The 65,538-nt window shown below is 41.3% G+C and overlaps 4 protein-coding genes across 5 annotated transcripts; 3 read left to right on the top strand and 1 right to left on the bottom strand.

The window, feature by feature from the left end:
- LOC8079746 lies at positions 6,281-9,201 on the top strand. Its single transcript, XM_002450393.2, has 5 exons — positions 6,281-6,658; positions 6,753-7,057; positions 7,143-7,398; positions 7,489-8,620; positions 8,757-9,201. The coding sequence occupies exons 1-4, from the start codon at positions 6,281-6,283 to the stop codon at positions 8,608-8,610; spliced, it is 2,061 nt and encodes a 686-aa protein (XP_002450438.2). The 3' UTR covers positions 8,611-8,620; positions 8,757-9,201.
- LOC8079745 (ent-cassadiene C2-hydroxylase) lies at positions 15,047-16,898 on the top strand. Of its 2 annotated transcripts, none has more exons than XM_021461173.1 (2): positions 15,047-16,094; positions 16,175-16,898. In XM_021461173.1, exons 1-2 carry the CDS (start codon positions 15,141-15,143, stop codon positions 16,862-16,864), a joined length of 1,644 nt encoding a protein of 547 aa, XP_021316848.1. In that variant the 5' UTR covers positions 15,047-15,140; the 3' UTR covers positions 16,865-16,898. The 2 variants fall into 2 exon arrangements, with proteins under 2 accessions (XP_021316848.1, XP_002450437.1); XM_002450392.2 differs by having other exon boundaries at positions 15,050-16,094; positions 16,193-16,898.
- On the bottom strand, positions 27,728-32,306 carry LOC8079744 (aldehyde dehydrogenase family 3 member H1). The gene is made up of 10 exons (XM_002449079.2): positions 31,758-32,306; positions 30,795-30,863; positions 30,581-30,677; positions 29,815-30,021; positions 29,443-29,558; positions 29,253-29,357; positions 28,978-29,150; positions 28,796-28,886; positions 28,350-28,499; positions 27,728-28,240 (listed from the first exon to the last, which is right to left on the bottom strand). The coding sequence occupies exons 1-10, from the start codon at positions 31,938-31,940 to the stop codon at positions 27,995-27,997; spliced, it is 1,437 nt and encodes a 478-aa protein (XP_002449124.2). The 5' UTR covers positions 31,941-32,306; the 3' UTR covers positions 27,728-27,994.
- On the top strand, positions 54,740-58,078 carry LOC8079743. Its single transcript, XM_002450390.2, has 7 exons — positions 54,740-55,022; positions 55,243-55,524; positions 56,562-56,718; positions 56,825-57,044; positions 57,365-57,522; positions 57,615-57,653; positions 57,752-58,078. Exons 1-7 carry the CDS (start codon positions 54,958-54,960, stop codon positions 57,827-57,829), a joined length of 999 nt encoding a protein of 332 aa, XP_002450435.1. The 5' UTR covers positions 54,740-54,957; the 3' UTR covers positions 57,830-58,078.

Here is a 65,538-nt window from a genome sequence, read left to right as displayed (position 1 = left end):
TTTACGAAAGTTCGTTTTTCCTCCTTCAACTCCAGAACCGTATAAACCACCTCCGTCAACTTTTTAAACCGTCTATTTTACCTCCCTGGAGCGGTTTCAAATGCGGTTTTGATACAGTAAATAGTGGTTTTGCTAGTTTTGTCTTTTCCTTTTTTATTTATTTCGGTTGAATGTTTGAAAAAATCACAGTAAATCACAGAAAAATCATAAAATGGAAAATCTAATTTTTTTGGACACCACATAAGTAGATCTATATAATAAACATATAATATAGTATGCTTAGTACAAAGTTTTTGCTATAAATATTTTGTCATTTTCTTTTTTTATTTATTTGGCTGAATCTTTAAAAAATCATAGAAAATCAGAGAAAAATTATAAAATAAAAAATCTAAGTTTCTTAGACTCCACATGAGTATATATACGCAATGAACATATAATATATGTATGCTTTAGTTCAGCAAAATAACTATAGAAGTTGTAGCTATGACTTATTTCAATTAATTATAGAAAAGCATAAATCTAAAGCTGCAACAAAAAATATACTAAAGCATACCATATTTTATATTTACTGTGTATATATGCTCATATGGAGTCTAAGAAAATTATACTTTATATTTTATGATTTTTCTTGTAAGTTACTACGATTTTTCAAATGTTTAGCGAAAATAAATAAAAAAGACAAAGACAAAGCCTGTATAGCAAAAACTTTTACTAAAATATACCATATTATATGTTCATTGTGTAGATCTACTTATGTGGAGTCCAACAAAATTGGATTTTCCATTTATGATTTTTCTGTGATTTACTATAATTTTCAAATATTCAGTCGAAATAATTAAAAAAAAGAAAAAGACAAAATCACCATCACTGTAGGAAAAAGACAAAACCACCGCCACCGTCACTATATGTTTACTGTAGCAAAACCGCCTTCAAACCCGCTCTAGGGAGGTAAAATGCATGGTTTGAAAAGTTGAGGAAGGTGATTACCCGGTTTTGGAGTTTGAGAGAGGAAAAACGGACTTTCGTGAAAATTGAGGGAGGAAAAGTAGATTTTTTCCAAATCATAATAACCGGCCACTGGCGGCGGCAAGCGCGTAGAGCAATTACCAACATGAATTGATAACGCTGATCCAATCGACGCCACCGGCCAGTGGTTTGAGAATAAGGTTTCCCACTGGGTCGGCTTGGCCCCGTAGGCGCACGACATGTGCGCCTTGCTTTTTAGTTTTTTTTGTTATTATATTTATTATTTAATATTATTATTGTTAGTCACAAAATGAGAGAATATTTTATTATCTTTATATAAGATTATCAAAATATTATAATAATTTTATTCTTCTCTTAATTCAAAAGATTTTTTGTTGTGACACGGCAAGGAGCTAGTAGTGGTGAAGGCTGAGGCGACGGAGGACAGCAGCAGACAACTGACCCCTAATTGGTCAGGCCATTGCCGAACGTACACTGATGACCATACTAGCTCAGTGTGGTCGCCACGGCTGCGGGCGAGAAGTGAACCAGACGCCGCCGTTCCAGCGAGCTTGTGATGCGCCAAGTGCATCCGGCCAGGCGCACGGCCACGACGGCCAACGATGATGCAGGTTCAGCTGCATCTTTGCTTGTCTCTCTCTCTGCTTTATGGCAGGGACGTTGTGGTGGTTTGGGTAATCAGGTTCAGCTGCATCTTTTCCATCTACGCCTCCCACTGCTCCTCCCTGCGCTTGTAGCTGATGTTCCCTCCAATGCCGCACATGATGAAAAAGGAACCTTTTCCTGTGTGTGATTAAGAAAGAGATCGATTCCCATGTACCACTGAAAAGTTGGCACGGATCCCCGAAGGCCCTTCCAAGTAAACGGAGTGAGCGCCCACATGGACAATGCCCAATAGCTGACTGAGGAAATGTCTACAAGGTAAAGTGCTCTTTGAATGGTATAACATAGAAATGTGGCTCTGATTCAAGGGAGCATAGCGCAAGTGATGAAAATAATTACTTCTGAATACAGTGTTTTTTTACTATTGTTCGAGCAAAGAACTGTATTTTAATTTCTATCCGACTATCTTTCCATCGCTATATTCTATACAATTTAATGACTTAAATCATTGGATGCATAATTGCATATAGAGCCAACCATACTTTTCTCTAAAGCTCGTTTTGGTGTAGCAAATTTTATGAGACATATGAGATCATCTATGCTTGGTCATAAATTTAATCCATGAGTAGCAAGATTACTAACCCCAAAACTCGAATTGGGAATTCTTGCTTACTATTTATTTACTCAAAGTTGTGCTTGAAGTGCCAAACCTATGAATTAATCTGATATTACTTGGAAACAATTATTTCTTGCTTACTAAACAATTGAGTGCATGGATACACGTAGTCTACCATATTGTTCTCTGAACCTTATGACCTCCTTATGTGATCTGAATGATTCTGAAACTTATGACCTCCGTTGTGTAAACTGAAGGTAGGCACATGGGACAAAGTGGCAAGCAAGCTCTAGCGATCAATCAAATTGCCTGTGAGTTATACATTTAGCTAGTTATACATTTAGCTAATTGCATTAAGACCTCAATGCTATTACGTACTGTATATATTTTTCCTACTTTTAGGGTGAAATTTATTTACAGTTCCTATCTTGCTGAAAGTTCTTATAATAAAAATTAACATAATGTGCCTTTGCTGAAAGCTTGATATAACTTGTATCCACTTTTAAGTGCTCTATAAAACAAGATACTATAATGATCTACTTTACATATTGATCAACACATGTTTAGCTTCTGAACAATCTGTAAACAAGACCTTTTTTTGTGTACATTTGTGCCAGGATAATTTTCTAGCTCTATGGTACTACTGTACTGTACAAACATAAAATTAAAACGAACATTGTTAACTACATATTATTCCGCTGCCGGGACTAGGAGTAAAATATGTTTAATAGTTCGGATCTTTTTTTTGGCAGATCTTACTAATGTTGATCTATCAGAAATTTTGCGTCATCCATCTTAATTCACATTGTTAGATTATTGTAAATGTAATCAGGAAGTGAGCTCGGCTGCTATGTCTACTATGTGGTCTAAAAAAAACTGGACCTGCAAGGGGCAAACCCCCCCCCCCCCCACCCCACCCAACGTTACCCGTGAGTTTACCTGCCTGGGCCACACACGGTCCTCAGGCTGACCTGGGCCGATCTCATTACCAATGCTTTGGACACGGGGCGCGAGGGGATTTTTTTACCCAAGTTCAAACCTGGGACCTGAGGTGCCACCCCACCGGGGGTTTGAACCTGGGACCTAGGGTCCCGCCGAAACGTGCCTAACCACTGGGCTAGGCACCCTTTGGCTACTATGTGATCTATCTTTACAGGTATCTATACACCGAGGCAGCACCTATTTCAGGTGGCAGCACCCAACACACATGGGCACAAGAAGATGTCTGTTGAGAGGGAAATTGAAAACCACGATTTGTAAACTGGGTCAATGAATTATCAAAATATACTCTTTTTTTAATATTTCGTAGCGATGCATAGCTGTTTGGAATTTAGGTAAAAGTCCCAGTCATGTTCACAAACCGAGAATCATGACACCGATCATCACCATAGACCTACATTGCTAAGGTTAGGGCATATTTGCCTCTAGAATTCTTGATGCTGATAGCTAGCATGCTAAAATTAGCAAACATGGATCCAAACAAGATGTGATAATACACCATCTTTTTACCTTTAAGTTTATTAGCATCTCTTAATAGCTGAAATAATGCTAGTAGCTGCTAATAGTTAGCATATTAAAAATAGGGAAAATAGCAAGATCCAAACAGAAACAGGCTATTAAAACCAACTGATCTAGCACTGGCGCGGCAAAGCCGCGCCTTTTTTTCTAGTTTTTTTTTCTCGAATACGCAGGAGGACTGCGTATCATTGTATTAATAAAAGGAAAAAGTAGCAGTACAAGACTCAACACACAACAAAGAACACACACATAAGCACCCACAAGGGCACCTAGACCGCCTCACACCTCACTTACAAGGTAGCAGAAAAGAGACTCTCAAGACTGATAAACACCCAAAGCCCACTAACCAACGATGCTTCCAGATAGTCCAGGCACCTAATATGACGAGAGAGTTCAGACCTTTTCGCACTTCTCCACTGGCTGTCGAAACCGTCTTTTCCCACCAGGCATCAAAGGAGGAATCAGTAGGCTGCGGGGCAAGAGCAGCCAGCCCAAAGCTATGGAGGATAACAAACCAGAACTGTCTTGCAAACACACAGCCAATTAGCAGATGTTGAATGCTCTCATCCACCTGATCACAGAGCGGACACTATTCGGGATGGGGGAGGCCACGCCGCGCCAATCTATCGGCTGTCCAGCAACGGTTGTGGGCAACCAACCATAGAAAGAAGCGACATTTTGGGGGCGCCCAAGAGTTCCAAATGCGCTCATAAGGGGCAAAACTGATGGCTCCCTCAAAGAGTATATCATAGGCAGATTTGGCTGTATATTCTCCTGAAGCAGAAAACCTCCATATGTGTTTATCAGGAATCCCTTCCTGCAAAACAATTCCTTCTACAGTATCCCATAATGCAAGGTATTCCAATAGAGCCTGTGCAGGGATCTCCCCCTGAATGTCCTCTATCCATTTGTTCTCCCTGAGAGCCTGCAACACAGTGCGCCTGTTTGCTCTTCTTTTAGAAACCAGAGTAAACAGATTGGGTGCCAGGCTCTGGACACTTTTACCAGAGAGCCATCTGTCCTTCCAGAATAAGGTATTAGCTCCATCCCCAATTTCGGTGGTAGTGGCCAGAGAGAGAAGATCATCAACCTCCTTACTAGTATGGAGAGGCAAGGTTGCCCATGGTTTGCTGGGTTCAGCTTTCTTTAGCCATGGCCATCTTACTCGTAAAGCCACTCCAAGAGCTTTCAGATCAGAAATACCAAGACCTCCAAGCTCCCTGGCCCGACAAACTTTAGGCCAAGCAATGAGACAATGACCACCTTTTGCTTCCTCGCGTCCCCTCCAGAGAAAACCCCTTCTGATTTTATCGATGGCCTTGATTGCCCAAGAGGGTAAATCAGTAGCCATTTCTAGTAAGATAAGCGAACGTGCTCGCCCTTATATTATGGATGTCGTGGTGATTGTAAAATAAATTATAGCTTTTAAATTTATAAAAATGGCAAAGAAAATAGATGTATTTTTTATTCAATTTTTTTAATAAAGTTTGGTAACTTTTTTTTTCTTTCCGTAGCAACACACTGGTACTCCTTCCATCCCAAATTGTAAGTCACTCCAAGAATCTTGGAGAGTCAAAATTTTTCACGTTTGACCAAAATTATAGAGATACATATTAAGATTTGTAATATAAAGTGTGTATACTAAGGAAGAATCTAATGATACTTAGTTGGTATCATAATAATTATTATTTTAATATATAAAATTGGTCAAATTTAAAAAAGTTTGACTCTCCAAGATTCTTAGAATGACTTATAATTTGAAATGGAGGGAGTATATTTTAACTTAAACCTAAAATTTCTGCAGCAAAGCAACACACAGGTATTCACTTGACAAATTTAAGCGCCCTCGATTGGTTTCAATTCAAAGGTGGCTTTATGGCTGCCATGCACAATGCCCACTGCCATTGCGAAGTATCATACACACTCATGTGGTGCAGGGCCGAGAAGGCGTTGAAGCGCAGCACAGCAGGGAGAGTCTGGTGAACGACGATCTGCCATCGTCGACGACGTCCAGGTCTGCGCACGACAAGCTGGGGAGACCATGGAGGAGCTAGCGCTCCGACTCCGACCGTCTGCTGCAGGACTCCGAGAGCATACGCGATCGAGTCACCGGGATCGTGGGTCGACGCGGCGATCCTCGTTCCCGGGAACGTCGTCCCAAATCGCGGAACGGGAACGCGCCGGGACGGCTGCTGGAACGCCGGCGGAACTCGACCCCGTCGCCCGCGGGAACTCGACTGCGTCGCCGTGGGAACTCGACCGCGCCGCCGTGGGACCTCGACCGCGCCGCCGTGGGAACTCGACCGCGCCGCTGCGGGAACGGACGGCCAAGCGCCAGAAGTCGCGCGGCAGTCTGCTGCTGTGCTGCATCGGGGCAAGGTGAGGGAGGTGAAGCGCAAGCGGTCAGCACTCAGCAGCCCCCATTAATCAACATCGGCCAAGCGGTCAGTCTGTTGCACTTCTCCATCTTCCTCCTGCCTCGTCCCTCTCTCTTCTCTGCTCCAGTTTGCACTTTCCAGTACCCAGTCCCCCCTACACTTCTCCCTCTCATCTGTAATGGCCTTTGGATCGGGGTCTAGGAAGCGCAGGTGGTCCGAGGATGATGAAGACATACACGCCGAGGCCGATGGTGAAGACATAGACGCCAGTGAGGAAGGGGACATCGAACTCGACGATGAAGAGGAAGAACAAGTTCAAGCAGCTGGTAAGATAAATCCTCTCATCGCTGAAATTACTATGCTTGGAGGAGAAAAAGGAAAGAACGATGGTGGATCAAAGAATTGGAGATGCAACCATTGCAAGAAGGCATTCAAAAGTAGCTTAACCAGGGTTCGTGTTCATCTTCTTGGTGCTCAACCGGGCAAGAAACCACAAATTCAGCGTTGTCCTGTTCTCCTAAATGATGCAGCCAAGACCTGGGAATTACGGGATAAGGTAGATAGTTTTTTCTGTACATAATAGATAGTACTTGTTGTTAGATTCAAAGTTTCAGACTTCAGAGATGTATTTTTTTCGTTGGTGTTACCAGGTTAAAGAAGCTGAAAAATCTTCAAAATCAGTGCAGCAGAAAGGGAGGCTGTTGAACAATTCATTAGCACAAGCCTTTGGTGCAGCAGAAAGGGATGCTGTTGATTTGAAAATAATGCAGTTCATTGCAGCTAACGGCATCTCTTTCAACGTCTTAAGGAGTCCTCATTATTCTGAGATGGTTACAGCTATAAATAATGCTCCAAAGGGATATAAAGGTCCTGGCAGTGAGAAGGCCAGAACCACTCTCTTAGATGCACTCAAGAGGAACGTAGAAAATGATTTATCAACAGTGAGAGATACTTGGTAAGTTTTAAGTTTTCAATTCTTTTACAAGCTACTGATATATTTTCTAACTATCAATCTCTTATTTTTTTTTAATAAAAAATAGGTTAACACAAGGAGTCTCTGTTGTGTCTGATGGATGGACTAATATTAAAGGCCAGCCACTGTTAAATGTGCTTGCCTCAAATAGCGTCGGTTCATGCTTCTTATATGCAGAAGATTTCTCTGGAATTGAAAAAACTGGTGAAGCAATTGCTGAGTTTTTACTGAAAGCCATTGAAGAAATTGGACCCAAAAATGTTGTTCAAGTGGTGACCGACAATGCATCAAACTGTAAAGCCGCAGGCAGGGAAATTCAGAAAGTAAGATCATTTGATTTGTTGTTTGTTTCTTACTTTCCCATATAAGCACATCTTTGTCAGAAAGTAAGAGTTTTGAAACATCTTTTTCAGGTTCATGAGCACATCTTTTGGAGTCCATGTGTAGTGCACACCTTGAATCTCATATTCAAGGATTTTGCGAGCAAATTCCCATGGATGGAAGATACCTACAAGGCGGGTAAAGCTATTGTCAACTTTTTCCGGAGCCATTGTCATTGTCTAGCCATGTTCAGAAATAATTCTCGTTTGGACCTACTGAAGGTGGCAAAAACTCGATTTGCCAGCCATCACATTTTATTGGAAAGGCTCCGTACGGTGAGAGATGGGCTTACCACCACTGTAGTAACCAGACAATGGAAAGATTGGGTGAAAACCTGCAGTAGTGATCAGCAGCAACAAGCAAAGGCCATTGTTGATACAATCAATGATGAAAACTTTTGGAATGAGGTTGACAACATCCTTGCCATCACAAAGCCTATATACTCAGTATTAAGGTTCAGTGATGGAGAAGGTCCAAAAATGGGAGAAATATATGAGAGAATGGACAACATGGTTGGAGAGATCAAAGACATCATGACCCAGGATGACAACCCTCACAAGTTGGACTATCCAGAGGTCGAAGAAATAATTATGGACCGCTGGGAGAAGATGAATATTCCTCTTCACAGTCTGGCAGTTGCCCTCAATCCAAAATATTATGATCAGAGGTATATTGAAAAGCCAGCTCCTGGGGGTTTTGTAAGAAAGGCACCAAACAAAGATCCAGATGTCATGAAAGGAGTGTTAGAAGCTATTAAAAAAATAGGAGATGATGCAAGTGAGCAGAAGATCCTCCGTGAGCAATTCACTCATTTCATTTCCAAGAAGGGAATGTATGCACTGTCCTCTGTGAAACAAGATGCATACAACATGGATGCAATTGATTGGTGGGAAACTTATGGCTCTGAAACTCCAGATCTAGCAGCAATCGCAATAAAGATTTTGTCTCAACCCATCAGTAGCTCATCAGCAGAAAGGATTTGGAGCACTTATGAATATGTCCACAGTGCAAAGAGGAACAAACTGAATGCTAAGAATGCAGATAAGCTTGTCTATATTCACTCCAATTTGCGCCTTCTGTCAAGAGCCACTGAGAGTTACAAAAAAGGGCCACATTCTAAGTGGGACATAGATCCCAGCGATTCAACCATCTAAGAACTGAAAGGTAGAATATAATTCAACTTGTGTGTAGCTGAATGCATATTCACTCTCTTGTCTTTAATTGTATCATTATGTCAGTGAGATTTAAGTTCAGTTGATGAAATGTTAATCATGTGCTTGTGATCTTGTTCTTGTAGCAGGACGTCAGCTGGAATCAGGATTCAGGAAGAGTTCATCAGGAGTTCAAGTCCTAAGGAGTCCATCGGTGATCAGTCTTCAGTCATGGCTCATAGATCATGCTGCTATTTTTTTTCTAGCTTTGTGTATTAGACAATTAAGTCAGTTAATTCCGTATGTTATGTATGAACTAAGAGTATGTCGCTGTGACCTGTCAGCCAAGATATTTGGTTAATTTTCATTTGAAGTATCGTTTCAAACAGTATCGGTCCATACAACATGGGTTCGCGTCCCTCGTTCCTTCTCGTCGTTCCGGGAACGTCGTCTCAAATTAATTTGGATCACGATCCATGTTAATTTGGAACGTGCTGAAGTTGTATACTCGTCGTTCCGAACAGTATTGAAAATTGGCGTACCACGTTTCTCGTCCCCGTTCCTCGACCCGGTCGACCCGGGAACGCGGTGACTAAGCCCAGATCACCGACGCACGGGACATCTCGGAGCAGTCGAGCGAGATCGCGGCCGCGCAGGGCGGAGCTCCAGGCGGGGCTGGCCGCCGCGTGAGGCGGCGCGGCGCGGTAGACGCCGGCATGGCCGGCGCGCGGGTGGAGAGGCGTGTCCTACAGCAGGCAGCCTCGGCGACGGGGATGAACATGGCCACAGGCTCAGGTAAACTGGGTCAGAAGAATTGTTGTTGCCGGCCGAAAAATCCAAGTCTGGCCGGCCCAAATAGCGCGGCGGCAGATTAATCCCTTCGCTAGTTCGTTTGTTTAATTATTAATGCCACATCGTCCGTTAAGTCTATATTAAACGAGCTAATATGCTGCGATTGTGACAGACAAAATACACGTGGCAAGCGTGTAGAGCAATTACCAAACATGAATAGATAATTCCTGTCAAATGCCACCAACCGGACAGTGGTTCCGGTTTGGCACCGTCTTGCTATTTTTATTTTTGCTATTTATATTATTGTTAGTCACAAAATGAAATGAGAGAATAGTTTACTTATATGTAAAATATAAAATGTTATATAATATCTATTGGTCTCAACATATTATGATGTTTTCACTTATATATAAATTATTATGATGTCTTTAATTCATTAATTTTCCACCCGACATAGGTTTTAAGTTGGATACGAGTGGATCTAAACAAATCCTTAATGGTGTTAGTCATTGATTAATAGAAATGGACATCTTAAGTTATCCATCTTTGTTAATAGTATTAGGGGGATTCCTCGCGCGTTGCTGCGGGTATAAAGGAGGAATATAAATATGGCCTCATTGTAGTATATTGAGTTGAGTCATCTATATATATAGTAGTCAGTTTTAGGTTCCTTTGGTTGGGCTTTTGAATCTGCTTTTGCTTTTGTAAAACCTAAAAGCCAACCAAAGGGCCCAAAAGCCACAAGTGCTTTTGCCCAAAAGCAGCTTTTCTCGTAGTACAAATCCAAAAGCACCTCACCCCCTGCTTTCACTAACTTTTGGGATCCGTTCAGTTTTTTTTTCCAAAAGCCACGAGTGACCAACCAAATGACTTTTGGGTTTCTCAAAGCCCACATCCCACAGCAGCTTTTCAAAAGCTCAAAGCTCACAGTAGCTTTTTCAAAAGTCACAGCCCAACCAAACACACCCTTAGAAGAGGAAGAGAGGAGATCACGTGAGAGAATAATTGCTAGCAGTACGCATGCATGGTCATGTGTAGGTAGCTGCATCCACTATTAAAACCATTTGTGAGTGGACACTTAATTGCATGCAGCAACAACAGGAGAAGTGGATGAGATGATGTGGCGCAAGGAGGTGCAAGAAAATTAGTTTAGTGGGGTTTGTCTTTATAGGATATATAGATTCTGAGACGTGGGCACCTCTGTGTTGTACATTAACTTATAATTAGGTATTGGATGTTATTGTTTACATTAACATTTGTAAGTATGTATTGAATATTTGACTTCTAGATGATCTTAAAATGGAAAGTTTCAACTACAAATTTTAGATATTGTCAACCACTACAACTTGGTATAGGAGTTGTCTCTCTCCGAGATTGTTTAAAATTTCAAAATATGACAGCTAAAAACAAATATTGAAGACAGATTCTAAATAAAAAACTTGGCAACTACAAAGTTGTATATCATGTCGATCACCACAAATATGGTACTGACTAAGTCAACATTCAACATCATTTAGACATCTTAAATTTGAATTTCAAAACATAAGAATTTCAGATGTTCCGCTCTCCCACAAAAGGAACGTGGACAAATTATAAGCACTGATTTACTCTGTCTCATCCATCGAGTAGCAGTATTTCTTTGTTTTTTTAAATTACACAAACAATGCAGGCACCTACACCGTGCACACGCACTTACCTCTATGAACACATGTATGCAAACTCTACTTCTATTAATACCTCCGAAGGACTGAGTCGGCAGATCTCGAGATTCACACAGTTCCCATAGGGGTCTCGTTGTCAATGTCGACGTCACTTATCACTGAAAGCATAACGCCGTTAAATTTTAGTATAAATCCAAAAAAAAATACAAACAACTACGTCAAACTTGAACCTGGGTGGGAAAATTACACCATAAGAAACTAACCAACTGATCTACTAGCACTTCTCCTTGCAGTAGGAAAGGAAAATGGCCTTTCAATAAAAAAAGGAAAATAGAATTATTCAAGCCCTTTTCCCTTTCCTTAGGCCATGTAAGCCCAAGTTAGCCTTTCCTATTTCTCTCTCCAGCTTAGTTTCTTCTGAACTTAACCAACCATTGGCCTTCGGTTGAGTTGGACGACAACAGAGTTCTGTTCAGTATCACATTTTTTGAGGAATCTGTATTCAGTACCACATTATCTGTGGAAATCAAAGCGCTGATAAACTATTACCTTCACCCATGTCTCACCGCATCAGCAATACTCGTATGCAAATTAAATTCAGATGATGGTTAACACACTGCATTGTGTGTATAGCTTTTTTTATTTTGCTACCAACGACTGTAAATACATAATATAATAATTATTAATTATTAAATGGGAAGTTCCATAGTTGTGAATGTACATATATTTTTTTATAAATATTTGTGTTACTGGTCTATATGAAATTTTTGGTATTGATAGAAAAGTTCAAAAAGAAATCTGTCCATAAAACCAAACCAGTGGACTTAGGGTCCATTTAGATACTTGTTCGCTTGAACTTATCTGTTAAATATGTCAGTCATTCAATATTGTTTTTCTCTCACAACAAATCAGTGAATAGTACTTTCAGCCACATCTTATCAACTATGCATACAAACAATAGATACATTAAATTTTTAGCTAAACCTTCAACTATTTGTTAGCCAAATAGAACTAGCTAGCCAACTTTAACTAAATTGAGCAAATTTTCAGCCCAACTAGTAATTACTTCTAGCTCACCTACACATACCTTTATATTGATGATGTTGTCTCATGGCAAGAAAAATAATGTTTCAGAATTTTAGAAGCTTAGAGGCAATTTTTGTGGTCTAATAACCCTATCATATAATTACTAGATTTTTTAATAGAAACGAGAGTCCTACGGCATGAGCTACCATCCCCTTGTTCAAGCATGCCCGTCAATTCGCCATAGCAAAATGGTGGGCACATTTTTATGTGCGAGATGAAACGGAGTCTATGAGTGTGTTTGGTTCACTGGTTTAGGGGCTAGCCAGGCTTGCATAATGCAACTTGGGTCTGTTTGGTTGCCTGTATGGTCTCTTAGCCAGTCTTGAACAAGCCAATTTCGTACGGATTACCTGGCTTGCTGGAAACGCCAAGATTGGTCGTTCTAGCGGAGCCAGGCACCGTCTCGCGCTACCCTCTGCTCCCCTCACCTCCCGTGCAGTGCATCTCCTCGTCCCTCGTCTCTGCATCCCCGCCATCCCTGCATCTCCGGCCTTCCTCGCATCTCCCTCGCGGTGGCCTGCTGGCGAGCTGCTGCGGCGGCGGCGGCGGCTCCGTCCACCGGCGAGATGGCTACGCGCACGGCGCACCCCCTTCACCGCCCCTGTCGCCCTTCACTACCCCCGCCGCAGACCGCGCACGGCACACGAAGCACCGGTGTGGGGCCGGGCCGAGGCCGCCGCCGCCGGGAGGGAGAGGCCAAACCTCAGGATGGCGGCCTTGGTGGGCGTGCCCCAGATCTCGCGCTTGCTATCCTGGTTGAGCACGGCGCACCGCCTTCACCGCCCTCGCCGCCCCTTCACTGCCCTCGCCGCGGACCGCGCACGGCGCATGACGCACCGGTGCGGGGCCGGGCCGAGGCCGCCGCCGCCGGGAGGGAGAGGCCGAGCTCCAGGATGGCGGCCTCAGTGGGCATGCCCCGGATCTCGCACTTGCCGACTTGTCGTCCTGGTTGAGCACAACATCGCCGCCGGTGTTGTTGAAGATGGACTGCAGGAGCATCGCCACGACAGACGCCGGTAGGTCGGAGGGCAGCGTCTTGGTCTCCGCGGAGCGTGCCAGTCTTCGGACGGCGAGCGGCAGGCCGAACTCCAAGATGCCGCCCTCGCTGAGCGTGGCCATCAGCTTGCCCCACCGCGCCTCATGCCGACGGTGGTGATGAGCGTCTTGCACCTTGGTCCCCGAAAGCAGGAACGGGTTCTCGGCGCTCACCGCGACGGGCTCGCTCTCGCCGGTGAGGCTGGACTCGTTGATGAGCAATGAGAGAAGATGAAGGTAAGCTCACCATGACAAAGAAGAGGTGACTACACTAGAACTAATCTAGCAACCAAACAAAATCTAGCCAGACCAGGCTTGCTTTAGACACAACAACCAAACAAGTGCTGGTTGCATAACTAATGCTGGCTACAGCTAGCCTGAGCTAGTTTTGCTAGCCAGGCTTGGTGGAAAAATGAACCAAACACACCCTATAAGACCCTGCTGGGGCGCTCAAAATCTGGTCCTGCCCCCAACAGAATACAACGGTAATAAAACAAACACTGCTACCCCACTCTATTGCGATGGAGTTCTAGCAATCGAATGGGAACAGAAAATTTGATCCAATATAACTAAATGTTTGATTGGCACGGCTTCTCACTCAGATTGGAAAGGCATGACAGAAAATACTGTTGGCTGATTTGTTGTGTGAGAAAAACATTGTTTAATGGTTGGTAGATTCGGCTGATAAGCTCTAGCGAACAAGGTGCCCATGTCAGCTCTTAATATACCCTATAATAGTTGCCTAGCTATTTGCACATGTCAGCTCTTAATAAGTACTCCCTCCATCCCAAATTGTAAGTCATTACAAGAATCTTGGAGAGTCAAAGTATTTATACGTTTGACCAAATTTATAAAGAGAAATACTAAGATTTGTAACATAAAGTGAGTATACTATGAAAATATAATTAAGAAAGAATCTAATGATACTTAGTTGATATCATAATAATAATTATTTTATTATATAAATTTGGTCATTGCTATCGCCGCACGCGCGTGCTGATCTGGGCATTGACCTTGGAAATTTACTCTTCTTGCTTTGGGCGTTGACTGCACCAGATAATTGCTATGGAGCTATCCTTTCACATCGTGGCACTGCAGCAGTGAGCCATGTGGCCTCAATGAAAGGGACACTATTACATAACAATGCCACGCCACTGCTCCAGATGTGCACGACATTACCAATGTCAAGCATGTAGAATTAACTGGTGGTACCTCGAGTTCCACACGTACGAGCACACATATAATCTGAGTTGAAGGAGATCGCATGTCATGTCATTATCACTTTAATTATCCAGACATAAACAATAGTATCGATTAAGAAAGTCAGACGCTGGATCACGATAGAATTTGAACCAATTAGCATTGCTTGTACTCAAGCAAAGCCGCTTCTAAATTTATACAATTCCTCTTTGTTTACTTTCCAACGTAACGTTCATCTTGAATTGAAGCGGCAATCTACTTCTCGACTGAGGCTGATTTTTTTCCTTGCTTAATCCATTTGTGATCTTCTTTTCCTGAAATATCCATTTGTGATATGAATAGTACTCCCTCCATTTCAAATTATAAGTCATTCCAGAAATCTTGTAGAGACAAAGTATCTCAAGTTTGACCAAAGTTTTAGAGAGAATTATAAAGAGTTTTTATTACTTTAAAAATATAATTGATGAAGAATCTAATGATACTTAATTAACATCATAAATGTTATTATTCTATCATATAAATTTGGTCAAACTTAAAATGCTTCGACTCTCGAAGATTCTTAGAATAACATATTTTGGGATGGAGGGAGTCTGTAATTAAATACCACATTTCTTTGACATTTCCAGTGACCAGTTCATATTGGTTGCCAAAATCAATCAACATTTCCATTTTGCCCTATATATATGATATGATTCTTAGCCTCAAGAACAAGCACGGTACGCCTTGTAATTCGAAAAAAAAAACACGCCTTGTGAAGTCATGATGGCAGAGACAACACTAGCTGTGTCTGTGTGGTACACCCTTCTGCTCTGCCTCCTCGCCGGCGTCGCAGTGCTCCTCACGCTGAAGACGAAGTCCATCGCCTCCGGCCACGGCGCCGGCGGTGTGAACCTGCCACCTGGCCCACGGCCGCTGCCGGTCATGGGGAACCTGCACAGCCTGCTAGGTGCGCTGCCACACCACGCGATGCGGGCGCTGGCGCGGAGGTACGGCGACGTGGTGCTCCTCCGCCTCGGGCACGTCCCCACGGTGGTGGTGTCCTCCCCGGAGGCGGCGAGGGAGGTGCTGAGGACGCACGACGCCGTCGTCTCCAACCGGCCCCTGTACGTGACCGCCGACATCCTCTCCTACGGCGGCCAGAACATCGCCTTCGCGCCCTCCGGCAGCCCGCACTGGAAGGAGCTCCGCCGGCTCTGCGCCACGGAGCTGCTGAGCCCCAGGCGCGTTCTGTCCTTCCGCCCCATCCGGGAGGAGGAGGCGGCGAGCCTGGTCCGGTCCATCGCGACGGCGGCGGCGTCGTCGTCGTCGCCAGCGGTAGTGAACGTCAGCGAGAGGGTAAAGGTCCTCATGAACGACGTCCTGATGAGGTGCGCCGTCGGCGACAGGTGCCCGATGAGGGACGAGTACATCGCCGCGCTGGACGAGGCGCTCAGGCTCCTCGCCGGGTTCAACCTCGTCGACCTGTTCCCGCGCTCGCGCCTCGCCGGCGCGCTCGGTGCCGGGGCCCTGCGAGCCGCGAGGGAGGTTCACGACAGGGTCCACCGCATCGTGCAAGCCATCATCCATGACCATGCAAGCAAGGCGGCCAACAACGATGGCGAGGGCTCTGGTGACGACGACGACGACGACATCCTCGACGTGCTGCTACGGCTTCAGCGCGATGGTGGGCTGGAGACCGTGCTCACCACAGAAGTTGTCTGCGCGGTGTTGTTCGTGAGTCACGTCACCTCGCCATTGCCATGGCTTCGTCCTTCCGGCCTCTATTGCTCTGGTATACCTGATGAGAAAAAAAGTTTCAATTTTTCCATCAGGATGTCTTCGCCGCCGGCTCAGAGACTACGGCGACGACGACCATATGGGCCATGTCGGAGCTCGCCAAGAACCCGAGCGTGATGCAGCGAGCGCAGTCGGAAGTCCGGCGAGTCCTTCAGGGCAAGACAAGGGTGGCCGAGGCGGACATCCAGGGGCGTCGTCTCCCCTACCTTCAGGCAGTCATCAGGGAGACGCTCAGGCTTCACCCACCATTGCCGCTCATCCTCCCAAGGTCCTGCGCTGAGCCGATCACGATCATGGGGCACGACGTGCCCGCGGGCACCACGGTGTTCGTGAACGCGTGGGCGATCGGGAGAGACGAGAGGTGGTGGCCTGACGCGGGCGAGTTCAAGCCTGAGAGGTTCGACGGCGACGGCGACGGCGAGGGCATGGTGGATTTCAGCGGCGGGGACTTCAGGTTCCTCCCCGGCGGCGGCGGCCGGAGGATGTGCCCGGGCTTGACGTTTGGGATGGCCAACATTGAGATGGCGCTTGTGAGCCTGCTTTATCACTTCGACTGGGAGCTGCCCGGTGGAGCGGATCCCGGCGAGCTAGACATGGATGAAGCTTATGGGATCACGGCACGCCGGAAAACTGATCTCGTGCTGAAAGCTACGCCTTTTGTTTGTCCCCACGAACTAGTGAATTCGTTCCCATGCACATTCAGCTGATTTGGCATTACGTAATCCATACCATGCGTGTTGTGAATATTCCTCTCTGCTGGGCTCTGGCGCTGTCACTTTGTCCTGAAATATGTGAAATTTCAGCTATTCTAAGTCGACCATCCTAAGTTTCGACTAAATTTGTTGAAAAGAAGAAAATACATTAGAGACATTATGAAATGACTTTTCATAATAATTCATCTCTTTGATGTCATAAATATTCTTGTTTGTCTTCCAAAAAAACTTCAAACTTTATGGTTTACTAGGAAATATGTTCGTGCATTGTATCGTTAAAAAAAAAATCTATTAAGAGCGTTTTAAGGATTGCTCCATAAACTCTTCATTTTTTTCTAGAGCAAAGGTACGTGGAGTTAGACCTGTTTGGCTAAAAATCTACGTATTTATTTATTTATTATGTTTATTTTTACAAAATTTTAAAGCTATAATTTATGTGTTCAATTACTATGATACCCATAATTTCAATTAATGTTTGTATTGATATGACAATATCTTATTAAGTCTATATCAAATTAAAACACAGTAGTTGTGATAGATTTTTTTTCTCTCATGTTGTAAAGTACCGTAGTATTTATTTTTGAGAATTACATAGTACAATACAGACGTTAAAATATATATATTTATACTCGCCCCTATAAACACGCGTCGCAGCTCCACTCCGACTTATCGTCCGCGCAACGCACTGGATATATCGGAGAAGTCAGTGACACATCGCAGCCACGCAGGCGGAGCTCCAGGCCGGGCTGGCCGTGTGAGGGGCCACGGTGGACGCTGCCACGCCGGCATGGGCGCATGGCGCGGGTGGAGGTTGTCGTACCGAAGTCGTCGGCGACGGGATATGAACTTTGACAAGGCTCAGGTAAACTGGGCCGGAAGAGTTGTTGCAAGCCCAAAATCCAAGTCTGGCCCAAATAGCGCAGCGGCAGATTGTTTAATTATTAGTGCCACATCTTCTGTCCAGTCCTTATTAAACAGGCTAATAAAATGCGATTGTGACAACCCAAGCACACGTGGCAAGCGTGTAGAGCAATTACCAAATATGAATCAAAAATTCCTGTCAAATGCTACTAGCTTAGCACCAACAGACGTATGACATGTGCGTCTAGCTTTTTATTATTTTTAATATGTACTCAAAATTACATAGATCGCACAATAAGATAACATTACCGTAAAATTTAAGTATCAATATTAAAAAAACATTAATGCAAACCACAAAGTTTATGAAACTAGCATAGTCATGGAGAGCACGACGTCGCAGGCTCACAAACTCTACTTTATTGACCTTTCCGTGATGCGGCTAAGATAGTGTTTAATATCGGCATGAAGAAATCTTCGATATCTATTTATTTCCTTTCGTGTGCCAATAAATCCACAAATAAGTTTCGCCCATATCTCCGTACCATCCTATCATGGCGCTCTCATCCAGGGAGGTGGCGGCGGCCCCGACGGCGATCTCGTCTAGGAAGGTGGCGACGGTCATGACAGTGCTTGTGGCGGCGGTTGCAACGGCATTCGAGAGCTCACGGTCGCGGCTGAGGTCACGTCGCCCGCGCGGACATCCAGGGAGGGAATCGCTGACGTGCAGGGAGGGGACGGGGGCGCGGCTGAGAAAGCGGTTGCTGCGGATCGCGGGAAATCATGGGGCATCAGGGGGCGCCTCCTACAGATCGGAGGGGATCGCGAGGGATCGGGGTGCGACCGAGAATGCGCTTGCTGTGGATCGGAGGGGAACGGGGCACGGTAGTAAAAGAGTAGGAGATCGCAATGGTCGGATGTTTCCTAAAACAGGGACGTAGACGGACGAAGGTAATAGTTGCGCCAAAAGTTATTCACCTTTAGTCTTTTTATAGTTGTAGGGAATTTTTACTATTTATTATTGTTAGTCATAAAATGAGAGAATATTTTATTATCTTATATTGATCACAAATATTATGATATTTTAACCACTGTCGCCTTGGCACCAACAGGAGTACTACATGTGCGTCTAGCTTTTTATTATTTTTTTACTATTTATTATTGTTACGTCACAAAATGAGAGAATATTTTATTATCTTATATGAACATAATATATACTGCAGTGTCTATTGATCTCAAAATATTATGATATTTTTATTCTTCTCTTAGTTCAGAAGATTTTTGCTAAGACACAAACCTACTAGTAAACTGCCGTGGTTGCAACCACTGAATTTACTACCATGAAAAACATTTGTAGATGCAAGTGTTTTTAATTTGCAAAGGCAGGTAAACCGATCACCTCAAGGCTTATTTAGCTGCACTTATATTCACCTTAGTCTACGCGTGTGTTCATGTGAATTAAGGTACGTGGATATGAGTTTATCTAAATAAAGCCTCAATGGTGTTTGTCATTGATTAATAAAAATGTGCATCTTAAGTTGTCCATCTTCGTAGTATTCAGAGACATGGGCACCTCCGTATTGTACACTAAATTATAATTAGGTATAGGACAACGAAACAAGGATCTTGTTTAAAAAAAGAAACAAGGATCTTGAATTTTAGAGGAAACTTGATGTTCCATAATGATTTATTTAAAGGCGTAGCCATTTGATTTACTACTCTTTGTCCATGTGTGCCTTAACTACAGTATTTAATTTTTCTTGTTGTACATTTTTTTTCCAACAACAGACGCTCTGATTAATCTTATGTACCTAAATTTTTTGGCACTACACGTACACGCTAACAATCTTGTGCATTGGTGGAACCTATGCATGCATCTTCAACAACAAGTAGCAAGCGACGTATGACTTGGAAGGTTACACAAGATATAGGTCAGCCCAATCTCAAAGTGCTTGGTGAATCGACTTAGACCCATTCTGGATAGTATCATATCAGTTGAGCAGAGTGCTTTTGTCCCAGGAAGACTTATTACAGATAATGCTTTGATTGCTTTTGAATGTATTCATGCGATTCAAAGAGGCAGTGGCAGGAATTTTTGTGCGTATAAGCTGGATTTGTCGAAGGCGTATGACCGGGTTGACTGGGGATTTTTAAAAAGCTTGTTGGAGAAGCTAGGCTTTCAAAGTCAGTGGGTGCAGTGGATCATGACTTGTGTTTCGACCGTACGCTACTCAGTACGCTTCAATGGAGTGCCGTCACGCTCCTTCTCCCCATCACGTGGTTTACGACAAGGTGATCCTCTCTCACCATATTTATTCTTGTTAGTTGCTGATGGTCTCTCTACTTTGTTAAAGCACAGTGAAGGGCTTGGTGAAATTGATGGCCTCAAAGTTTGTCGGAGGGCACCGAGTGTGTCTCATCTATTGTTTGCAGATGATAGTTTATTGTTTTTCAAGGCGAACATGGAGCAGGCCCAGGCTGTTAAGGCAGTGATTACTACTTTTGAAAAAGACTCTGGACAATTACTAAGTCCAAACAAGTGCTCTTTGCTGGTAAATGAAGATCTGGATGGCGCAGTCTGGGAGCAGGTGCGCTCAGTTTTGGGAGTGGAAAGAGTTGATTTTGAGGCCAAGTACTTGGGACTGCCAACTCCAAATGGACGGGTCCGGAGAGGGCTATTCCAACCCCTCGAGGAGCGCTTCCACAAAAGAATGATCGCTTGGAAGGAAAAATATTTATCTGCAGCAGGGAAGGAGGTGTTGATCAAAACGGTGGCTCAGGCCTTGCCAATTTATATTATGAGTGTTTTTAAACTTCCTCTAACTTTGTGTGATGAACTCATGAAGCAGATTCGTGTTTTTTGGTGGGGTGTTGAGAAGGGTCGAAGGAAGGTGCAATGGATCCCATGGGAAAAATTGGTGCTGCCGAAAGGTTTGGGTGGTATGGGCTTTAAGGATCTTCGCCTGATGAACCAGGCGCTGCTCGCTCGTCAGGCCTGGAGACTTGTGGCTTTTCCTGATAGTCTTTGTGCAAGGGTGTTGAAAGCTAAATACTATCCCAACAGTAAACTTCTAGACCGGGCTCCGGCCGATGATGCGTCACAGACATGGAGAGCTATTGAATATGGTTTGGAGCTGCTAAAACAGGGTGTCATTCACCGGATTGGTAATAGAAGATCGACTCAGATTTGGCGAGATAACTGGCTGCCAAGAGGGTATGGACTGAAACCGATTGGTCCTATGCGCTCTTGTCGGCTTCGATGGGTGCATCACCTCATTGATGACAGTGGTGCTTGGGATGAAACGGTTGTTCGGAGGTATTTTTTTCCTTGTGATGCTGTTGAAATTTTTAAGATCAAGTTGCCTGCTCATGAGACCCCAGATTTTGTGGCCTGGCATTATGAGAAGATGGGTTATTTTTCTGTTCGCAGTGCTTACAGGTTAGCTGTCCGAAATTTCTATGGGGCTGTTAATATTGCAAGTAGTTCTAGTTCTGTTGAAGGTCGGGCTGGATGGAAGAAATTGTGGCGGATTGATGTGCCATCCAAAGTCAATGTTTTTGCTATGAAGGCTGTTAACAATGGTCTGCCTACTCGTGTTAATAAGAAACACCGCCACCTTGAGCAGCAGGATATATGCCAGATATGTGGGCAATATGCTGAAGATGTTTACCATGCCTTGGTGGCTTGTCCACATGCTGTGTCCCTGCGGCTGGCTATGAGAGAGCACTGGGTGTTACCGTCAGAGCAGATGTTTGCTAAAGTTGATCTAGAATGGTTGATGATGCTGATTCACAATAATTCTCCAGAGGTACTGGCAAATGTTTTTATGCTCTTTTGGCACACTTGGAGTATACGAAATAAGGTGATCCATGAAGATATATGTCCTTTTATTGCCAGCTCGGTCACCTTCCTAACCAGGTATATGACATCTCTGAATAATATCCGACATCAGACTGAGCACATGGATGCCAAAGGAAAATATTGTGCAGTGTCTGGGGCTAGTAATGCTCAGAGGCAGATTTCACATCAGAAGAGGAAATGCTGGGTGTCACCACCGCAGGGTTCTTTTAAGATCAATGTTGATGCTGCGTTTGATCAGCTATCTAGTGATGCTGCGATAGGGATTGTGATTCGAGATTGGCATGGCTCCATGAAACTTATCGCCTGGCGCTTTTTATCTCATTGCAGGGACGCTGAGGAGGCCGAGGCGACAGCATGCCTAGAGGGCCTTCACATGGCTTTGAGATGGCCACATGTTCCGATGATCCTGGAATCTGATTGTCAGTCGGTGGTTGCCAAATTTTATGCCAAGGGTTGTGATCGTTCTGCCTTGTGGAATGTCCTTGCGATGATGCACGACGCCGGCGCCAGCTATGCAAATTAGAGGTTGTTAAGATTAGTAGGGATCAGAATAATTTGGCGCATGAGTTGGCGCGTTTTGCTTCTAGGTCTAGGGAGTGTCAGTGTTTTTTTGATCGTTTTCCAGATTGGGTTGTGTCCCTCTCTTGTAAGGATGTTACTTAAATTTTAATAAAGTTTGTTCCATTCGCAAAAAAATAGGGAAGAAGTATATTATTGACCATATTGATGTATTATCGAAGTTTGATATTGGCCATCAACTCAAAAACTAGATATGTTTTGGCTCTATATAATTATCTATCTAGTGATACCAATAACTTATATTATTCCGTTATAGAGACTATCAAACGTGTATACTAGCCGGACACCATTCATCCGCACTAGAACTTCAAAGTCCGCACAAATAAAAAAAAAACTCTTGAGTAATTATCTACATTGTGATACCCAAAATGTATACTATTCGGTCACGAAGACTAATACTATCCGAACACCGTTCATTCACACCAGAAATCCAAAGTTTGCATGCCTCCACGCTGCTTTGAAATCAAAATCGCGGCCTATATGTCTACATAGTCCGTGTCAGAGCCATTATGCAGAGTTTGCGTCGGGGGCGATCGGCAGCCTCGTCGTGATGGTCAGCAGCCTCACAATCTTATCTTATACTCTTATAAAAGTAAACCCCACTAAGGATTTCTCTCAACATGCAAGCTATCCACATCAACAATCCACTAAAACTTGCAATTATAGCCAACTAACATATGTAATTATGATAGTCATATCTTCATCTACTAACATACATTTAGCTGTTCACATTGATGTGTCAAACAATTCAACAAAATTAATCTAAAATAGTTTCATTCATATAACTATAAATAGAAATAGTCTAATTTCTTTATAAATTATCTGAAATTTCTGCAGCAACGCGTGAGGTATTCTCCTAGTATTTATAATTTTAAAGGCATGTATAGACTGGGCTCATCAGTTTAATTAATTAGATGATACCTTGTGCGTTGTTGTGGAAACTTTGTAACTATACACCATCAGAAAAATAGTTATAAGAATTAGAGAAAGTTTTAGACACACCGTGTGCAGGGGCGAAGCTACATCAAAATAAACCCTGGTGCACTGATTGAGTAACTTACACAACTTTATTAAAATATATGGTGAAAATAAGGCCATTCAATAGTAAAAAAAATTACCATGGTGCCTGTGCACCAGGTAACCTCAACGTGGCTTCGCCCCTGACCGTGTGAATCAAGCATAGAGATAGTAGCAGGAACTTACAGTTGCGAAGAAAAAACATTGTAATAAGTAACATTATTATATTTGGTAATCTGTGAACATGTGTTCTTACGATAGGTGGATATGTTTTTCATGATGCATCCATGACGTACGTGAACGATCAATATATAATCATTGTATTACTTTTAGTTTGTCATATGTACTTATGTAAATAGGGATTTGTCTCAGCTGCTAAACACAATCAACTTGCTGTCTTGCTTCCATGCTTGTTTTGAAAGATTTTGGGATCCAGCCTATGGTAGTTGATCAGGATGTATTGACCTTTTTCCTTACACTAATTCGCCTCAGTGCTGTTTTCTTCATCTTTGTGGTGTCGCAAGTGTGCCCTTTGAAACATAAGTTTATGTTGTTTGGTATTTGTGTGTTGTTGGTTGTTGATGCATAGTAGCATTTGTCTGTACTAGGATTTTCGTAAACTAAGCTAGCAAAAATGTATGTGCATTGCTACGGTGACATACAGTTTATAGTCTAGTCACTTGGACGACACGAAGTTCAAAAGATTTGTTCAACAACCGCATCATGCATTCTCATTTATCTTGGAATCAAATTCTCTAACATGTCCAGACACGCTCTACTCGAATTCATATACAAAGATGTTTGAAGTTTTATCTAATAACTAGGTTATGCATTTCAATTTGTCTTGGAATCCCACTCCCCAACGTGTCTTAACACAACACTCTAACTCATAAAAGTATGAGAGATAGAAAATGGTAAAAAAAACTTAATATTTACTCAAATATATCATAACGACATAACCTTAATTTTCATACAATCCTTGTGTTGGTATAGTTAAATATCAAGTTTTGTGACTTACTATGAGAAGCCATAAAAATATGTAATATATCCTAATCTTAGTTTCCATACTATCCATGTGCTAGTATAATTAAATACCATGTTTTGTGACTTCTTTGAGGACCCATAAAAATTTATAATTCATCTCATGAAAATTAATAAGAGTATAGTTACTGACGTGTCAAGGTAGAGGCAGCCTCCAAGCGCACTCCACAGCCACTACTACAGAATGAGGCATTGGTCGATGCCCAAAATGGCTAAAAACCTCGGCCTTTTTGCGGCCCGGGGTTAAAGACCCCTTTAGTACCGGTTTGTAACACGAACCGGTGCTAAAGGGTCCTGCCCAACGGCTACTGACAGATGCTGTCAGGGCAAGAACCCTTTAGCACCGGCCAGCGCGACGGGCCGAGGCAAACCCTTTAGCACCGGTTTGTGTTACAAGAGACGATAGCAGGATTTCTCCGCGACCAAGTGATCAATCCAAACGGCGAGTTTCACTTCAACGGCAACGAAACTCTTATTTCAAACAACGATGATCATTTGTATCGTTTGTAGACATTGGGAGAAAAAACTCTATGTATATATGTGTTACGAATTTTGTACATATAAAACTATATATATATATAAAGCTTTTTACATATCTATTTAATTTTTGATGTGGTCTATTCACTTTATTATAGACAAAGCTTAATTATTAAGCTAAGCCTATAATTTTCATTTATATATGCGTGTAATATAAATATATTATTGTATCAGCAAAAACATGTATTGAAAAACCTATTATTATATATTATATAAAAATAATAAACAGAACCGAAGAAGTGAACAAAAAAAAGAAACCCTTTAACACCGGTTGGCAGGACCCTTTAATATTACCAACCGGTGTTAAAGGGGGGGCTTTAGCCCCGGTTGCAGGAACCGGGACTAAAGGGTGGGCCTTTAGTCCCGGAAGGGCAGCACCGGCTCGGGAACCGGGACAACAGGCCCTTCCCGACCGGTGCTAATGCCCCATCCTGCACCAGTGAGCTAGGCATGTCTCTACCATGCCAATGCCGTCCACTCAGTTGATTTTGATATATATCTTCGTGGGGTGTTCCACCATGACTCCAGGCGAGGTTTGGTGGGGGAGGTGTGTATAAACAGCGCATGCAGCAAATGCATGGTCAAGATGTGTGAATCCATAGTAGGCGAAAGCGCTAGAATTTTCAGCCAGCCATCCATTGAGCCTATTCGTCCACCACATCAACCGACATTCTTGCTGGGGAGAAGGCAATGGCAAGATTGCATGGTTTAGTTCATCTACTTTATCTAGAATTTGTCATTCTTCAATCTTTTTTCTGTTTTTTTAGACATTTGTTGGTAGAGATTTATACAACTGTCATATGTTTCCTTTTATTTGATAAATTTCTTTTTTTTCCTTTTCTTTACTTTTTTTTATGGGTTAGCTTCAGTGAGCTGCAATTGGACTCCATATTGAACAACCTTTGGATGGAAAAAAACAGGATAGAAAAATCAGGTAAAACAAAGAAACTCCTCACGACTTATATGTATGAAAATAGGATTAGAAGGTGACTTTAACTCAAGGCAATCCTCAAGAAAAATAAAATAAAATAAAATAAAATAAAATAAAATAGTATGTGAGCCTGTTTACTAGTCTAAAAAGTCATGGCTGAAAATATTGTTCGTTAATTTATCATAAGAGAAAAACACTGTTGGGTGATAAAAAAAGTACGACAACAGTGGATGGTGATTTATAAGATAAGTGAAGGGACGGATGGATGGTGTAGTCGACAAACACGAGAAAAAAAGGGCGTAGCCAAGCAGGATTTTTCTATTCATATATTTTTTTTATTTCGATTAGGATTCCTATACAGATTACTCAAGGATTGGAGATATCTAACCTGGATTAGGATTCCTATCTATCCAGACTATGGTAAGTAGTCCTGCACGTCCTGTTATATGACTATATGTAGTTTAGATATTCATGAAATTAGTTCAAACAAGAGGGCTAAATAGGTACGTTCATTTTTTTTAAAAAAATCTATATAAACCCCTCAACTATACAGGAAAGACTACTTTACCCTCAAACTATAAAATTGGATTTTTTTTTTTTACTCCTTAAACTTTCTAAAACCAGTCAAACCCTCTCAAGTGGTTTTGGGCGGTGTTTTTGCTACACTAGCAGTGATTTTGTGTTTTTCTTTTTTATTTATTTTTACTAAATTTTTAAAAAATCATAGTAAATCATAAAAAAATTATAAAATAGAAAATCTAATTTTATTGGACTCCACATGAATACCCTCTTTTAGCTGCTAGGTCTATTTCTTAGATCAAGATCCCTCTTACTAACTGGAATAAAAGAATTAGTAGATCTGTTCCGCCCAAAATGGGAATGGGTGCTAGGGTTATGAACTTATAATCATGGAATCGACTCGATCATCAGATTATAAGTTCATTCCACATTCCATACCGGACCAGATCGTGCACATTCTTATTATGAGAAGGGGTCATTCGAGCCTATGGAAATAGGATACTCTGTTTACATAGAAATCCCTCTACACGGTGAACATATAATATGATATGCTTTAGTATAATTTTTTGTTGTAGTTTTAGATCTATGAATTATTCCAATTAATTACAGAAAAGCATAAATCTAAATATACAACAAAACTTTGTATTAATGCATATCATATTATATGTTCATTGTGTAGATCTACTTGTGTGGAGTTTTTTTCATCTTATAATTTTTCCATGATTTATTATGATTTTTAAAAATTCAGCGAAAATATTTTTTTAAAAAAACAAAACCACTGTCGTTGTAGCAAAACCACCATCTAAAACCGCTTGAGGAAGTTATTTGACCGATTTTAAAAATTTCAGATGATAGAAAATTTAATTTTATAGTTCGAGGAGTGAAGTAGTCTACCCTATATAGTTGAGGAGGTTACACAGAATTTATCCTTAATTTTTTAGCTAGACCTTCAACTAGTTGTTACTCAACTAGCTATATCATATACTTCCTCAGCCGGGAATAAACTGAAGGCCAGTGAGGACCTCTGCAACTGTTTAGACGCTGTTCACCGCTGGGTAACTGTTCATCCACTGTTAATTACTACTAATGTTCACCAAGTTTTCCTGCTTTCCTAACATAGCGCACGCGCTTTCTTCTACTGTCCACGCATGCGTGGCAAACTAGTCTTACCTAATTTGAGCTAATTTTCAGCTCAACTAGTAATTAGCAATAGCTCATCTATACAAGCCCAAGGCTGTTGCCTCCTGCCAAGAAAAAAAATAATCTATCAGATATGAACCTACAGCCTAGTCTCTGCTTAATGAAACACGTGCCTTTGCATGTTCTCGAAAAAAAAATGAACCTACAGCCTAGTGAGTTATCTTTACTCTTTCGATCCACCAAGAAGCCTGGCTGACTGCCTGATCACATGTGCCCTTGCATTTGGTTTTGTGCTCCGATCACCACGGCTTCATCGACCAGTTAACAGCAGTACATACACGTATGAGCCATCAGAGGACAGAGATTCAGAGAGAGATACCACAGCCACGCATCCTATCCAATATCCATTCTGCACACTGAATAATTGACAGACACATAACACTTATTTATGCAAACTCCCTTACGTACATGTCAATGTGACAACATATATGCATTATACAACCGTGTAACACAAAGCACACGGCACGCAGTTGTTGCATCTATTTGACAGCATATGATGGTGTATACTGTGCACCTGACGACGAACACGAACAAAATGCTGTACCGGATCCGACAAGAGGACGGATCATAGATCATAGATCTAACGCTTCTCCCTGGGGAAGCCGAGGAGAGCAAGGATGAGGGCGATGAAGCTGCCGTTGATGAGTCCTCTCAGGATCTTCTGCTTCTCCGTCGTGTAGGGCGGGTACCTGGCGTTCGCCTCGCCACCAAAGCCGCGGATCAGCACCGCCTTCTTGTGGCTGAAGCAGTCGAAGCCGAACTTGCCGTGGTAGCACCCCATCCCGCTGTCGCCCACGCCGCCAAAGGGCAAGTATGGGTTGGCGAGCTGGGCACGCCGTATTGCAGGATTAGGATTTAGGACACTATGTATGTTCTACTTTTCCAGTTCATTTAATTTTTCATTTCAGAGAGTTTCCGGGGGAAGCAGAACTTACATGTAGCGCGGTATCGTTCACAAGCATCCCTCCTGCAGGGACGTTGGCTACAAACTCCTCTTGCAGCTTCTTGTTCTTGGTGAAAAGGTAGGCAGCGAGTGGCTTTGGCTTGGCGTTGATCAGGTTGAAGCTTTCCTCAATCTTTTCGACCTGGAAACACAATTCTGAAAGAAATCAGACCCTAATTGTAATGAGTTAGAAATTTATTTGTAGAATGAAGGAGACACTGTTGTACACTTGTACTCCCATAATAGTAAGTGCTTAACTTCAACCACATTCCTATTGTGTTTATGTGTATGTGGTTTTTAGTTATATAAGCCCTTCAGAAGTAGATTTCTGAGTCCTAGTGGTGATAGCAGCATTTTCAGTCAGAGTAACACAGGTGCCCAAGCAGAGAGTACTGCAGAATTACAGTTGTTCCGTGAAGGCAGAGAAATATTACTGACCGTCACAATCGGAAGCAAGGGCCCAAATATTTCCCCTGTCATAATTGCTGAATCTTGGGGAACATCTAACAATACTGTAGGAGCAATTTTTCTGTGATCCAAGAAAAAAATTGTTAACATAAATCAAAGAACTTTCACTACTGTATATCTGTACCTGCAAAAGTGTGAGCAACAATCCTTACAATTGCTCCTCATCAGCCTCGCCGCCGAACACAATCTTGTCAGCAACTCTTTTTTCCTCTATCAAATCTTGCAATCTCTTGAATTGCTTCGAATTCACAATACGAGACAAGTCTGCTGATTGCAGAGGATCCTCCCCATAGAACCTTACCAAGACTCTTTTCAAAGAGGCCACCTGGCAAAGATTTACATTTACTTCATGGATCAGACATTGGGGGTTTAGTTTCAAGCTTGGTGCAAGAGATTCTTTGTCTATAATGCTGAGGGTTATCTATACCAGCTCTGGTGCGAATGATTTCGTCGTTATGATGTAATCTGGAGCAATGCACGCTTGGCCATTGTTGCATCCCCATTTGCCAACAACAATCCTCTTAACGGCAACCTACAAGGAAACTGTCAGTTCTGTAATAACTAAAAAATGGTAATTTTATTTGAGAACATGATATTTCACATAGAGATGCATTTACATGAAGATCAACATTCGAATCCACAACAACAGGGGATTTCCCACCAAGCTCCAAAGCCACCGGGGTTAAATGCTTTGCGGCTGCTGCCATCACTATGCGTGCTACAGTTCCACTACCTGGAAAAGTTCATCAAGTCAGAATCCCAAGAACAACGTACAGTTCAGTATCAAGGACTTTTGGATTATATTAGAAGAATCTCTATTTTCGTAATAACTGTGTGATGGCTAATGCCTGTACTATATATTGTACCAATTAACAGTGCACCTGTCATAGCATTCAGAGCTTGAGATGATCTTTATTCAGTCAATTATCTAAGAAACTAAAAGAATCACTGAGCCATGAAATTCCTAGGTATTGTATTAAGAACTTGACCTGTGTAGAAGATCTTATCCCATCTCTGTTCCAACAGTGCGGTTGTTTCTGGAACGCCTCCCTCCACAACTTTAATGCAGGAGTTATCAACATACTTGGGTAGCAGATTTGCTAACACTGACGAGGTAGCTGGCGCTATTTCTGATGGCTTCAGAACAACGGCATTTCCAGCGGCGATTGCTCCAATGACCGGGTCAATAGAGAGTACTACAATGGACAAGTACAAATAATTAGTACTATTTCTTGTTTTTCCTTGTTTTGAATTATATCAAGGAAAAGGCTATCAGGCCAAAGATATTTTCTTCACAAAATGCATATATGAATTATAAAAGGTCAAAGCATCGGTTCTTCTAGTGGCCTTTGTGTTGAAAAGGAGCTGTGAATGAATGTTCAGATGTTGACTAGAAGCCAATTATGACTAGTGACGTGCCTGAAAGAAACTAGTGCGGTTGCGTACAGCTTTGCTTTGTGGAAACTGAAAGATACGAAAATATCACATAATACAGCACACCCTCAAGCATGGGGCACGCAAGCATAAGAAATTCATGGCAGGCTCTTCTAGGCTCCATCCAACTCCATCACGCAACAACGAACTGTTTAATAACTATCTTAGCACAAAACATTTTGCAAATGTCCTTTTTAACGAACTAGCAGGACAGGACACCCCGTCTATTTCTATTTGAATTAAAAATCAGAGATGACTCAGACGGGCAAATTGTTTAGGGGGGAAAAAAAATCTTTTGCAGCTTAGAATCAATCAACTTACTGAAAGGGTAGTTCCAAGCTGAGATGATGAGCACGACACCGAGGGGCTCCGGCACGATTTGAGCGGAGGACGGGAATGTAGTTATGGACGCAGGTACCTGAGCACGAATGAATTCCAAAAGTTTAGCACCAGACCAGCAGCGAAACAGACAAACAGTGGCAGCAGGAGGATAGTTATATGTCTGGAAGCTGGAGTTGCAGAGGTAAATAAATACCTTTTCGGGCTTCATCCAGTTCTTGAGCCCGTTGATCGCAAACTTGCACGACGACTTTGTCAGTGAGATCTGAGGCACAAACACACAGGTGAAGCAACATGCGGTTCTCAGTTAGTACAGTACGGAGTACTAGGAAAGGATGAAATTAAACTTGATGCGACTACTGAGAAGTAAACAATCTATCAGTTAACTAATTCGGAGACAATTTCAGCGTGAAATCATTGTCAGAAACGACTGTTGACAAGCACGTCTCAGCTCCACCGCTTTTTTTTTTAACTACTAGTAGCAAGCAAGGTATGGTAAATTCTGCGGAGCCGAAAGACCAGGCTGAGAGGCTGAGTGAGACGCGGGAGACGAGACCGTGGAAGCAACGCCAGCAAGAACCAATTTTTACACGCAACGCAAAAGCATTTGCAGAATCCCCACAGCAGTTATCATAAGAAATTGACTGAAAAAAAAAAGCACCCAGCTTTCCCAAAACACGGCGACAAGGAATCCCCAAAAGAAAAATAGAGAGTCGAGATGATGAATTCGCAGTTCACAACACTAGCCCTGCCTCCTGTCAGAAGAAGAAGCAGGGGCACGGCGGGCGCACGTCAGATGGACCGGACGGAGTCCTCCATGTCTATCCGAGAAGAGCTCGGGTTCCCATCCGAATCCATGGCCTCGTCACAGCATCAGCGGTTTGGATTGGATTGGATTACGAATTGGAATGAATGGCCGCGCGAGAGAGAGATAGAGAGAGAGCGCGCGTGCAAGTCCAACACCAACACCAACACCAACAAACATTAAACCCAGAGGAATCGGAAAGCACGAAGCAGAGTATCCCCTAACCCTGTCCCCACGACGAACAAGAAGAATCAATCAGCAGCGCCGCCGCCCGGGGGAACAGGAGGAAGGAATCATGGATTGGGGTTAGCGATGCGATGCGATGCGAGGCAGTAGTATGTGAATAAATTTTACCTCGTGGAGATAGGACTCCATGTGCGGCTTGGCGAGGTCTTCATGGAGCGCGGCGCTGATCTCGGCCTCCTTCTCGTCGATCATCCGGATGAGTCCCCTGAGCTGCTCCGCGCGCCACTCGGGCGACCGCGTCCGCCCCGCCGCGAAGCTCGCGCGCAGCTCCCGCACCGTCTCCTCCGCCATCCTCTCTTTCCTCCCTCCGGGCCTCGGTAACAGCGGAGCAGAGCAACTAGTAGAAGAAGAAGAAGAAGAAGGAGGAGGAGGCAAGCGGATGGGGACAAGGTGGGGGGGGGGGGGGGGGGAGTCCGGCCGGTGGCGGTAGGAGCGACGCCTGCTGCGGGCCTGCGGCGGCGGCCGGCCGGCCGTGTGTATGTATATATACACGCGCGCTCCGCTCACTGGATGGATGGATGGATTGCCCGAGGGATTGGATTGGACTGTTCGTTTGGTTTGAAAACAAAAAAGAAGTTTTTTTTTTCTCTCGCTCGCTTGCGGGGGCGCCAGCAATCCCTTGCCTTGTTGAAGTTGGACTTTGCAGGAGCGGGAGCTGGAGGGGGAGGGAGAAGAGACGAGATGAGAAGAGGAGAGGTTAATAAATTAATTAATTATAATAAAAAAATCTAATCTTTTTTCAGTCTCCTCCACTCGCTGTGGTAGGGAAGGGGGCATGTCGTGATGTGCGGTGGTGGGCGATGGGATCTGTTTGGACTTTGGGAGATTGCGGTTGATATTTTCGTTCTCCATCTCCATCTTCATCAGTGGTGGTCTGCTCTACTCTTATATGAAGTAATTATGTATATATGTATGTATACTATAGTAGTAGTAGTATGTACTTTTTGCATATTTTAAACAAGAGTTAGATCAAATATTGAGAATATAAATTATGAATAACTTGTTCAGTTTAAAAATATAAAAACCATATGAATAGAATTATCTTAAAACATACTTTGTTAATATATATATATATATACTGCTTTTTATAAATATTTTTATAAAAACAAAAAAATAAAGTTAGATTGTAGAGATTATATTACTGTCCTAAATGATTTTTTTATATAGTTATATAGTTATAGAGGGAGTACTTGTAGAGTAGCAGTGAAGGGGACGGACGAATGCCTCTCGTCGCAAGGTAATGGAACGAAGGAGACATGGGGAGGGGATGACGTGGCCATGGGTTTCGTCACCTGTCACCTCTCTCTCTCTCCTTATATCGTTTTCGTTGGCGTTTCAGGTTAGGGCCTATTTAGATTGGAGATAAAAATTTTTTGGGTGTCACATCGAATATGTCGGAAGAATGTTGGGAGAGGTTTTTAGATACTAATAAAAAAACAAATTACATAGCTCGCCAGAAAACTAAAAGACAAATCTATTAAGTATAATTAATCTGTTATTAGCACATGTGGGTTACTGTAGCACCTAAGGCTAATCATAGAGTAACTAGGCTTAAAAGATTCGTCTCGCGATTTTCAACCAAACTGTGTAATTAGTTTATTTTTTTATATACATTTAATGTTCCATGCATGTGTCCAAAGATTCGATGAGATGGATGAAAAAATTTTATGCAGGGAACTAAACAGGGCCTTACTAGTTTACATCTTGTCTGTAATGTAATGCACGATAGTAGACTAGTAGTAGTACTATAATAATAATAATAATAATAATAATAATAATAATAATAATAATAATAATAATAATAATAATAATAATAATAATAATAATAATAATAATAATAATAATAATAATAATAATAATAATAATAATAATAATAATAATAATAATAATAATAATAATAATAATAATAATAATAAGTTAGGCCTTGTTTAGTTCCGAAAAGATTTCGGATTTTGGTACTGTAGCATTTTCGTTTTTATTTGACAAATATTATCCAATCATGGACTAACTAGGATCAAAAGATTCATCTCGTGATTTACAGCTAAACTGTGTAATTAGTCTTTGTTTTGTCTATATTTAATGCTTCATGCATGTGCCACAAGATTCGATGTGACGGAGAATCTTAAAAACTCTTTGGTTTTTGGGTGAACTAAACAAGGCCTTAGTATTACTAATAATGAACAAAATAGGTTTGATGGAGAGGGAGTGTGAGGCCTTGTATAGTTCCTAAAAGTTTTTTAAAAATTTTTAAAATTCCTTATTAAGTCGAATCTTGTGATATATATATATATATGGAACATTAAATATAAGTTAAAAATAATTAATTATATAGTTTATCTATAAATTGTGAGATAATTTTTTTAAATTTAGTTAGTACATAATTAGATAATTATTATTATATACAAATGAATATACTACGTGGCAGGAACATAAATTTTCACCATCGGCCTGAGAGGATGTTGTGGATTAAACAAGTCACAGTTATGGGGCCGGCGTAATCGCGACAGGCTCTCTGTTTCCTGGGGCGGAGGCCCCCATCCAAATCCAATCCAACGGTCCGGCAGCGACAGGACGGGTTTCGTGTGGGTGGACCGCTCATCATCAGCAGCATGTGGTCCCTTCGAAAACACCATGCGCGAGATACGAGTAGTAGTATCTTTTTTTCTAAAAAAACAGAGATACGAGTAGTATCTGATTTTTATATATACTGTACGCTTGCTGGAATTGAACGACAACTGGTACTCTAGCCTCGTTCATTTAGCTATGACAGAAAATATCGTTAATTAATTTATTATAAGAAAAAAAATACTACTAAATAGCTAGTAAATTTGGCTATCAAATGAACGAGGTAAAACCAACCAAATCTTCTCTGCGACCCAACCATCGATCGACCTCTAGGACCAGCGCTGGCTGCCTGTCTATGGACCCGGGCTTCCTATTCACTTCCTTAGGTTAGTCTTAATGCATGTTTCATGAGAGTATCATGCATATTGAATAGGGTGTCATATAAACAAAATTGCTACTTTAGCAGAGTCATTAAATGAAAGAGTTTCATCAAATGAGAGAGGAGTTTAATCATGAAACTCATATGGCTCGGTTACCTAGTTTATAGTCTTGGTAATTATGTCATGAAACTATGTATTGAGACTGTCCTTATAAGGCATGGTTATAAGTTTATTATGAGAGAAAAATACTACTAAAATAGTTGACAGATTCAATAGATAAACTTAAAGTGAATATGATGCCCTTGAGACCGTTGCTGCCAGTAATGGCACGATGCGAGATTACATACGTATCACTGTCTCTATATCAGATTTAGAAGTTGTTTAGGGCAGTAACACGGTCTATAAAACACAACTTTGATTTCTTATTTTTATAAAAAAATATTAAGAAAAAAATGATATAAGTATATTTTTATATAAATATTTTTCAAGACAAATCTATTCATATAATTTTTACATGTATAAATTTAATAATTTAAAAGTTATTGATGATTTATATTTTTAATACTATTTGACCTAAACTTTGTTAAAAACAACTTCTATATCTCATACGGAAGAGTACGTCCATTGGTAAGCTCTAATTGGGGTGGCACTGTCATGCATCCATATGCATTGCATGCCCGTCTGGCTCCGTCGTCAACGATGTGGCGCACGGAGAGCCCCCGTGACGACGTGCCCCAAGGCAAGGCCAGGACGAGACACACACACACACGGGGGGGAGGGGGGGCATGTGTGTAGAGTAATGTGCTGGAATGGCCGTTCTGTCTGGACCGCGGCGGTCGGCAGGCTAAGTCAGGACTTGTTTAGATGCAAATTTTTTAAAAAATTTAATAGTACTTTCGTTGGTATTTGACAAATAATGTTCAATCATAAACTAACTAAGCTTAAAAGATAATCTATATTTAATACTTGTAAAATTCGAAGTGATGGAGAATCTTATAAATTTTTGGAATTTTAGGTGTTGAGTGTCCTTGAAAATGGAACTTGCGGCTTGGGCCATGTTTAGTTGCAATTTTTTTTGTAAAATAGGTAATGTAGTATTTTTGTTGTATTTGATAAATATTGTCCAATTATAGACTAACTAGACTCAAAAGTTTCATATCGTAAATTATAGGTAAACTGTGTAATTAGTTATTCTTTTAATCTATATTTAATACTCTATGCATAAAAGATTCGATGCAATTGAAACCTAAAAAATTTTACAAAATTTATAAAAAAACATGGACTATCTATAATACTTTTATTCGATATTTGATAAATTGTTCAATCATGAATTAACTAGGCTCAAAAGGTTCGTCTCATAAATTGCAATGAAATTCTGAAAAATTTTGCAAAATTTGTAAAAAAAAACATGGACTATCTATAATACTTTTATTTATATTTGATAAATATTGTCCAATCATAAATTAACTAGGCTCAAAAGATTCATCTCGTCAATTATAGGTAAATTATACAAATTAATTATTTTTAATCTATATTTAATACTATATACATATACCGCAAGATTTGATGTGTTTAAAATCTACTTTTTTTGCAAAATTTATAAAAAAAACTAAACAAGGCCCAGATTCACGGGCCTAGAAAAAGGACAGGCACTGGTATACTGGCACAGACCCACCCACCCGGCCAGAAACAGGATTTCCGACGCGACCGACGGTGACGGACCCACCGCTCCGGCGAGGGACGCACGCGACACACCGTACCCTGGCCTTGTTTACATATAGTTTATCTATAATTTATGAGACTAAACTTTAAAGTTCAGTTAATCTATGATTAAATAATAATTATCAAAAATAAACGAAAATGTTATAATATCTAAAACTAAAAAATTTTCCTTTAACTGAACAAGGCCTACCTTCCAGCTACTTGTGACGCCCCACCCGTGTGGCTTGTGGCGTGCGCGGCCTTGTTTAGGCCTTGTTTAGTTCAAAAAAATCTACGTCTTGTTTAGTTTAAAAAATATTAGAAAATCGACACTGTAATATTTTTATTTATATTTGACAAAATTGTCTAATCATAAACTAACTAAGCTCAAAAGATTCATCTCGTCAATTCCGACCAAACTGTGCAATTAGTTTTTATTTTCGTCTATATTTAATACTCCATGCATGCGTCTAAAGATTTTATGTGACGGAGAATCTGAAAAATTTTGCAAAATTTTTTGAGAACTAAACAAGGCCTTATAAAATTTTTTAGATTCTTCGTTACATCAAATCTTGTGGTATATGTTTGAAGTATGAAATATAGATAAAAGAATATAACTAATTGCAAAATTTATTTTACCTATAATTTGCGAGATAAATCTATTGAGCTTAGTTAGTCTATGATTGAATAATATTTGTTAAGTACAAATGGAAGTGTTATAGTGTCCAATTTGCAAAATGTTTTGGAACTAATCAAGGCTCGTATTTGACAATATTGTCCAATCATAAGCTAACTAGGCTCAAAAGATCCGTCTTGCAAATTGCAACAAACTAGTATGTAATTAGTTTTTTCTAATCTATATTTAATGTTTCAGATATGTGAAGTAAAGAAAATATGAAAAATTTTGTAACCCTGGTCTGACCTGCGGAGCATGGACCTGGCCTGGCCTGGCCCCCACCACTCTCCCGCAACGGCCGCCCGGAAGCCCACCCACGTGATCCATCGTCCGGCACGGCAGGCCCGCCGACCGCCGCGCGGGTTGCGGTGGTCCGGCACCGGTGTGGTGTGGTGTGTGTGGACGGAATCTCGCGTCGGCTTTCCGGAAAGGGATCCTCTGCCGCCTTTCATGGCGACAGTTCGGCCCGACGTGCTCACGGAATCACGGTCACGGATGGGGTGCTGCGTGCTCCAGCCTCCAGCCAATCTGGACTGACTGACTACTTGGGAGAGTCAACGGCGACGGCTTCGGCCGAGGCTGACCCGACCCGACCCGAACCGACAGGCATGAAAACGGTACGTATATTATTATATTTTTCGACAGTATTCGATATCAAATTCGTTTAGAAGAGTTTATATCTGTTCATATCTGAGTTTGAATATTCAACATCCGATACTGTAACCGAATGCTTAAATCATATATTTATGATATTAATATCTAATTATATCTTATCCGACACGATTATTATTATCCGTATTTGAATTCGAATCTGATTAAAAGTATAAAAACAAATATGATATCAGTAATATCGGTTCGAATCCGTTTTCATCCTTGTTTAGTTCCAAAATATTTTACAAAATCCACACTGTAGCTTTTTCGTTTGTATTTGACAAATATTGTCCAATCATAGACTAACTAGGCTCAAAAGATTCGTCTCGTCAATTTCGACCAAACTGTGTAGTTAGTTTTTATTTTTATCTATATTTAATACTTTATGCATGTGTCTCAAGATTCGATGTGACAGGGAATCTGAAAAATTTTGTAAAATTTTTTTAGGAACTAAACAAGGCCCTAGACGGACACCCCGATCGGATCACAGCAGCGCACACACGTCACGTGGCGCCGGCCTAATAATAAACAGAATCATTCACGGGGACTACCAACGAGTACAAACAGACCCGCGCGTCTGTTACGCTCGTCCTCCCTCAGCTAGCTGCTCACAGCTCATCACTCACCCTGGACTCCTCGCTGCAGCGGTTGGACTGTTTCAAATAGTTCGAGTATTCGCTACAGTAGACCGTACCTCTTTCTCCTCCAACCGCAGCAGTACAATTGCAGCTGAAAGAGTGAGCCGATATGATCGCTAAACAGAACAGATCTTCTAGAAAGAAACGAAAAAAAAGGTAGTAACTGAACTGTAAAGAGAGTTACATAGCTGCTTATATTCGTATTGGCATTTTCAGTACCTGTAAACCCAGCAGCTGTTTGTACTGGTAGTAGTTTTGTGAGATATATCGAAAGCTGAAAATATCGAAATGAACTGAATTTTTTTCAGAAAAACACATAAATATAAAAATAAATAGCAACCTGCATGGGTGGACCCAACACTACGCCAAAGGAGGTGCTTTATGCCTATGTTCTAGCTAGATTGGTGCTAAAAACTGATTAAATTTGGCTTCCCAAATAATTTAAGTTTTGACGATATATATATAAATAAAATAAAAATAAATATATGTGTCCATTTTATATAGGCAATTCTCCTCGACAATCAAGAAATTGCAATAAGGAGATTGTCGTAGACTTCTCGACAAGGAGTTCAGGAGCCTAGTAGTGAAACAATTCATGTTGCTAAACATGCACAGAAATGTAGTGAGCAGGGGCGGAGCGTAACCTAGGACAGGGGGCATTGGCCCCTCCTCAACCTGTGTACTTTCTATAGAATCGCCGGAGTTTATGGAGCAAATTTGTTAAATAAAGTAAGATTTACATAGCTTGCCCCTCCTATATTTTTCAACAAGCTTTGCCATTAATAGTGAGGAAGGTATGTCTTGAAAGCCTAGAAAGGCTAATTATTTATGAGCGCTCATACCCAACAGCAGCCTCTCAACAAACTAATTTTTGGTATATATTCTTACTACTAGTTTGTCACTCTTAAATTTATCAACTAACTAAATATTCATGGCCTAGTAGTTTCATATTTTTAGATTAATACAGTATGTAAGTACTATATGCTTGTACTGATAACAGATCCACAAATAAAAGCATAGATCAACTTGGTCCAAAAATGTGTTGACCATAATAGCTGGTGTTGCAAGAGGCCTGCAATATGTCCACGAAGACTCAGAGGCTAGAATAATCCATCGAGATCTGGAAAGTGAGCATTGTTCTTCTGGACCACGTATTAAACCCTAAGATCTCATATTTGAGCCTAGCGATGATCTTAGGAGGCGGCAAGTCACAAAACGTAATAAGCCATGCCACCAGAACCCAATTATTACTTATTGTTAAATAATTCTTTTGATTCGATCACATTGCAATACATTCCTCGATAAGACAATTACTCGACAAAATCAAATGCTTACAACTTCAGAATTTTGATTCTAGCGATTGCCACATGAAAAAGAAACAGTGGTCATTTCACATAGTGTCGGGAGTGAAGACCTTGTACATAAGGAGCGGGGGGCACATGCCCCCACTCAAAATCTTGGTTTTAAAAGCTTTTCGGGTAGTTGTAGAGGTGTTGGGGGATGACCTACCCTTGAAACATCCCACCTCTCCCATCTGCTCCCTTGTTACGAATCTAGTTTTCGCTGGTTGCAAAATGTTGACCAGCAGCAACACATCGCAGAGAGGCAAATGGTCTGCCAGCACTACCAGACTTGTTTGTCCTTTTGCCATGTGATTACGATGACTGTCTTTTGGTCTTTTGTACGGATCTTGTGTTCACGGGTTCTCCATTTCGTTCAAAGAGATGGTGAAGGAGCGCGAAATGGCTTCGTTGTGCATTACTTTGTGGGTTTTATCGTGCAGTAGTGCGATGTTCAAAGGCTAAGATCTAAAAGAACAAGGGATCGAAGTTTAATTTTTGGAAAGGAGAAGAAAACCTATCGAGGTTTAGATGAATTTTACAAACTCATTTTTCACTCAACTAAATTATGCAACCAACATTAATGGAATACCACTAACAAAAATAATTATAATTTTTTCATAAAACCATTTTTATTTATCAAAGTTGTTAACAACTAAATAAAAAAGATTGAAATATTAAATCATTTATTAAATTTAATGTTTTCTATTCACAATGTAAGTTGAAAATTTTAGGATGTGGCATGCTGCTGCAAGCTGCAGTGAACACAACTACGTAGATTGTAATGGGTAATCGCACACCACATATATCACTACCTCCGTCCTGAAAAAGAAAATCATTTCTCGAGTTTGTTGAGTGGCCGGCTTTCTGTCTGGCCTGTGGACCCCATGCAGTGCAACCAATTTCTCTAGAGCTGTCGTTCCCTGGAAAAGTATTATTAGCTGATTTATTATAAAAAAACAGTACAAAATGACTGGTAGATTTGACTGATAAGTCCAAGCAAACAAGTTTGAGTCGTCACGATTTATCATCACATCGGATCTTAAGTACATACATAGAACACTAAATATAGATAAAAAAATAATTAATTGTATAGTTAAACTATAATTTGTGAGACAAATTTTTGAACCTTTTTTACAAATGAAAATATTTGACAACTAAATAAAAAAGATTGAAATATTAAATCATTTTTAAATACAAATGAAAATATTACATTATCCATTTTTTTAAAAAAAATTGAAACTAAATAAGGCCCTAAAAGGTACCGTCTGGCTGCGCCCCTTGCTAGTAATTGTACCCCTCCACGGCTCCACCGTACAATCTTGGCGACGCAAACAATGTTAGGGTTTAGTTCGTGAAAAATTTTAACTTTGACTATTTTAGTATTTTTTTTTTGTATTTGATAATTATTGTCCAATTATAAACTATCTAGGTTCTAAAAATTCATCCTGTATGCAATTTATTTTCGTCTATATTTAATGCTTAATGCATACGTATAAAGATTCGATGTGACAAAAAATCTTGAAAATTTTTAAAAACTAAATCAGACCTTAATGAAGCTCAACGATCCTGGCACTCAAACAACTCTGCTAGTAGTACCATACTACTTCCTTCGTATAGGATTTACGATTTAGATATCGTTTTAGATAAGATTAGGGTCAAATATTAGAAATATAAATTATCAATAACTTTTAAATTGTTGAGCTTGCAAATATGAAAATTATATAAATAGATTTATTTTGAAAAATATTTTTATAAAAATATACATATATCATTATTTTTTAAATATTTTTATAAAAATAAAAAGTCAAAGTTGTGTTTTGAAGACCGTGTCACTATCCTAAACGACATCTAAATCCTAAAAGAGTATTATTATTGAAGCTGGTTTGATTAACTGTAGGAACGAGTAACGCAGTACTTGTACGTACGTGTGGTTGATGGTCCCAACAATAATTGAACTGCACGAATGATGAGGCCTTGTTTTTTTTCAAGATTCTTCGTTATATTAAATTTTATGTTATATGAATAGAGTATTAAATATAGATAAAAATAACTAGTTACACATTTTTTTTAATTGTGAGACGAATTTTTTGAGCATAGTTACTCCATAATTAGATAATAATTGTCACATATAAACAAAAGTGCTACATTAAAAAAAAAGCTTTCGCAAAAGACCTAAACAAGGATTGTGTCTACTGCTCTATTCCTACCCTACCACAGGAGAGGACGAGCGTCGCACAAGTGCTCGTCCCCACACCTCCGCTTAATAAATTAATAAACTGTCCAAAAGAAGTAATTAAGTTCTAGATCTTTTAGCCACAGTTACCCTGCAGACTACTATCTCTGTTTCATTAAAAGTATCATTTTTTTACTTTTAATTTTTTTTATTTAACTATTCGTCTTATTCAAAGTCTTTTATACCAACAAAAGATCGAGTTCTATCAGGTTCGTGCATTTCGTTTTCAGGAAACAATTAGGTGCGCCTGAATGAACGATTGTGGAATGGGCGCACTGCACCCGTGACCCGTCGCGTCGGCCGTCGTCTCGCTCTCAACTCTAGACACTCTGGGCCAGCATGCATTGGACATTGGGCTTGGCAAACACCTCTGGTTCATGGTTCAGAGTATATCCTTACCCAACACGTCTGTTGACGAAAAATCGCAGCCATCATCATCCTCTATTTGCAAGAACATTGCATGGATTGCTGTATTTATTGGAGTCAAAATTCTGCTCTTGACGACACGCACATGCAATGCAACGGCAACACATCAGAACTTAATGACCCTGCCATGAATGAAGCCTGAACATAGGTACTACTACAAGCAATTTTGTGTGGCAACTGCAAGTGCCACAAATATCCGCGCACAATTTGAATTCCAGCTGCGTGCCATCTGTGAAACGGAGACGGCCACGAAGCACCATATGATAATACGAGATACACGGTTCTTGTCACGCTCCACAATTTTTTTCCATAATAATATAAGACAGTAATGGCATAGCTCCTTAGCAGACTAGGAACAAGAACATGACCCACATTTCTATTCTCATGTTTCACGTTCCACGAACGTCTATATTATGAAATAGTAGCAGAGAACGGATTAAACTTGAGGTGTGACGGATTAAAGCATGCCACGACTCCATTTGCCAACGGCCGTAGTTAGAGATACTAGAGAGACGCTTTATGTTGTGTACACTATTGACTAGGCCTACTTTATTTTGATAATCTAAAGACTTTTTCTACGAGTAGCAACATAGAAATTAAAAGAAAACGCAAGTAGTAAAAGGTATATGTGGTAGACACAAGGTATGGCATGAGCCATACCTCGCCATGCTGGTCCTTCGCTCCTATTGTGAAAACACGAATGTTCTCGTTTCCATATTATAAAATAATATCCTAAGTTTTTGTTTTCATTCCTATTTCGAGAACCGAGACGAAAACATGGCTCCTATGCATAGCGCCACCAGCGGGTCTTGGGCCGGTGAGGACTGTAGGATTGACATCTTTTGTTGCAATAGTACAAGCAACATTTCTTTCAAGTAGACTGTCAAAAAAACATTTCTTTCAAATATAGAACATAGGGATACTTATGTACTTGCTTTGTTCAAAGAGCCAGAAGGACTTACAATTCTGAATGGAGGGAGTGCCTTAAAATAAGATTTGATGAAAGATTGAAAACTACAAATATCAGTAATTATAATTTAGTCTGAAAACATGCATGAGTACCCTAATTGCACTTTGGTTGTCACAAACTTCTTGGCAAGGAATTCAAGAGCTGAGAGGAACGAAATAGAGGGGATGGTAGATGTGTGTCTAGACTCTAGAAGGCTTGGAAAGGCTAATTGTGTCGGGATTGAAGAGCAACCCTAGCTAGCCCAGGGTCGGACCCAGTACACAAGGAGCGGGGCACATGCCCCCACTCAAATCCTTAGTTTTCAAACCAAAATAAGTCTTCTTTCGGGTAGCTATACAAATCCATTGGTAACAAGCCACCATTTACATTTTGTGATAGTTCTACTGCCTGCTCTAGCCTCGTATCACCTTGCCAAAATTTTGATTCTAGAGATTGCCACCGGAAAAAGAAATAATGCACAATATATTACAAACATTGTGACGGTCTACATGTGTCTTTCTCTTCTTCCTCGGCGCTCATCTTCCTCCTCACGACCCTCGGCTTCCTCCCCACGCCGTACACCTCCTCGCCTCGCCCTCGACCATGCCACCGCTACTTACCACCCCGCTATCGGTGCACAATATATTACGAAGCTTCGGCGAGCCCCTATTGCCTGAGCCGACCTCCTTCCCCTCCCCCTCTCACTGTCGCCATGGCCATGTGCGTCCTCAACCTGCTCTAGCTCGGCCGCCTCCTACGCCGTTGGAACCCTAACGCCGCCCTTCTGTTGTCCCCCATCGCCTAGCCAACCCGCCTCCCTCGAGCCCCTTCTAAGTCCATCAGAGTTAGCGAAGAAGAAAGGGAGAGAAGAGGCGCGAGGTCGGCACAATCTTCTTCTCCGGCAGCTGCGACAACGATTGAGATGGCCTGCATTTTTTTCTTCTTCTTGTGCGTGCGCGTCACAACGTCCCCGCACGCACAATCAGAAATAAGCATTTCTCTGTCTGTTTTGACCCAAAAAAATCACTTCTCACAGACGATGCTTATTAGTGGCCGGCTCTTTCTGTCTGGTCTCTAGACCATATGCAGTTGAGTGGAACCAGTTTCTGTGGTGCGCGGGTAGAGTTCGATCTGTCAGTGGCTACTGGCTAGGGTGCGATGTGCCCCGGACATGTCGCGCACGGGGACTTGGGGTGGGGACCGCGGGAAGCTGATGCATGGACCCAACCCAAACGACTAGTGATGGGCTGCGCCGCGACCCATCTCATCTCATCACGCACGGCCCAGAGCTCGCTCACACAGACAAACCGTACTGGTTGTGCCCCTTAGCTTTCTAGTAGTTGTACTCCTCCACCGTACAATATTGGCAACGCAAACAATTTAATAAGGCTTTCTTGGCTTTCAATTCTTGCCTAATCAGAATCAGGGCAAAGCAAAACTTAGGTTTGCTAAAATTAAGGCTTGTCAAATTGGGGGAAAAAAGTATAGATGTGCATTTGGTTGAGTGCTATAACAATAATAGAAAGCAATTTTCTCTCATGCAATTTAAGAAGTTTTTAGAGACTTGTCAGAGCTTTATCCATAAATATTAGTGTGCCAATTCTTTTGCAATGAATCAATTGAGGACTTAGTTTTGGTTTGCCTTGATTTTGATTGGGGAAGAATTTGAAACCAACCAAGTAGGCCTTTAATGAAGCCCAAGGGTCCCGACACGTAAAGGATGCTACTCCTACTAAGGCCAGTCTCGTCAAAAGTTTCATGTAAGTTTTATCTATGTTTATTAGACAACTGCAAATGCAGTTTTAGTGGCATGATAACATTTTTAAAAGAGAGAAGAAATAAGTTTCATGGAAAAAAACTCTCCTCATGCGATCGCCAGCTCTTTATTAGCCATGAAATTAAATGTCTATAACCATAGAATAAAACTTTTTCGTTGAGAGTGTTGTGTTTCATTTCGTTCTATATGAAATAGCAGTCTTGAAAACAATGTCATAGAATTCCTCACTGAGACAGCCTTACTCATTCCATCTCAAAAAAATGCAACTATAGTATGTATCATGGTTCTATGGAGGCCAAACATTTTAAGTATAGCTAGATCTATAATAAGTATTCCCAACATTATATCTACAAATAAGTTTATTATAAAATATATTCAATAATTAATTTAATAATACTTATTATGTACCATAAATTTTAATGATTTCTTGTATATATTTAGTCTAAAAGCGTTTGACTTGTCGAGAGGTGAGAATAATACTTATTTTTGGATCAAGGAAGTATGTCTTTAATTGATTTAATAAGGAAATATATGTTATAATTAATTTAATAGTATATACTCGACAGTCCTATAAAAGAGAGTCTTATAGGACTCATGCTGATCAAACTTTTTAATAAATTTATTATAAAATATATTATACAATTCATCTAATGATACTAGTTATATACCACAAATATTAATAATTATATATATATATGGTCAAAGTTAAAGATGTATGACTTATAATGACACTTTTCAAGGAAATTTGACAATTATTATCCAACCATGGTTTAACTAGGTTCAAAAAATTTGTCCCGCAAATTAGAGGCAAATTATGCAATTAGTTATTTTTTTATCTATATTTAATGCTTCATACATATACCACAAGATTCGATGTAATGGAAAATCTTGAATTTTTTTAGATTTTAGATGGAACTAAACAAGGCCTAACATGGATCCTGTTGCAGACCTAACATGGATCCATGTGCCGCAAGATTCGATGTGACGAAGAATCTGAAAATCCATAATTCGATGTGCCGCAAGTAGGTAAACACTGACCTTGTCTTTTCAGATTCTTCGTCACATCGAATCTTACGGCACATACATGAAGCATTAAATATAGATTAAAAAATAACTAATTATATAATTTACCTGTAATTTGTGAGATAAATCTTTAAGCCTAGTTAATCCATAATTGAATAATATTTGTCAAATAGTAACGAAAGTGCTACAATATTCATTTTGCAATAATTTTTTACAACTAAAGAAGACCATAATATTGTTATCCAACACGTGTGTTTTGACAATTTGCAACAACAGTGCATGGATTGCTGTATTTATTAGAGTCAAATTCCGCGCGTGTCAACACGCACATGCAATGCAACGGCACACATCACAACTTAATGATGATCCATGAATGAAGGCTCAACATACGTACTACTACAAGCAATTTTGTGTGGCAACTGGGAGTGCCACAAATGCCCGGGCACAATAATTTTAATTCCAGCCAAGGAATGATTAGTTTTCTTGGATGCTTGATATATGATACTGCGGGCCATCCGGTGAAACAGAGGCACCACCAAAAATGAGAATGCGACATACACCTTTTCTTGTCACGAGCCACATTTCCACGATACTTTAGTTAGGCAGTTAGCACAATCAATATACACAGTAGTGGATAACTGGATAATAAAGAGCGTCTCCAAGAGACTAGGTAAAATTATATTCTAAACTATAATATTGTAACACCCAAAATTTTCTTTGTTTAAAAATAGCTGAATTGAGTTTAATTAATTATTTTGTGAGCATCAAAACATAGGAAAAATAAATAAATTTAGTGAATTAAAATTAAATATAAGTTTAGAATAATATTTTTGTTGCATACATGCTGGTGCATTTCTTTTGTGATGATTGTTTGAAAACAAAATGTTTTTTTTTCTTTTCTGCTCAAAATTTTATTTGGAAATTGGTAAAAAAAAAGAGGAAGCTGGAATCTCTCCCTTTCTTTTCTCCTTTTGGCCTTTTTGCCCCCCAGCCCCCGCTCTCCTTTTCTCTTCCTGGGCTGCGGCCCAGCTGGCCACTCCTCTCCTCCCCCTTCCCTTCTCTCTCACACCCGCTGACAGGCCGGGCCCGCCTGTCATTTCTTTCCTTCAACCGCTCTCTTCCTCTTTCTCTGCCGCAGTGGAAACCGCCCGAGCCGGTCCCCGCTCCCACGATCCTCCTTCCCCCCCCGCGCCTCGGTTTCTAGTGGAGTGCCTGCGGCCGAGCAGTTTTTCCTCTCCCTTGCTTCATTTCCCCCTGGCCTTGCCCTGCTCGCGCGCGCAGAGAGCCTTCGCCGGAGCGCCATCGACGACCGCGCGTCGCCCTAGAGTTTCGAGCCGCTGCTACCCCCGCTTCTCGCCGTGGTGAGCGCGTCGCAGCTTCCTCTCTCTCCCCGACTCTTCCCCCTAGTAAATGGTGCTCTCTAGCGATTTCCCCTTGGGCACCGTTGGGGCCGGCCATGGCACCATCGTCGGCCACCGCGGTAGTCTTCTTCCCCGACCGCGTTTTAGCCCGAGGTGTGATCGCCTCGTCCTCCTCTTTCTCTAGGTGCTCGCGGATCGGGAAACCGTGGCCCGTAGCGCCCGGGCGACCAACTCCGGCGACCTTGCCGCCGGAACCCATGGCGGCGCCGCCGTCCCCCTTCTCCCCTCCGGCGGCCGCGCCCTTCTTTTCTCTCCCTCATCTTCATCTTCTATTTTCGACCGTCCATCGCGCGATCGACGGCCGAGAGCGCCCCATACCCCTTCGGGGGCGATTTTGCTAAAGAAACCCTGAGTTTTTCCTCTATCCAACCCGCAGTCCATAGCGTATTTCGTAGATTACGCTTTGCCGCGTTGAAAGCGTATTTCCCGTCGGTCAGGTCAAATTGCGCTTTCAGAAAATTACAAGATTGCCACTGAATTTGTTTTGGCCATAAAATATTCGTTTTAGCTCTGATTTGACCCGTTCAAATTGCGTTAGAATCATAATTAAATTCTCTACATGTTAGTACCACTGTTACTGCAGTTTGTAACTTTTTATTTTTAGGGTTAGGTTTAATTAATTAAATGGCTATAGGAAATCATCGTAAATTCGTAACTTGATCGTTTTTTCTCCGATTTTCGTGATCTTCGTATCTATGTGTTCATAGTGAAACGTAGTTTCTGTTTTTAAACATTTTATTTTTGTTTTTGATTTGTTGGTGTACTGTTCTAATTAAAGGATTGTTTTCTTGTATGATTGAACCTGGATGCGTGTTGTTGTGTGGTGCCGATCGAGCACAGACGGTGACGTGTCCGTGGGTGATCCGTTTTATCCTGAGGACCACCAGCAGCTTCCCTTCACCGAAGGCAAGTATAACATGGGTTTCCCTTGTTCACCTACTCACTTAATTAATTACGCATCTGCATGTGTCTAATTATGATAACCCTAAGGACCTCCTAGCTACCTGAGTGTATATTTATGACACCTATGGGTAGATTGCATGTGGGTAGCTTTGCTAGTGCTCTAATTAATTGAGACTTTACTACCATTCTGACTTTAATAAATATTATTAAATATGATGACAAATGATGGGAAAAGGGCTATGGTGCAATTGACTTCGGTCAGGTTGACCTAGACCCTCCGTAAGGACTTCTCTGTAAGCGACTATGCGGGACATACAGTGCAACCGTGATGGTTATATGGCTCTAACTTTAGCTCAGTAGTAGGATCTCATCTAGCTGGTTAGAGGTTACCCGCAAGAGGGGTTTGCCACTTTGGGTATAGAACTACTTCTGTTCCTATGTGTATAGCCGTGATAGAAATGTGCCATAGGAAAGGGGTCCTCTATATCTGCCTGCCGAGGGAACCTCGCGGCCCTAACTGGTTAGACGAGGCCTATGGAAGGTTTCATAGTGTTCCCTGCCCGCTCACCTTGGCAGTGTTAGTGGGTCTTGCAAACCTCGGGCATATGGGTAACACGACTTACGAGAAAAGTACACACCTCTGCGCAGAGTTTGATCAAACTGGTATGATAGCCGTGCTCTCGGACATGAGCGGCCTTGGACCCTTACGGAATAGTTGGGTGTGGATGGTTTTGGGGGAAATGACTCATGAAAATATGACGCGTTGATCGTGATGATTAATGTGGTCTAACCGTGATGGTAATGGTGTTAGCCGTGAAGGTTAACAGTGTTATTATCAGGTACACACGTGGGATAATTGGGTTCTAAGCATAACTAATGAATTATTTAGGATTAAAAACATTGACCAACTAAAATGCTAACTGCAATAGCTAGTGTCTGACCTTTTTGAGCCGCATAAAATCCTATGTTATGCTTGCGGAGTACGAGATGTACTCACGCTTGTTTCTATATTCTTTTTGGACAAAAATCCCGGATGGATAACAGATGACGGCTTCTATGAGGAATTTCCGGAGGACTTCTAGGTTGGCGATCCACCAGTCGGTCGTCCCTGTGTTGGAACTACCAAGCTTTAGCTAGTTATGAGTTTTATTTCCGCTTGTTGCTAGACTTTGATGCTCGTGTTGTAATAAACGTTATGTAAGACACTTGTGATGATACTTCTGCTTGTGTGCGCGACTATTCCTGGACGCACATGAGGTTTATTGTACTCAAATTTATTCTTAAATTTAGGTGTGACAAATATTTAGCTATTGTGTAAAATAAAAAAACTTACTCAAAGCATAAAGTTCTACAACAGTCTTTGTATAGGATAGCTAGTGAGGACGATATGCTATATATGACAAGCGGAAGTTTAAAAATAACAAACGTGCTATTTTAGCAAACCAGATAGCACATCTGTTGGGCTTTAATTTTTGCTTTGAAATTGGGCTTTAATTTTTACTTTGAAAATATAAAAATCGCCTAGATAACATAAATAGCATATCTGTTGGAGTTGCTCTATATAGCCCACCAGCGGGTCTTGGTCTCTTGGAGGACCGTCGGATTCGCATTTTTTTTCTTCCAAAAATTAGAGCAACATTTCTTTCAAATAAAGAAAATAATAGCATAAGTAATACCTCAAAATAAAGTTTGATCAAGGCTTAAAAATCACAAATATAAATTAATGTTTGGCTATTTTGATTTATATTGAAGTTTTTTCTTACAACGAAGGTAGTGATCAACCATCATAGACATAGAAGTTATGAGTACATTCTTGAGCAACCATCTACTCGAGAAAAAAGCAAGGCTCGTAAATTAAAAGCCACAATGCAACTTCAAGCGTTTTGCTTTTTGGGAGTTGCTCAACTCAACCTTATTATGTACAACATATATATTAACATAAAATTGGGCAACATCTTCTCACGTGAGTTCTCTCCAAAAAAAAAAACATCTTCTCACGTGTTTGACGACATGGTCGCTGAAAGTGGATCCTAATTTTCCTAGTCGTCGTTTCGTGTGAAGAAAAGAATCACGCAAAAGAGCATGCATGGTTGGCCGAAGCTAATAAAGCTCACATGCATGGTTGGACTTAACATTCCTTCTCAGTCTCACATGTTTTGACGACGGACAGATCAAACTCTCTGCGCATGGACTTAACGTTTCCATGTCCAGCAGTCAGACTGAACTGTTTGTTCATCTGTTTGGTTGAAGTTTATGCATCATTGTAAAAACAGTAAACGCCACACTGAACTGTTCACTCATCTGTTTGGTTCGGTTAATTAAGGCAAGGCAACGCAGTGGAAAAAATCCACGTTCCGTATCAGTTATCACTCCAACTTGTTGATTGTGGTTGTCCTCTGTCCTATTTTGCAGAGTCCTGCACATGTACAACGGGGAGAAAAGAGTTCTGTATGCAACTATGTACGTTGATAAAAGATAAAGTCCAGGCTAGCTAGATCACATAATTCAGCTTTAGAGCAATCTAAGGCCAATTTTAGTGAAAAAATCATTCTCATTTAACAGACTTCCACATATGCAGATTTGATAACATAGTAAATTCTCAAACAAGAGACATGGAATTAGCTCAGTCTAGATGAAACTCCATGGACACTGTTTACAAGTTTTTATTTTTTTAAAAAAACAATGCAAGCCTATGAAATGATAAACAATAAAAGTCACGAGGTGCATAAATGTATGTGAGCTCGCAAAAAATAAATTCTTTTAAACATCAATCAAATGTTATTGTCTAACATGGATGGCACACTTATAAAAACAATAAAAGTGAAGTTGTCTAGTGCAGCGACGGCTATGAGGCAGAGATGATAACTTGGGTCAGGAAGGTTCTAGAAGCATCCAGAATGAAGAGCTCTCCAGATAGAAGAAAGTATGACAGAGAGGTTATGGTTGTCTAGATTTGACATCTTAGTCGTTCTTGCCCCTAAAAAAATAAAATTCTTAGTCGTTTTCCTTACGAACTTTTAGGCTCAGCCCAATACGATCCAGCTTTCAGGTCCAACGTCCAAACGATTCACAGGCTTGATCCACTGTGTTGTAAGTGGGCTGTCAGTCGTGCTTGGGCCCGTAGTCGTTACAGATTGGCCTAAACACGCACGCAAGCAAAGACCCATAATGCATACTCCCTTCGTCTCCCAAATAAATACATTTCTTTGACCAATACGATCAATATTTGACCATTTGTCTTATTTAAATTTTTGTGCAAATAATAAAATAAATAAATTATTATAAAAATATATCTAACAATAAAATAAGTCATGAAATAATAAATAATGTTTATTAAGTTTTTTTAAATAAGACGAACGATCAAACATAAATCATAGAAGTCAAAGAAATGTGATATTTGTGGAACGGAGGGAGTATTTTTTGGAATTTATTTTACATAGTGTTAACTTACTTTGTATGTGTAGTAGCTACTTATGTATTTTATGTAGTGGTAATGAAAATAACTTGTCACTTGTTCAAAATATAACTTGCTACATACTTGAAATTTAACTTGCCACACACAAGATCATGCAGCTTGTAGTTTTCTCTAGTTTTAGTTTATTGAGTTATGCGTTTGATTTATTCAGTTTTATGAGTTTTGATTTTCATTTTTTCAATTCCTATGTTCCTTTTAATCTATTTTTTATTTTTTTCTTATTTTGAATTTTTTTTATATATTTTATGTTTCAGTTTTTTTATTGTGTCTATTTTAGTTTTCTGTTTCTATTTTTCAATTTTTGTTTAATTTTTAAGTTACCATTTTTAGTTCGATTTTTATGTTTCAGTAATTTAGTTTTTACCAACAAATATACCCGTGCGTTGCAACGGGATAAAAAAACTTTCGTGCTTTCATTTCGGACGAATCCATGACAAATGAGAAATCCTCTACCTTAAGCACAATGCTCGGGGCATATATTGCTAATCTTCCTAAAATCTATATCTATAAAACATATTGTCCATCTGGCACTCCCCATGTGTGATGTCCACTCGGCTTCCTACAATCACTCCCATAGGTTGCAGCACCCGGACATTTACCTAGTAAAAAGAGACATTAACACCTACATTTTGACTTTGCCAAAAAAAACACCTGCATTTTGATATTTCCCCAAACAAAAATTGTTCTGAACAAAAGAATAAGCTCCAAATCATGTGCTAAATATTCTATCATATGCTTAGAAAGTCACAAACAAATTATATGAAACTTCGGGGCTGTTTAGTTCCTGAAAAATTTTGCAAAATTTCAAAATTCTCCGTCATGTAATTTGCGAGACGAATCTTTTAACCCTAGTTAACTCACAATTGGACAATAATTACTAAATATAAACGAAAGTGCTACTGTTGCTAAAACAAAAAATTTTCACCAAAGTCATTTATATAGCTCCTAAATCTACGTGCTCACAACCATCCTACCTACTGCTACCTACTTCCTCCGTCCACAAATAAATGTATATCTTGTTTTTTAAGGAGTCAAATTTTTTAAATTTGACCAAATATATAAAAAAATATATTAATATTTATCATATATAATAGGTATCATTAGGTTGAGCATAAAATATACTTTTATAATATATTTATTTATAGATACAAATGTTGATATTATTCAATATATTTATAGTTAAATTTAAAAAGATTTAACTTCTTAAAAAACAAAATGTGCCCTTATTTGTGGACAGGAGTACTGTTTATGTACGGCTTTCCAATCCATGTCTGCCCGGTTGCCAGTCTTCCGGTCGCGTGTGACCCGCATCGGCTAGTTCACCGCGTTAGGCCACGTTAGGCCAGTTCTATAATTTTCAAGATTTCTTGTCACGTCAAATCTTTAAACATATATATATAATATTAAATATAAATGATAAAATTAATTATATAGTTTACTTACAATTTACGAGATAATTTTTTAAACATGATTAATTTGTAATTAAATAATAATTATCACATATAAATGAAAGTAAAAGTGCTATAATAACTAAATCAAAAAATCGCTAACTAAACCAGCCCTAAAAGCTCAGCTCAGATAGTTCGTGTCTATCCCTCTTTTTGGGTCTTGTTTAATTCTAATTTTTTTGATAAAATAGATACGGTTGCATTTTAGTTTGTATTTAACAAATATTGTCATTAACTAGGCTAAAAAAATTTGTCTTGCAAATCATTGATAAATTATATAATTAGTTATTTTTTATTTATATTTAATACTTTATGCATATGCCGTAAGATTTAATATAACGGAGATCATGAAAATTTTTAGATACTTTTTTGAACTAAACAAGGCATAACTAAACCAGCCCTAAAAGCTCAGCTCATCTTAGGCCTTGTTTAGATCTAAAAACTTATTGGATTTTGCCACTATATATAGCACTTTCGTTTTTATTTGACAAACATTGTCCAATCATAGAGTAATTAGGCTTAAAAGATTTGTATCGTGATTTATAGGTAAACTGTGTAATTAGTTTTTTTTTTGTATCTATATTTAATATTCTATGCATGTGCTGTAAAATTTGATGTGATGAGGAATCTTGTAAAGTTTTGAGTTTTTGGGTACATCTAAACAAGGCCTTAATTCGTGTCTATCCCTCCTTTTTTTGCCTTTTCTTGTTCTGCCTGATCGCGTGTCTATCCATCCTCGCCTCCTCCGTCGTCTTGACCTCCTCCGCTCTAACTGCACCACCCGCCACCACCATGCCCGTAACTAACCGCTTCTACTCAAGATCTGGCGGCGGTCGGAGAACAAGGTTACTAAAAGTAATAATAGTATTTACGTAAAATGAAACCAGAACAAAGTAATAGCTTATTTCCTAGGTTTAGGATAAATATGTTTTAGGTCCACGAGAAAGTTGATTTCGGTTCAAAGAAAACGTTATAGTTTCAGAGTATTGCATGGTTTGGATCCATTAGCAATCGAGGATTTTTTTATCATGGCGAGCGCGGTCTGTCCTTGAAAGCTCCGGGGTTTTTCTTTATCAACTCAAAGTGAGCCAAAACTACACTCTCCCCAAGCGGATTTGGTTCAAGGCCTGTTTCGGTTTGTGCTGATTTTTTTAAGCACCTATCATATCTAATGTTTGGTCATATACATAGAGTACTAAATGTAAGCTATTTATCAAACTAAAAATATAGTTAGAGAGTGATTTATAAGATGAATTTTTTAAGCCTAGTTAGTCTATAATTAAATAATAATTATTAAATAAAACAAAAAATTTGTAATATCTAAATTTTAACACCTCCATCCAAAACACTCAACTTTTCATGACCGATGCCTTTAGAATCGGGTTATATACAGGCCACGCTAAAACGCTCGAGACCGTTCGTTTAGGATCATACGGATGAAGGAGAATCACGTGACGTGGCACAATAAAATGACCTGCTTTGGTGCAGGAATCGTTATATAGAGATAGAGATAGAGATAGAAATAGTCCCGCAACTCGGAGTGGAGGAGGTTGTCAGCACCCGCTCCCCGCGACTCCCTCGCCGGAGATCCCGCTCGCGCCGAGGTGGTTGCCTCTCCCGATCCGTCCCGGGCTCCCGGCATCCCCGTCCCCAGGCAATCGCGAAACCCTAGCCCCCTTCTCGCTCCCCACCACCCTCCATGCCTCCCCGCCGAAGCCGCCGCCTCCGCGGTCAAGAGCCTGGTGAAGATTGCCCCCACTCTTCGTATGTCCTTCCCCTCATCACGCGTCTTCTATTTTGGCAAGATAGATGTATCGAAATCGATTAGTTCCTCTTGTGTATCCGTTGCCTGGATCGAAATCGAATAGTTCCTCTTTTTTATCGTTTAGATTAGATAGGTTCCTGTGTTTCAGTGGGATTTCTGGCCTCTCTGTTGGCCTTTTTTTCAATCAACTTTCGATAAACATGATGATAATATTTTTAGGTGCCGGGAGGACAAGGAGCATGAGGCTAAGCCTACATCTGAACAGATGCAGGCAGAGGAATCAGCTCAGGTGTCACAGCTATCAGGACGCTGCCTTACCTCGTCTCCAGTGCCATGCATATGGGAGCAGCTGCGGCGTGATTGGGGACGCCGGTTTTATATCAGACTCGATGCTCAGGGATGTTTCCATACATATCCTGATGTGGGTGGGCCATTTAAAAGCTTACTGGAAACCAACGAGGCCATTGATCGCTATCTCGAGGCCCGCCGGGATCCAAAGATGTAAGTTGTCTCGCCTGCATTATGGATTTGGATTTTCCCCTATTTTTTGCGTGCATGCTTGCAGTTGATTATGTTCAAAAAAAGCTACGTAGCCACATTCTTTAATGGCTTAGGTCACAGAAGATAATCACAGTTAAATAAAAAAACTATGGCCAAACTAAGTTAATCTTAGATTGAAAAATATCAGCATATATTTTTTAGTCTCAGAATTCCTCTTTTGGAACCACCAAAAGTTAATGAGAGCATTTTGTAACTTTATTTGACAGTTGTTGAAATAGTGCAGAAGATCGAACTTTCACTTTGTTTAAATTGACAGAGCACAGATAGATGCTATAGTACTAGTGTACCATATACCACTTGTTCTTTTGCACTTAGTACTTAACCTTCAGCCAGCTAAAGAACAGTGCTACCATACAACAATGTTTCCTCATGTAGGAAACAAAGTGGTTATAGGCAAACAATATGTTCTGTTAACAGGTCAAAATAGTGTGATCACAGCGCACTTAGTTGGCCATCTGAAAACTGCAGTGGGATACATTTTTTCCTTAAAAGAAGGTATAGTGCACTTGAGAATTTGTAGGCATATTTGCATACGAACAATCTTGTATAATTTTGCTGTTGTGTTGTTATTTACTACCATGATCTATGTGCGGTAGATCCTAGTCAACAACCTCCTTTGCGAACTAGTGAACCTAGTACTCCCTTTGTCCCCAAAAGAATGCAATTCTAGCCATGTCCTAAGTCAAACCATTTTAAGTCAGATCATTTTATATGGAGAAGTACTGATATTTGTGATACCAAGTACACTATTGGATTAATCATGAAATATATTTTCATGGTATACCTATTTTGTTTCATAAATGCTGATGCAGACTTTATAAACTTGGTTAAACTTAAGAGTTTGACTTAGGACAAAGCTAGAAGCCTAGACTTGCTTATTTTTTGGACGGGGAGGGAGTACTTGGTATTGCTTTGTGTTCTCCACTTTTGAGAAAGTGCAATCTACTGATGAGATAGAATGTTCTTATCTAAAATAGGTGTGAAAAGCAAGATAGGGCTATAAGAGAATGCCTTTACTGGCCTGATGGCACAGTCAAGAGGCGTACAATGTCAGAAAAAACTGAGAAATCTGAAATGTGTCAACTTGTTCAAGCTTTAGTGGACAAGTATAATGAGGACCAAAATCTTTTGGAGGTTTGCTCTCCCTTCTGCCCTCATTGAGTGTCTTGTTACCATTGTTGGGCTGTGTCTTGTTGCTCGTTAATGCAACAATTGCTGGTTTGACCCATGCTTATTTCAGGATCTTGCACACGAACTCAAAGACGTTTTACACTACCAGTCAATTATTGAGAACCTGAATTTGTACTATCATTTCAATTTCACAACAAAGATTAAAGGGGCTGATCCAAATGAATGTAGCATGGACAATCTTTTCTTTGTGGAAGTGAAATTTATCCGACAAGGAAAGCTTACAGAACTGCAGGCTAACTGTTTCTACGCAGTTAATCCGGATGACAATGGTATTATATACTCTTTATCTTAAATTAAGTACTGTTTAAATTCAGTTATTTGGTCGCACTAACTTCAACTTATTTGCCTGTAATTGTAATGTATCTCTGGCTGTAACATATGATCCTTACTGTGTTGACTGTTTGTTTGCCCCTGTTCCATGTGTGCCACCTTCGTCATCTGGGAGCTTTGTATTATTTATTTATTTATAATATGTCAAGCTGGTTAATGCACAACAATGATTGCATAGTGACTTTGTATTACCTTCAACATTATTGGGTGTTTGTGCTTGGTTCCTTTACAGTTAACTCTTTTTTTTTTTTAAATAAAGGTCACTGCTTTGGTTGCACCAAAGATGGAGATTTTGGTATGAAGCACCCTAGCGGTTCTGTTGGATACACTGCTGGTCACTTGAATGTGGGTTTGCCATTTGGACACTTTGCAAAGTGGAAGAGGGACTATGAGGATGAGGAGGATGATGATAAATATGTATGATGATTTATTTCCTGGGAAGCTTTTCTTTTTTTCAACATTTTTGTTGCTTCAGTTTCAATTACACGTGTTCTTCCCCACTTTTACAGGTGAAAGCTAAGGAAGCTGAGCTAAGGCAGATGTTCAAGGTGATGTCATATCTTGTGTCGTATGGTACCATTTTTGTACTAAGATATTTTCATTTCTGGATTGATTCTAGTTCCTGCTTGTGTGTTTATGTCCTTAGGGCCTTGATAACCCAGATGTCATGAAGAAACTATGCACGCCCCCTCCATGGGCAACTAAAAGAAAAGCGCAGGAGTGAAACATCACAGTCCATTGCATTTCCTTGTGTCTGATGTATATTTCGCAAGCAATAGCCCTTTTAATAATTATGTTATCTACACAGGAACTCAGCTTGTTAGTTCATGTTGTAAGACACTGAAGAAGAAAGCATATTTGAGTGGCACTGAGAAACCGTTTGAGTTGAGGTTGAGCTATTTGTAACATGCTACTCTAAATAAATATCTTCAGAATGCCCTCAGGAGACCTTTTAATAATATTTTCCGCTGCATTTGACCAACTGGTTAGGATTAGGAGATGAAATAGTCTATTGTTTGGAATACATTCAAGGTCAAGAGGATCAAACTGCCTTGAGTGGCTTGTACTGCGGAGCTATTGTTGCATCCAAAGTTCCAGGCAAGTGGGATCATGCAGCAATTAGCAACTGTCGAGCAAACCAGACCTGATCATTGTGGCTTTGTAGTGGTCTAGTGGTGCACCTCTGTGGCTCTCTAGCTGTTTGGTTGCCTGGACCATGGTGGCCTGTCAGGGTGGCCAGAGCCAGGTTTTATTTGTGCATAGAGGCATGCTTGTTTCATTGACCAGTTGGGCCTAGTTGCGCAGAGTTCATGTTTGTTTGGCTGCAGCACACGTGTCCCAACCATCAACTACCATGGATGGGCCTGGTAGCTCATGCATTGATAGTGCATGCAAATACAGAAGAAGAACAAAGAATGTTTAACACCTAATAGGGTTTACAAATTTTACTAAAAGCTAGTCTACACATTAGAGCAACTCCAACAGCTTTGCTATTTTTATTATGAAAGCTTTTTAGAACTTGTATAACAGAAAAAAAAAGCTCCAACAGATGTGCTATTTAGTTTTGTAAAATAGAAAGTTTGATATTTCTTGATTTTCATTGGCCATATATAGCCAACCACTGACACTAGCTATCTGATAGCAAGGCTGTTGTGGATCTCTTCTTTTTTAAGTTGTCTATTTTACAAAATAGCTAAACATTAAAATTTGGCTACTAATTTTAGACAAGCTCTTGGAGATGCTCTTAGAGGCCAAACGCAGCTACTAGAGGGATGAAGGTTTGTTTCACCTTGCTTTAGCTGAAGGGGGGACAGGAGGCAGTGAAGAGGCGAAAGCTGGTGACGGCCTGAGGGGGGAAGTAGACCTATCGTCGAAGAGCACTAAGTGCTCCAGCCACCAGCAGCTCAGAGAAGAGGAAGATGCTGCCCGATCGAAGGCGGCCCTACACACTGGCAAGGCCGGGCAGCAGAGAGGCCCCAACCGCGGAGGCGACGATGACCTGCTTCAACCACACCGTCACGAGGTATCTAGTCGCTACTTGAGAGAAGTGAGGAAGAGGGAGGCGAAAGAGAGAAAAGGGCTACCAAATCCTAGCCTAGACAAGCATGGCGCCAGCCAAGCTTAGGAGAAACGAAAATGGATTTGATTTCCAGGGTTGCCTGAGGAACGCTTTGAAGACTGTACCATCTGAGACCGAGTGGTAGGCCCGTACTGGCATGCACGGATAGCAGATAGAAGTTCATGGAGGAGGTCGTCGTAACCCGTTTTGTTGGCAGCACAGTAAATACTTTTTTTCAAAAATTCTCGAGGAGCTCAGGCTAGTCCTAATAGATGATGTTGTACTCCAAAATCCAAGACTGTCACGTAGGATACATGTACAATTGGGATCAAATAAAATTTTTCAGGCCTTGTTTAGTTACACCCGAAATCCAAAAACTTTTCAAGATTCCCCGTTGCATCGAGTCCAAAAAGTTTTTGGATCTAAACAAGACCTCGGTGCTTGTATGACACTATTATTTCTTTTGTAGTGTAATAGTGGCGTGCGGTGGCGGCGGCCCAAAGAAACAGGCAACTGTCCGCAATCCTCCATCCCTCTCCTACTTCCTCTACCACCCCTCCCCCCCTTCAACTTCGGTGATTCACGTGGCTGGCGGAGCAGATCTAGGATCTCCAAGGCTGGATCATGTGCCTCCCTCTCCGAATCTAGTGGTTTGGTGACGTTAGGCGTGGTGGTGGTCACCCTCTCTTGTACCGATCGTGTGGTGGTCTACAGGGTGGGTTCGGTGGCTTGCGGGCCGTCAGGGCCGATCTCGCACCTGGTTGCACTGCTGGCAGTGTGGTAGCCACCGGATCTCGCGCGTGGATGGCCACCGGGAACAGATCTCGCAGGGTGGTTGCTAGATGGTTGGCTCGGCCGGATCTCGGTCTTGGCTACACGGTTGGTGGTGGCGTGGTCGGCTGGGCGTGCAGTTACTACGGATCTAGCGTTTGGGGCTTTGTCAGTGTGGTACCATGCCTAGCGGTGGCTACATTTCGTCAGTCACGGGTCCCGTCATTGCTAGAAGCGCGGCCGCAGCTCCATCCTAGGCGCCCCTAGGCATAGTGGCTCCCCTTTCATGTGGTGTGGAGAAACCATGCTTGGGTGAACACCCTGCCCGGCTTTGCTCTGGTCTGGTGGTGGTGGCGCTGTCTGTGTCATTTTCCTTCCTAAAGGGCATCATCAAAGCTTATGCTCACCATGCCGAGGATGGTTCTAGGATGAAAGTCCTCGTGTGCTTCTATCTACGATGATGGCATCTATGGACATCAGTTCTCTTCTTGAAGGTGTCATTGGAGGGCTCCTGTTGTCGTGCTTCTGCTCCTTTAGCGTCCTTGCTTAGAAGGAGCTATTGTTGTGTTGTGGTGTGCCTGATTGTGCTTTGAAAGAGCATCTAGGCCCCTAGTGATTTCGGTGATTAATGACATTATTGATTACTATGACTAACGTGGGTTTTGCAGAGGCAAAGTCATAGGTAAGGTCATGGTATATAGGTACTCGATGGACAGGGACGTACATGCCTACTTAATAGTGGAAATCGTTTCGGTTTTTAAAGGATGGATGGAAATCATCAAGACTAGACTAGGTCTAAGTGCCATATGGTGAAGAAGGGCACTTAGAGTAGTTTAGGACTTTGTTCTCCTTTGACCGTACTATTAAGAGGGGCTTTGATCTAGTAGCTTGACTTAGGCAAGGCTTTAGGTTTAGGTGTGGTGCACACTTGGTAAACCTAGCACTAGGCAGCTTAGAGATAGTCCTTAGATCGAGAGGAACCAACTTTGTTTTGGAGCGATCGCGTTTTGACGAAGTTTGGGTGCCCAAAGGGGCACCGGACGCTGCACCGGACACTCTGTGAGTGCGTCCGGTGAGGTCCCTAGCCGTTAGAATAGTGTGGTGCTTAGGGTTAGGCACCGGACGCTAGCACCGGACGCACCGGGTAGCGTCCGGTCCCTTACCCAGGGAGGTTGCAAGCCTACCCTGAGCACCGGACGCTAGCACCGGACGCTCCGTGTAGCGTCCGGTCCCATGCACAGGGAGCATGTAAAGTTCTCCCAAGCACCGGACGGTGCACCGGACGCTAAGAGTTAGCGTCCGGTGACCTGTCAGAGGAAAGTGCAGGTAGCCGTTATGTCGCACCGGACGCTCGGTGCAGTGCGTCCGGTGCAACATAATGTGCGTCCGGTGACCCCGTTTTCAGTGGAAAACGGTTGGCCGACCTTTGGACTTCGTGGATAGTATTTATACTCCTCCACCTCGTCCATGAGAGGTCTCTTGCCCATTTGAACTTCAGAGAACCTTGTTGTGGAGCAAGAGAGTTGCAAGAGCCTAGAGAGGATTGAGATTTGAGTGATTTCTTGAGAGAATCCTTCTCTAGTGAGTTCCAAGAGTCAAGTGTGCATCCACCTCTCTCTAGAGCCTTGTTTGGGTCAAGTGAGAGTTTCTTTGCTTGTTACTCTTGGTGATCGCCATCACCTAGACGGTTCGGTGGTGATTGGAGGCACGAAGACCGCTCGGAGTTCTTGTGGGTGGCTCGTGTCAAGCTTGTGAGTGGTTTTGGGCGTTTCACCGCGACGGAGTGTCGAAGAATCAGCCCGTAGAGAGCACTTGGTCCTTGCGCGGACCAAGGGGGAGCAAGACCCTTGCGCGGGTGCTCCAACGAGGACTAGTGGAGAGTGGCGACTCTCCGATACCTCGGCAAAACATCGCCGAGCACTTTCTTCCACTACTCCTTTACTTTCTAGCATTTACTTTGTGCTTTTACATTCTTAGAATTGCCATGCTAGAATAGGATTGGAACTAGGTTGCAAAACTTTTATCCGGTAGCTCTCTAGGTAACACTAGGCACAAGGGGTTGAATTGGAGCTTGTAGGTTGCTTAAATTTTTTAGAGAAACCCAATTCACCCCCCCTCTTGGGCATCTTGATCCTTTCAATTGGTATCAGAGCCTAGTGCTCATTATTTAGGCTTCACCGCCTAGAGAAAGATGTCTAAACGGGATGGACCGCCACCCATGTTCGATGGGAATGACTTCCCGTATTGGAAAATACGGATGGAGTCATACCTTGAGGCATGCGATGTAAAGTGCCTAAAAGCCGCGACCGAAGGGTTTGCCCCTCCGGAAAGAGCCACCGCTCTTACTCCACAAGAGCAAGAAAACGAGAAGTGGAATGCAAAGGCCAAAAACCACATCTTTAGAGGTCTTTGCAAAGAGGTGTTCAACCGCGTTCGGAGCCACAAAACCGCCAATGAACTTTGGAAGGAACTTTGTGCGCTCCATGAGGGAACAAAGAGTGAACGCGAGGAACGCTATCACCTAGTGATGAACAAGCTTAATACATTTGAAATGCTTCCTAAAGAAAATGCTAATGAAATGTATTCTCGCTTGAATGTCATTGTAGAGGAGCTAAATGGACTTGGGCTTACACAAATGAGTACGGCAGATGTAGCAAGGAAGATACTATGTGTGCTTCCCATTGAGAAATATGGGCACATAGTAACCGTGCTTCATCAAGGCGATCTTTCCACCGCTACACCAACCACCATATTGGGGAAGATCAATGCTCATGAGATGTACATGCACATGAACCCTCAAGATGGCTCCTCGTCGGCCAAGAAAGAAAAGAAGGACTTGGCTCTCAAAGCTTCTCACAAGGGCAAAGCCAAGAAGATTGAAGTTGAGTCATCAACTTCAAGTGATGATGATGCATCTATTGCCCTCTTGGTGAGAAGAACCACAAAGATGTTGAAGAAGCTCAACAAGAATGGAGTCAACTTTGACTCCAAGAAGAAGAAGTTCTTCACAAGTAGCAAGAGGAAGCCCATCTCCGAGATGGATTGCTACAATTGTGGTGAGCTTGGTCATCTTGCTCATCAATGTCCAAAGCCCAAGAAGGACAAGTACAAGAAGAAGAACAAAGAGCAAGATGACTCAAGTGATGATGAGAAGAATGACAAGAAGCAATACAAGAAGAAAGGTGGCAAGAAGAAGGAGCACTACAAGAAGAAGAATGGCAAGGCTTATATTGTTGGTGATTGGCTCACCGACATTGAAAGCTCAAGTGGTGACTCTTCCGGCAATGAAAGTGATGATGAGAAGGTTGCCGCCATCGCCATCGATGCTCCATCACCATCATCTTCACCACCATCTACATTCTCTACACACCTATGCCTTATGGCCAAAGGTGACCGGAAGGTACAAAGTGAGGAGAGTAGTGAAAGTGATAGTGAATATGAATCACCCTCTTATGATGAACTTGTAAAATTGCTAAACAAATACACAAAAGTCATAAGAAAGACTAGAAGTGAAAATGAAAAGCTTGAACTTGAAAATGACACACTTCTAGCAAAGCTTAAGTCTAGTGATGAGCTTAGAGACCAAAATGAGATCATGACCACTAAGCTCAAGGAGCTCAAACTCTCTCTAAAAGAGCTCAAAGAAAAACATGATAAACTTGAGAGTGTTCATGATGAGCTTATCACTAGATATAGAGCAATGAAAGAGGAACTAACAACTCTAAAAGCAAACTATGACAACCTTGAGATAGCTTATGAACTCGCAATTGAAACACATGTTGCTACTAACAATGTTGCTAAGCTTGATGTAGCCACATCTTGTGATGACTTACTTGTGGAGAGCACAAGCAAATGTGTTGATTGCAAGGGCAATAAAGTGGTAGTGGCCGAGAGTTATGAGGACACTATCAAGCTCAAGGATGAAATTGTCATGCTCAAGAAAGAGTTGCAAGAACAAGCCAAGCACAAGACCAATGTGATTGAGTCACTTGATCAAGACAAGAAGCTTGCATATGAGAACAAGTTGCTCAAGGAAGAAAATCAATATCTCAAGCTTGGTTTGATGTATGACAAGCAAGAAGAAGATGAGACATTCATCTTGGATGAGTTAGCTAGCAACAATGACCCAATCATCAAGAAGCTAACTCAAGAGAACAACAAGCTCAAGAAAGAGAAGGAACACCTAACCATGGGGTTAGCAAAGTTCACAAAGGGGAAGGACCTTCAAAGTGAGCTTTTTATGAACACTGTCATGAAGATGGACAAGAGTGGGATTGGCTACAAGGCTCATCAAACAAAGCTCATCAAGTCACTAGCCACTCATGATCAACCAAGCAAGCCAAAGCCCAAGAGATGCTTTGAGTGTGGTCAAGAAGGACACTTTGCTCATGAGTGTAAGGCACCACTACCACCACCCTTGCCCAAGCATGCAAGACCATTTGCCTTCAATGCTCACTACATTGTAAGGAAAGACAAGAGTGGCAAGGTCAAGGTTAGCTTCATGGGGCCGCCCAACAAGCAAAGGCCAAAGAAGATTTGGGTGCCAAAGCAACTAGTAGAGAAGGTCAAGGGCCCTAAGCAAATGTGGGTCCCTAAATCTCAAGCCTGTAGGTGAACTACAAGACCGGTGGATCACATTAGGTAATTGATAGTGGTTGCACTCAACATATGACCGGAGATCCCCGGATGTTCACCTCTCTTGATGAAAATGTTGACAACCAAGAGAAGATCACATTTGGTGACAATTCAAAAGGCAAGGTCAAGGGATTAGAAAAGGTTGCTATATCAAATGACAACTCCATCACCAATGTGCTCTATGTGCAATCTTTGAGCTTCAACTTGCTCTCGGTTGGACAACTTTGTGATCTTGGATTTGAATGCCTATTCAAGAAGAAAGAAGTAATTGTGACCAAGGAAGATGACAATGAGGTGATATTCAAAGGCTTCCGGCACAACAACTTATATGTAGTTGATTTCTCATCCGATGAAGTTGATGTCAAGACTTGCTTATTCACCAAGACTTCACATGGGTGGTTGTGGCATAGAAGGTTAGCACATGTTGGAATGGGTACACTCAAGAAGTTAATGAAGAAAGAATTGATTAGAGGCTTGAAGGATGTGACTTTTGAAAAAGACAAGCTTTGTAGTGCATGTCAAGTGGGCAAACAAGTTGCAAATACACAACCAACCAAAGCTTATCTCTCTACTTCAAGAGTGCTTGAGCTATTACACATGGATTTGTTTGGACCAACCACATATGCTAGTCTTGGAGGCAACAAATATTGCTTGGTCATAGTTGATGATTTCTCCCGGTACACTTGGACATTCTTCTTGCAAGACAAAGCCGAAGTTGCATCAATATTCAAGAAGTTTGCAAAGAATGCCCAAAATCAATTTGATGTGAAGATCAAGAAAATTAGAAGTGATAATGGCAAAGAATTTGACAACACCAACATTGAAGAGTATTGTGATGAAGTGGGGATCAAACATGAGTTCTCCTCAACATACACACCACAACAAAATGGGGTTGTAGAAAGAAAGAACCGGACATTGATTACCTTGGCAAGAACAATGCTAGATGAGTACAACACTTCGGAGAAAAT

The sequence above is a fragment of the Sorghum bicolor genome, chromosome 5 (genome assembly GCF_000003195.3).
Source record: "Sorghum bicolor cultivar BTx623 chromosome 5, Sorghum_bicolor_NCBIv3, whole genome shotgun sequence".
In the NCBI taxonomy this organism is placed as follows: Eukaryota; Viridiplantae; Streptophyta; class Magnoliopsida; order Poales; family Poaceae; genus Sorghum; species Sorghum bicolor.
The sequence above is the reverse complement of the archived record's forward strand: the minus strand, read 5'-3'. Positions and strand labels throughout refer to the sequence as shown.

What these genes read in the sequence shown, in the direction of transcription:
- LOC8079743 (XM_002450390.2), top strand. Translation starts at nt 54,958, where the DNA reads ATGCCTCCCCGCCGAAGCCGCCGCCTCCGCGGTCAAGAGCCTGGTGAA. An exon ending in GCCCGCCGGGATCCAAAGAT is followed by an intron (nt 55,525 to 56,561) that starts GTAAGTTGTCTC and finishes TATCTAAAATAG; the next exon opens with GTGTGAAAAGCAAGATAGGG. An exon ending in AGCTAAGGCAGATGTTCAAG is followed by an intron (nt 57,654 to 57,751) that starts GTGATGTCATAT and finishes TTATGTCCTTAG; the next exon opens with GGCCTTGATAACCCAGATGT.
- LOC8079746 (XM_002450393.2), top strand. Translation starts at nt 6,281, where the DNA reads ATGGCCTTTGGATCGGGGTCTAGGAAGCGCAGGTGGTCCGAGGATGAT. An exon ending in CCTGGGAATTACGGGATAAG is followed by an intron (nt 6,659 to 6,752) that starts GTAGATAGTTTT and finishes TGGTGTTACCAG; the next exon opens with GTTAAAGAAGCTGAAAAATC. An exon ending in TCAACAGTGAGAGATACTTG is followed by an intron (nt 7,058 to 7,142) that starts GTAAGTTTTAAG and finishes AATAAAAAATAG; the next exon opens with GTTAACACAAGGAGTCTCTG.
- LOC8079744 (XM_002449079.2), bottom strand. Translation starts at nt 31,940, where the DNA reads ATGGCGGAGGAGACGGTGCGGGAGCTGCGCGCGAGCTTCGCGGCGGGG. An exon ending in GGATAAGATCTTCTACACAG is followed by an intron (nt 29,559 to 29,814) that starts GTCAAGTTCTTA and finishes GAACTTTTCCAG; the next exon opens with GTAGTGGAACTGTAGCACGC. An exon ending in AATCATTCGCACCAGAGCTG is followed by an intron (nt 29,151 to 29,252) that starts GTATAGATAACC and finishes AATCTTTGCCAG; the next exon opens with GTGGCCTCTTTGAAAAGAGT.
- LOC8079745 (XM_021461173.1), top strand. Translation starts at nt 15,141, where the DNA reads ATGATGGCAGAGACAACACTAGCTGTGTCTGTGTGGTACACCCTTCTG. An exon ending in TTGTCTGCGCGGTGTTGTTC is followed by an intron (nt 16,095 to 16,174) that starts GTGAGTCACGTC and finishes TGAGAAAAAAAG; the next exon opens with TTTCAATTTTTCCATCAGGA.